The 72089-nt window shown below is 41.5% G+C and overlaps 2 protein-coding genes, 1 long non-coding RNA gene and 2 pseudogenes across 5 annotated transcripts in view; 2 read left to right on the top strand and 3 right to left on the bottom strand.

Annotated features, from left to right (window-relative positions):
* Positions 1-5462: 5462 nt before the first annotated feature.
* Positions 5463-5581, top strand: LOC139908958 (5S ribosomal RNA; annotated as a pseudogene).
* Positions 5582-25266: 19685 nt separating this feature from the next.
* On the bottom strand, positions 25267-50391 carry LOC144542125 (NLR family CARD domain-containing protein 3-like; annotated as a pseudogene). The gene is made up of 7 exons (XR_013507109.1): positions 50367-50391; positions 48332-50130; positions 48053-48226; positions 27788-27961; positions 27125-27171; positions 26374-26873; positions 25267-26319 (listed from the first exon to the last, which is right to left on the bottom strand). The product of XR_013507109.1 is annotated as an NLR family CARD domain-containing protein 3-like (transcript).
* Positions 50392-50534: 143 nt separating this feature from the next.
* LOC139921581 (uncharacterized) lies at positions 50535-53015 on the bottom strand. Its single transcript, XR_013507095.1, has 4 exons — positions 52984-53015; positions 51883-51985; positions 51648-51764; positions 50535-51298 (listed from the first exon to the last, which is right to left on the bottom strand). It is a non-coding gene; the product is annotated as an uncharacterized LOC139921581 (long non-coding RNA).
* A 6911-nt stretch (positions 53016-59926) lies between these two features.
* odr4 (odr-4 GPCR localization factor homolog) lies at positions 59927-64543 on the bottom strand. 2 transcript variants are annotated; one of them, XM_078287768.1, is made up of 14 exons: positions 64464-64543; positions 63936-64065; positions 63450-63566; positions 63277-63369; positions 63045-63151; positions 62812-62848; positions 62387-62530; positions 62119-62214; positions 61949-61996; positions 61730-61849; positions 61534-61645; positions 60681-60893; positions 60425-60472; positions 59927-60051 (listed from the first exon to the last, which is right to left on the bottom strand). In XM_078287768.1, exons 2-14 carry the CDS (start codon positions 64032-64034, stop codon positions 59981-59983), a joined length of 1305 nt encoding a protein of 434 aa, XP_078143894.1. In that variant the 5' UTR covers positions 64035-64065; positions 64464-64543; the 3' UTR covers positions 59927-59980. The 2 variants fall into 2 exon arrangements, with proteins under 2 accessions (XP_078143894.1, XP_071750787.1); XM_071894686.2 differs by having other exon boundaries at positions 63936-64039; positions 64464-64536.
* A 427-nt stretch (positions 64544-64970) lies between these two features.
* The window catches only part of LOC139923095 (nucleoprotein TPR-like), a 30097-nt gene continuing 22978 nt past the window's right edge, over positions 64971-72089 (top strand). Inside the window, exons 1-13 of the mRNA XM_078287521.1 lie at positions 64971-65204; positions 66615-66719; positions 67688-67752; positions 67901-67988; positions 68496-68599; positions 68881-69045; positions 69255-69347; positions 69665-69745; positions 70309-70396; positions 70702-70839; positions 71010-71104; positions 71772-71969; positions 72066-72089. The exon at positions 72066-72089 is cut by the window's right edge and continues 84 nt beyond it. Of these exons, the coding sequence (XP_078143647.1) occupies positions 65054-65204; positions 66615-66719; positions 67688-67752; positions 67901-67988; positions 68496-68599; positions 68881-69045; positions 69255-69347; positions 69665-69745; positions 70309-70396; positions 70702-70839; positions 71010-71104; positions 71772-71969; positions 72066-72089 (1395 nt within the window). The 5' untranslated portion in view covers positions 64971-65053. The remainder of the gene's footprint in view (positions 65205-66614; positions 66720-67687; positions 67753-67900; positions 67989-68495; positions 68600-68880; positions 69046-69254; positions 69348-69664; positions 69746-70308; positions 70397-70701; positions 70840-71009; positions 71105-71771; positions 71970-72065) is intronic.

Below are 72089 nucleotides of genomic sequence, written 5' to 3' on the forward strand. Positions count from 1 at the left end.
CTTGTCAGTTCGTCAGATTGCCATTGCGTTCAGACCACTTTACTTCTCCAGTTGCCTGCTAGTTTGTGTAGTTATTAGCCTGTAGCCAAGTTTGGCTACAGGCTAATCATTTCCAGTTTGTAGCTACTTGCCTTGCCTGCCTGCTGTAGCCTACTGCTTCATCTACCATCCAGTAAAACCTGTTAATCCTACATCTGTCTCCGTGAGAGTGTCTGCTCCTGGGTCTCAGTCTGTCTTGTCACACTATGTTGTTTTATGATCTTTACTCTCAGTCCAATTTTGGGGATGAGGCTGACAATGGTTCTCTCATCTCAGAGTAGGAAGCTCTTGACATCTATTGCCTGATCTGAAAGAACAAAACAAGTCAGCATTACTTACTATAGCTACACTAGCTAATAAGGGTACAAACTTCAAGTGAGTTGAGATGCCAACCTTTTTTTTTTAATTGCTCCAATCCCTTGTGCAGCAAGTGACTGTAGTGAGGTGAGTATAAGACCGACCATTGCAACACCAAGGTCTTCTCAGTGTGGTATCCCACAAATCAACCCTGCAGCTGGGTTCAGGTAAACCAGTCTGTGTAGATGATGTGGGGCAGTGTTGGGGTTAAACCAAATTACCCAAAACCTTTCAAACAACCCACAAAAATTACACAGGCTTAACCCAGAATTTGGTTTGCAAAACAACCCAGTGTTTTTTGTCACTTCACCTTCTGTTGCCTTGGAGAACACTATAAAAGAATCTTTGCTATATTTTTCAATCCAGCCATATGTTTGTATATGTCAACAATTTGAATACAATACTGTACTTTAAGATTAAAGATTAAAATCAGTTATATTTGTAGATAGTTTTGCCTCTATCCATATTCGCCACCAGTCAAGAAAATATTCCACATTGTAGTTCGCAAAGAATTAAACAATTCAACCTGTTACAACCTCCAACCATCTAATAAAGCAAAAATACCTTAAAAATTCTCTACAGTTTCTTCCCTAAATATATTCTTTTTCACTCTTGATACTTTCTTTGTATTACTCAAATATTTGGAACATGTCTAAGGATTTTATTTTGAAGGTTATGACCAGAAGTCCTATTTTTTTCACTGCGGCGGGTTTGACACATGCAACTGAGAGAGAGAGAGGGAGCGAGAGAGGACTAGAAGACATCACTTAAAGCAGGTTGCTGGTAAGACCAGAGATGGAATTAATTCAATTCTATTCAATTAGCTTTATTAGCATGGCTTGTACATTTTGCCAAAGAAGAAATTCAAACATTACAAACACATAGGCTTACATAAATTTAAAAAAAAAAAAAACCTAAACAAGGGCACAATTATTCTGTGTCTCTATACATTGATTATTGAAGGATAATAATTAGAATATCAATAATTAGAATATAAATATCCATATAATTATATTCATATACAATATTGTAATATCTACAACATATCCTAATAAGTCATAGTTTATAAATATGAAAATATCTCAGAAATGTTTTCAAACAACAGTGCACATTTTCATTTGCACTGCAAAGTGCATCAGTGTAGCACAATATAGTGATATATCTTTCTCAATTGTTGTTTTTTGGGGCTCTGTATATGTCCATTTAGGGGTTTTCTCTGAGGTCAATACAGAGGCAGGTGCATGAGTGGATTTCCCCGATGTAAAGCAAGGAAGGTGATGGTGTTATTGCAGAGCCATCATGTTTTTTCAAAACTTGTTGGTGTCATTAATATCACTGCACAAATGAGAAAATGTATTTACCAACATGGACCTTATCCACTGCGATACCACAGTCTGTTCCTGTACATTTCGGAATGGATCTGCTTCCACTTATCATTCAGCAAGCATGCTTCAGGGCTCCCAAAACAAGTGAACAGTATCCATTCAAAATATCGTCCCCTCGACTGACCCCAAGCTGCAGTGCAGTTATTCCAAGTTTACAAGAAATGCATCGTTATCTCTGTCTTGTTTAAATCACAGTGTTTACATAGCCTCTGATTTTCTCATACCTCGGATTTATGGTGCCTTCCCCTTTGAATCTCAAGATTTGACAGTCTCAATTTTGAGAGCAACCTTCTCGCCTTAAATTTTTCTATTCTGAGACAACTTGCAAATCAAATTTCTCGATTTTATTAGGGAATAGCACTTGAGTCAATGTTGGTTTTCTATTTCATTTCTCCAGTTTTGATGTAGACCTCTTCCGAGTCAAGCTGTTTTATGTTTGATGATGGAGTTTTACAGGATTTCATGACAGTAAAAAGGAGGGCTAAGTTATCCCGGCACTGACCTCCTCTCAGCCTAGTAAAAAGCAAAAGCATAGCAGAACGGGGATCCAACACTTGTGCGTAATGTGCGTGTTGAAGTTGGGCTATCAGGGAAACGGTGGCAAACAGTCAATCGCCATCTACTTGAGGTAGGGGGGAACCGCAAAAAATCAAAGCTAAGTTAAAGCTGGGTAGGCAATTTTTTTTAGATCCATTTTGGTAATATTTAGTAAAATTCTCTTTACATCCCGATAGCTATCAATAAATTTAATGCTCTGAGAAAAAAATCCAGTCTCTGTGGCTGCCCCAGGCCCTGTTATCTTAACAACCAATCAGGACAGCTCTTCTGCAAGGAGGCGTTCCGTGCCTGCCTGTCAATCACACGCGCACATAGATAAGACTATAGTCCTGGAATGGACATGTGTAAGGAAGCCAGTTATTTTCCCCACTGCAGAAGACCTGTTCATCAGGAAGGAGCCACATTCAGGCCAGTAAGTCTGGTGTGAGGTAGCCTACTGTAGCTATGGCTTTGACACTGTGGTAGCTAATCTATGTGTGACAAAAAATGTTTGTTTTTTTTGTTGCCGAAGGTTTTAGTTACAACCAGACTACAAACAGCTACAAACAGCTAGCAGAGCTGTTTTGCATACAAGGTTTAGAATTTGTCAAGTTTGGCCAACGCTAAGGAGTGTAGAGTTAGCCTCGCTCCACCAAGGTTTGAATCACAATGTGTGTTTGTAACTGCAATGGCTAATCTATGCTGACAAAAATTGCTTTTGCTAGTGAAAGTTGTAGTTGGCTTTGGTCTAGTTAATGAGTGTGTCAGCTCTCACTAGGTTAATCCTGGCAGTAGATCTTTCAAGCAAACAAATGTCTGAGAAAAAAGATATGCAAATACGCTGTAAAGTGATAGTAGGTTCAAACCAATTTGTAATAATAGTTTTCTTAGCAGCAGTGGAAGCTGCCAGAGGAATTCACCTTTCTTGAAACGTATATGTATATTTGGGTTGAACCCAAAGAGCTGGACAGGTTGGGACTGGGAGGACCTTATCTATCATCCTCCCAACAGTGAAGTTGACATATTCCCAAAAAGCAGTGACTATTGGGCATTACCAAAACATATATAAATTGTTTCCTGTCCCAGGACGAGGCATTTACTACACAAGTCATCAACTAGTTAATTAAAATTTATGGGCAGGTGTGAAATAGAATTTGCGTGCAAACTTGAATCAGTGAATCAGTTTATTAGCAAGGTTCTTAGATGAGGAGAAACTATTATACCAAACTATGGACAAATTTCATTCAAAGTTAAGGTTATGCAGATCTTTTTCCCAGCTCTTCATTACTGGGAGAGGGCTAGCATTACATAAGGACAGTTTATTTTAAACCAAGGCTACCAAGCTAGATGATTTAGAAAAGATCATCGCTACAATAGAGTGGGGGCATGGACGAACATCCCATTGAACCCAATATGTTTTGCTGCACAGAGTTGAAAATAAAAGAACCATGAATAACCTGGAAGTATGATTCCTTCAAATCCTGGAAGGAACGAAGACCATGGTGATCATAGATATCACTTAGAACTTTAGCCCATTGAGGAAAACTAAATGCCATAGACCCAGACAGAAGATAATTGTTACACCAAATGGGAGGTATTAAATTAAATGTGCAGTCAATAGAAAGATGATTTTCAATACAGAGCTATACAGACAATGTGTTTACTATATTAGACCCCATGTGTGCCTCAGGAGTTTTCTGTTTGACAGCAAAATGGTAGATCCTGAATTCTGTAGGTATTCTCTAATGAAAAATGGAATCTATCTATAGCCAGATTTTGATTGCTCTTAGATGAAAAGCAAAATAGTATTTAAATTTGGGCAAAGAAAGGCCACATATATCCTATTTATTTATTGTTATTTTAATGTGAAAAAAGCTGCATATTGTAGCATTAACACAGCCATACCAACTCTTTTCAACACTGATTGTTGTCATACTCACTACGAAACTACATATACCATTTTCCAAAGCAAAAATTGTTTTTCTATCATTTGGTTACAGCAGGGTTGGTAAAGCGCACACCACAGGATGTGCTAATTGCTAATTGTTCACACAGCAATCAGCACTTCATTATGTAGAAACAGAGTACCTGAAGTAATTAAGTTGTGAAAGCCATGGAGCAGGCTGATGAGAGAGTGACACGAAGATTCAGAATGAGAGGAGGGAGAGTAAGTGATTGAGGAAGAGGGGAAGGAGGAGGAGGTGTGGTAGGAAGAGGGGGTGGGAGAGAAAGAAAAATGGGGAGGATGGGGAGGGCAGAGAGAAAGAACAAATGGGGAAGAAGTGGAAAATAGACTAGAACTTTTGTTTTTTTCAAAGTTAAATGAAGGAAATTTTGCAGAAAAAAAATTGCAGATATCCAGTCGTGAAGAATGATCAGGTTACTGAGACTATTGGGTTTGAACAATATATATATTTGTCTGTCCATTGATCTTGTCAATAAAGAATGATGAAAATGTCTCACAGTCCTCAGCACAGGAGGCTGAAACAACAGGAGGGGCCGGATGTACAAGATGATCAATAATACTGAACAGAAATTTGCAGCGACTCACTGGGCAAAATACACATCTCTAGCAATCTTAAATGTGCCATTTAATGATGTAAGTAACTCCTTTATACATAAAAAAATTAACAAAAAAAGACTGCATCACACAAGGGAACTCTGCACTTGCTGAAACCCAGGACTGAACAAGGAACCTTTAGATCTTCAGTGCAATGCTCTCCCAACTGAGCTACTTCAGCTTCTCATCAAACAGCCTTTCCACGCACCACCAGGTATTGCAACTGGAATGTGAAAGGATCACTGGTCGTGCTTGAAGGGACATGTATTTTCTAATGCACTTTGCATATGTTAATCAAAGACTTCTGCCTCTAAAACTGAAGAACTCTGCCTCTTGTGCCATCACATTCGCAATGTAATGGCTGTTGAAATGGTTCAATGAGCACCGATTTTTAACAACTGCAAGTTGCCAATCAATGCCAGACACTGATTTATCAACTTGGGGTAACCCTAATAGACAGTGAGGTCCTGCCACAGGGTGAAACCTCTCAGCTCTCTAAGCTGCGCCGTGGGAAAAAGTTACATTAACAGGAGTTAAAATGTATTACATTGATTATTAAACTATTAGCTGTGGCTGCCTCAATTGCACACGGCAACACCACCCTGAGCGCGTCTGATCTCGTCTGATCTCGGGAGCTAAACAGGGCCTGGCCTGGTCAGTACTTGGATGGGAGACTGCCTGGGAATACCAGGTGCTGTAAACTTTTTCATCTTTCCAAGACGAGAGATGGGAATACCAGGTGCTGTGAGCTTTTTCATCTTTCTAGGCAGCAGAGGGCACTGCTCCCTCTTCAGTGGAGACAGGGCCTTGAACAGCAGTGCTGGCAAGCGGCAGTACAGTAACTTTTGCAGAGGAAGTACAAGGATGACATCCCTGTTCATGTGCCAGCAACAGTTAGCATTCCCTTGAGGACATAGCAAAATATCACAAAACCGCAAATGTAGGTGAGAGAAAACACTATGTGATCTCTCCCGCCGGTGACCACAATGGCCGAGAGGGTTAATGATAACAAAGGAGAGAGAAATAGGCCCACTTGGTGGATGGGTTTGAGACGACAGTGCAACATGCACAGGGCAAGCCATCTATAAAATGCCTTCCTGCGGCGGCCTCAATTGCTTACAGCCACACCACCCTGTGCACGCCAGACTTTTGGGCGGTTTCAAAATAAAACAATCAAAAATAATGGCGAAAGAGGTGGCAAGGGATGAAATGGTGGTATAATTTCTAAATCTCCCCACCTATATTTCACTAACAAAGACCACGCCACTATGAGATGTATTTAGACGGTTTATTGAGGGAAAGAGGGGTCGAGAATGGAGGGATGAATCAGGGGTCGAGATGAAGGGATGAATCGAGGGGTCGGATGAGTTGGGGGCGATGGTTAGCTCGAGGAACCATGGAATTGAGACTCAGAGTGGGGGCACTGTCTCGCTGATGGGGTTAGGGTTTGGGGTCATTTCCCCCAAAGAGATCTTCATATGCAGAGATGAGCATGGGCTTTTCGAACGTCACTGAGATTGCTGCGAATGTAGCTGTGGTAGGCTTGAGATGACCAACGGGCGAAAATTTTGATCGTATGGTCAGGAATTCCTTGTCTAGAAGCAGTGGAAGCGGCTCCGATACGAAATGAGTGGCCGGAGTATAGTTCAGGAGATATTCCTGATTTTGATAGGACTCGGCGGAGATGTTGGTGGAACCAGAAACGTGTTGCGATCCCTCCAGACTCAGTGATGAAAAGAGGGTCTCGGGGTGAAGCGTGGGGAGCTATTCTGGAATTTATGTAGTTGTATAAAGGTTTGAATGGGCTTAAGTATGAATCTAGGCGAAACAGGACAATGGGATGTGACACGCCAAGTTGGTCGGTCTTGCTGAATTTGAGGTTGAAGACGAGGGAGTCGGAATGTGTAGAGAGGTCAGATAGACTTGCATGGCGAGACAGATCGTAGATGGAGGTGGTGGAGGTGAATTCTGAACATTGCAGAAACCCAAAGAAGGCCAGGAGGAACATGGATTCAAGGGTGGCGTCGATGAAGGGGGATAAGTATCCTGTGCGAAGGGTTTGGATGCAATGTGTGAGGAGGTCTGAAGTGAGGGGTAACGATGGGAGTTGTGGCTCGGTCCTTTCGAAGACCTTTGATTAGCATGCTGATGTGGGAATGAGAGACAGAAGGGCATTGTCATGGTCTGCCCCTGTCTGCCATGATCTGCCCCTTTCAGCTCTAGTGTCTGCCCTCTTAGCCCTAGCCCTTGTGTCTGCCATGGTCTGCCCCTGTCTGCCCCTGTGTCCTGGCCATCACCCCTTTCACTCCCCAGTCCTGCCATCCTCCTGCCAGCCACTAGATGCCCTTGGTCTTTCCTCCCTTCTCTGCTCCTTCCCTCCACACCTGCCTGTAATCAGCTCATCACCGGTCTGCTCACCTGTTTCCTATCAGCCCACAGTATTTATCCCCAGTTTGCCATCCCCTCTCCGTGGGATCATACACTTTGTTTTTCCTTGGACTCGACTACCGTTCAGCCTGCCGGCAAGACTCCAGCCTTCCTGCCTCGCCTGCTTCCCTCGTCGAATCAGTTCGGCTCCCCGCTCTTTGGAGCCCACTCTGCCTGGCTCACCTCTGCTTTTTGCCTGTCCTGCCTTGGCCCAGCTGCATGCCATTCCTCAGCTCCAGGGTTCCGACTGTCTGCCCAGGCCCTCGCTCCAGCTTCCAGCTACCAGCTACCAGTACAGTAAATAAACTGTCTTTTGAACTGTGCTCCAGCCCCTTGTGTCTGTGTCTGCATTTGGGTCCTCACCACACCTCACCGTAACAGGCATGGGGCAAAGTTGATGCTACTGATGTAGACGTGGATGGTTGAAGTTCTAACATGGAGGGTTGAATGGGCGTAGGTGATGAAATTAGTTAAGGTTAAAACATCTAAGGAAGGAAACGGCAGATTGTGGCATGTGTGGAAGGCCTTGAAGCAGTTCCATCCTGTAAAATATGATGACAGTGTTCGGGGAGCAAGGCTATTGAGGATGGCTTCTTGGGATGCTGAGACCAGGTGTTGGAGCTGCGGGGTTAGTTGAAGATGGTGGCTGAAAACAGTGGAAGTGGAGTGGGATGGGAGTCGGAGTCTGGCGCCAAGAGTTTGAATTTCTGGAATGAGAAGCGAGACAGGGAGTCAGCGATGGTGTTCTTGTAACCGGGAATGTGATTAGCACAGATGATGAATTGGTGCTGAGCTGAGACCAGAGTAAGCGTTCACATGAACTGCATGATGTCCAGTGAGTGAGATCACCCTTTATTTATTATGTTGACGACTGCAGTGTTGTCTGTATGCATTAGAATGGCATTCTTGGACCACTCGTTCCCCCAAAGGAGTGCAGTGTATTTTCTCAAAGGGCAGTGAGGCTTGAAAAGAGACAGAGTCCAGTGTGATGCCGAGGAATTCAAGTGAAGTGCTGGGTCCTTCTGTTTTCTCTGAGGAGAGAGGGACGCCGAGTTCGGAGAAAGCAGATGTCAGAGTCGTGAGACCATATGATGGGGTGAGGATGGTGGTGTAACGATAAGGAAGTCGTCTAGCAAGTGGACAACATATGGGAGTTTGTGGTTGTTGGTGAGGATCCAGCAGAGTGCTTCAGAGAGGGAGTCAAATATTTTGGGGCTGCTCTTGCACCTGAAGGTAAGGCGGACGGCGAAATAATAAGCACCCTTCCAGAGGACGCCGAAGAAACGCCAGTAGTCTGGGTGTATTGGGAGGACTTTGAAGGCACTGGTGATGTCTGCTTTGGCCAACCAAGCTCCTTGGCCTGCGAGACGGATGAGTGAAATGGCGTGATTAACGGTTGCGTACTGCATGGAAAAGTCTGAACTGGGGATGAGACTGTAGGGATGCTGGGAATGGTGGAACCATGGGGGAATTGTTGGATGTGTCCTGCTGCCTGGGAGGCAAAGAGAATGTGGTAGATTTGTGGTGTAAAATCCGGTGCCACCGAACCGCAGGGCTATGTCCAGGATAATGGACATGTAGTCGTCAAGCTCTGCCCTGCAGTCGGGGAAAACTGAGCAGATGATGTCACGGTAAAGAGAGAAGGCGTAGGCAAATTCTGTGGCTGTGAGTTCTCTGGAACGGTTGGGCAAAGGATGTCTCAGCAGGACTGGTCCTTGAGTGCTTTGCAGCTCCCTGGGATTATGGTGATTACACATAGAAGGCTGAAGGAGCTGAGCAAGATTGACGTAGTTACCCGAAATGATCTGTTGCCTGAGAGTGGATGAGACCGGGGATGGTCGTGACGCTGAAGCAGGGCGAACTGGAAGCTGAGCAGAGGCTAAAGTGAAAGGACTGGCTGTGGGAAGTGCTGTCGGGAAAGCTGGAGGACTGGCTTCAGGGGGTGCTGTAGGTAGAGAAGGATTATCGGATGGGTAAAAAACATTTGGGTGATGGGGAAGGGGGGGGTAGGGGTTGGGGAGGGAGGGGAAAAAGGACAGGTTACTAGGAAGTAGGGGTGTTGGGTTGGTGGGACCGCTATGGCTTGCCGCTGTCGGGGCACTCTGGGTAGTAGAGCATACTCTGATGGAGGAGGAAGAGGGGGCTAAAGGAGCCAAGGAAGCTGTACTGGCACTGGCTGAAGGAAGGGAAGATGAAGGGATGCTGGGTTGAAGGGATGCATGTGCAAGGGTGTTTTGTGCAGCCTGCGGACACAGGGATGATAGAAAAGAAGAAAAGAGACGAGACAGATCGGAAACAGAGGGAGCAGGCACAGGGGGAGATATGACCTGGCCCTCACAACTGAGGGTTGGATTGGCTGAATGCGGCCCTGCCGCGTTAGGCGGCGTGATGACATCATCGGGGTTAGTCCTGACGGCGGCGACGTTGGTTTGAGAACCCAGAGGCGCGGGAGTGTTTGTTGTTGTTGTCACCGGAGGAGGATTAGGGCGGAGAGAATTTGTGTAAAGCTGAAAAAGTTTTGCTTTGTTGTCGTTGCGGTGGAAAGAGATTTTCTTTTCTTTAAGGAGGTGCTGCAAGCGGGCGTCTAGTCGGTTATGTTGGTGCCGCGACGGCGCACGGTGTGTGTTTGGGGTGAATCCTGATGGCCCTGCTCCACTACAGCCATCGGGCGTCAGCCATCAAAGGAATGATTTCTTTACCAGCACTGAAAGATGCTCCACTGCTCGCGTTGCGTTGTGTCCGATGGCTGCGTCCAAGCGAAAAAATCACAGAGGTTCAATTCTCGATGGCTGATGCACGCGTTCTCCCGCATTGGAATAAAGTTGAATTGATTGTTTTCTGGTGAATCCATTCAAAAGTCAACACGCTCTGTGGAGCAGGAAGAACGTCACGTTGGCGCAACGCTGATGGCAACGCAACGCAATGCTGGTAGTGGAGCTCTAATGTAAGTTGTTTGTCGGCCTCGCCTGGTAATAGATAGATAGATAGATGGTGAGTGGAAGAGGGGATGTCTCCCCTTGAACGACTACGGCGACTTCTACCTCTATCGGAACGCGGAGGTGAGGGGGAATCTCGTTGGAACTGCTGGAGGGAGAGTAATGGACGATTGGCTGTTGAGGAACCTGGATCACGGAGCGTAACCGGGATGGCTGAGAACTTGGTCGAACAGGTCGTTGTCCGAGATGTAAAGCTGGAGCTTGTGATCCATGACGAGGGCAGGTAAGGGATCAATTTAAGTATACGTTTTGTCAAAGCTCGATCTGTCTGAGAATGTACGCAAAACGATAGAACTGAGACATACAAGAGAGAGAAAAGGTTATGGTTAGGCGCGTTTAAATAGGGTGGAGCAGGAAATTGAATGTGTGCTTGAGGCGTGGTCTTGTTCCCGAACCTTAGTTATAATAATAATAACTTCATATCTGACGAGGAAATACTGACTAAACTGACTGTGTGGGGAATGAAGGCGATTTCGTCAATAAAAAGGAGGAAATGGGTAGGCACTGACATTTATGACGGGACATGATTTTGCAGAGTACAATTCAATGAGGCAGTTCAATCTGCCATACAAAATTCGAGACTCTGGAAGGAACTGAGTACTTCAGAGTCATCCACGACAACCAGGTTAAGGTGTGTAGACTATGCATTCAACCGGGGCACATATTGAGGGAGTGTCCCGAATTCAAATGCCACAAGTGAAACCAACCAGGGCACTACGCGAGGGAGTGCCAGGAAAGCACCACGTACTGCGAGGGATGTGTGAGCAGAAAGGAGAGATGCGTGTGTGAGCAGCAGAGTGTGCAAGAAGACAGCTGCTTCATTTCAGACTATGAGGGGGAGGCGGAGGCAGAGGAGGAGGAAGAAGAAGACAGTGACGCCCCGGTTGCGCCCAGAAGCAAGTGTCGTCTGCTGAGCAGAAAGAGAAGGAAAGCATGGGAAGCAGCCTGGACAGTGTACCCCTTGGGCCGCCAGTAGCCATGAGGGCAACCCCGGCATCAAGGACGGCATCGATGGGCTTAGCCCGCCTCAAAATGACCCCAAGCCTCCCCATCCCTACCCCCACCCCCAACTCCCAGGCCTGCGGAAAAAACGGGAGAAACAATGAATTGTTGAAATAAATAGGCACAAAGCTGATTGGTAATCTGATTTTAAATGTTTGAAACACATACATTGGTTTAAGAGTCTTTTTAATTTGGCTAGTGTTATTTGTAGGCTACCATAACAAAACAGGCAAAAAGTTGGCAGCTCAAAGAGCTAACGTAAGCGTGAGGACCTTGTGGATCTTTGCAATTCTGACGTTCTGACAGTGGACTTCAGGACGTTGGTTTGCTTTTTGTCTTGCTCTAGGTAGCAACAACATAATGGATATAAGAAAGTTTTTTAAAAGTGGAACAAAGGGAGACAGCAGTACAGTGGCAGCCGCAAGTAGCAGTGAGGGGTCGCTGGCCACAGAGACTCTCCTAACACCCGCCACACCGCCGCCACTTGACTCTACGCCCTCCTCCTCCACAAGCTCGAGCAGCTCACATGGCCCACCCAGACCGCCCGTGGATCTCGGCGACGAAATGCCTGCAGAGATTGTCCTACATCCTTTTCCATGTCGTAAATTCAAAACACAAAAACGCTCATTTGTAGGATCGTGGTACCAAAAGCGAGAATGGTTGGAATATTCAGTACAGTTGGATGCTGCGTTCTGCTTTCCCTGCAGAAAATTCCTGACTTCATCATCAGACCCAGCTTTCACTGTGAGGGGCTTTTGTGACTGGAAGCATGCCGTAGAAACGGGAAAAGGACTAAACAAACAGTCTGTGTCTAAAGAACATTTATTAAGCACAGCTATGTGGAAAGAGAGAGAGAGACGGGGCAAAACTGGTAAGGAAATTTCTACGCTGGTTAACAGTGACCAGCTAGCAAGAAATCACTACTATCTCTCTTCTGTAGTGGACATGATTGAATTTCTCGCAGTGAATCAATTGCCGTTTAGGGGAAGCATGGACACTTTTGACAGTCAAACAGAGGGTGGCAGTGGACTCTTCCTCTCATTATTCGCGTATACTCTGCGTAAAGATTCAGAGCTACCTAGTGTCATAAAGACAATACCACATAATGCAACTTACACTTCTCACGATAATCAGAACCAAATTATTGCTACCATGAGCAGTTTAGTGACTGAAGAAATTGTTCGTGAAGTTGCAGAGTCATGGTATACAATCAAGGCAGACGGGACATCGTTTGCTTCGTTAGAGATGATTACGAGGTGACAGAACGCCTTGTCGCTATGGCGACAGCTGAAAAGGGGGATGCCCAAACTCTGACGAACACAATCATTGAGGAGCTGGAAAAAGCTGGGCTCAGTACGTCTAAAATATTGAGTCAGGTTTATGACGGGGCTTCTCTTATGTCCGGCAAAAACGGAGGAGTCCAGAAGATTTTGCAGGACAAATTAGGTAGAGATGTACCCTATGTGCACTGCTTCAATCACCAGCTTCATGTAGTGGTTGTTAATGCAATATCATCCGAGCAGGCAGTAGATGACTTTTTTAACGTATGCAGCTTGTTGTATAAATTCATCAAAAAGCCGACGATCGCTGTCTTGTACACTGGAACACAGCTTAAGAGGCTACTTGAACAGCGGTGGACAGGGCATCTTTCAACTGTCTCAGCAATCCTCAAGTCCTTTCAGGACATTCTTACGTTATTGTCTGAGATAGATGGCAATCGTGCATATGCAGCCGATGTGCGCATGGAGGCAGTTGGCTTGATCAGGGCAGTGTCAGAGACCAGCTTCAAATTCATCGCCCATATGGTCTACAAAATTCTACAGCTACTTGATGCTCCAAACTGATGCAATCTGAGGATGTGGACCTGCTCAGTGCTGTGGGATTAATAACAAGTGCTTCAGAATGCCTCGAAAAATTGCAGTGTGAAACAGACTTCTTGGAGCTGTGGGAGAAGAGCAACGACACTGATGCTCCAACACCACCCAAGAGAAAAAGAATGGTCAACAAGACTCTTCAAGCCTACCTAGTGGAGGACACCATTGGCCAGGCTCAAGGCGATGTGGGCGATCCAGAGGTGGAACTGCGACGGCTGTACTAGTACATTGGACGCGGTGCAATCCGAAATCTCTGTGCGTTTTGGAGAAAGAAACAGTAAGTTGATTGAAGCACTTACAGCTATAGATCCAGAGAACGACCATTTCCTGGACATGAAACGTGTTCAACACATCATGCACTTAACAAACACAGAGATTGTTGAATCAGAATACATTGTTGCCCGTCAGTCCCTCCGTAAACAAATGTCAGAATGCATTGCTGGCGAGAAGTGGACAATCAAAAGACTTCTCCAGTCACATCACAGTGCACTCAAAGCCATATGCCAAGTGTCCTAGCTGCGTTGAAATATGCACTGACGTTTGGAGCGTCGACAGCAATGTGCAAAAATTATTTTTCTGCCCTGAAAAATGTACTCACTGACAATCAAAGGAGCATGCTACATGAGCGTAAAGCACATCTGGTACAATTGGCGTTTGAAAGGGACTTGACACGAAAATTCTGAAACGAATGGAAGGAAGCTCTCCTGTGGAGATTCAACTCCAACCAGCACCGCAGGCTCCAGCTGTTCTGACAGGTTAGTTGGTTCCCTGTAGCTTTAGATTAACCTATAACTGTTAATGAAGAATACATTTTGAAACCAGTGTTTATTTAAAAGTTTTAATGTAGGCTACATTTAAAGTTGAGCCAGCAACACAGGTTATATAGCCTTGACTAACTAGTCATCAACTGAATGCTGATGATAGTTGCGACCAGCTATGACTGTATGGTGCTAGTCTGGTGATGTGTAGCCCAGTGTTGTGTTGTGGACGTTCCTATAGCTCAGTATGGTCTCGTTTGTGGAATATTAAATGCTAGATAGCTATGTCTTATAGGCTATGTTAGATCATACTGATGTTGCCATGTGTTGCTGTGTACTGATTTTCTCTGCAAACTCGCGCATCAATAGGCAATATTCTAGCCACATGTTGGCTATTTACAATCGCGGTGCTGTCCACGTACGTTACCCTATGTCTATGCTTGAGTGACCCTTACGTCATCAGTGTGTCTGCCCCCCCAGCCTGTAGAATTGCCCGTCTGACAAAGTTGTCCTGGCGCCGGGGCTGCATGAGGGGAAACCCCGAGCCTGGTCTCTGAGTATTTCACGAGAGCAAGGAGCCAGAGCGGGAGCCAGAGCCGGAGCAGGAGTCGGAGTGAGAGGCAGAGTGCAGCCAGCGCGGCGGCTAACCTGAACCTGTCCCAGGAGGACATGTTTGTGGGGCAGCAGAAGGGAGAAGATGCGGGCGAGGTCTCCGACATGGACAGCCAAGTCCAGACGATGATCTCGGAGAGTGCAGTGGAGAGTTCGGACACTGGGGTGCGGCAGGAGGGAGACGAGATGGACTTCACCCAGGTGGCGGCTGGAAGGAAGAGGCTGGGGAAGTGGAAAGATACGAGAAGAGAGGTAAGGGGAGAAAAGAGAGACAGTTATTATGATCCCCTTACTTTCATCTTTAATAATGTTGCTCCTAGCTGCAATGAATGTTAACGGTGTAAGATCAACGGACAAATTTGAGAAAATAATAAGACTATGTAATGCAGACAGTCATATGCCTGCAGGAAACACACAGGGACGATGAAAAGGCACCGGAGTGCAAAACAAAATGGAGTGGACATTTTTTTACAGACAATAAATAATAAATCATGTGGGGTTGCCATTTTGGCAACAGGGAAATGTGTAACCGAGGTAAAGTTGGTATAGGCTACAGTGATTTAAAAGGTAGGATAATTATAATAGAATTTAAATATAATGATGTGGTTTATATAAATATATATGCCCCTAATGGCGAGGTAGACAGAAAATCCTTTTTCAAAAGTGTGGGTGAAAAGATCAGGGATAACTGCATAATAGTAGGGGATTTTAATGTTAGGTGTAGCAGGCTGGATGTCTCGGACACTTTCAAAGCTGACATGTCAAGAGCTACCCTATCAGAAATTATGAATAATAATGATATGTGTAATATTTGGAGAACGAAAAATCCCATATAGGAGGGAGTATTCCCGGGTGCAAGTGGTACACTGAAGCAGAGCAGGATAGACTTCTGTTTAGTTAAAAATTCATTGATAAATAAAATAAAAAAAGCCTCTTATATGGAAAATATAACTGATTGGTGGGAAAATAAAAAAAACTATGATTAAATACAAAACTATTAAATTTGCAAAAAATGAAAATTATAAAAGGAGGCAGAGGGAGAACAAAATTAAGATGAAAATTATTAGTATAAACGCGGATAGTAATCCGGATATGGAGAGGCTGCTGAGACTTCAGACTGAATTATCCGAAATAGAATTGAAAAAGTGTGAAGGTGCAATTGTGCGAAGCAGGGCACAATATGCAGTAGAAGAGGAGAAAAGTACAGCGTTTTTTCTTGCCGTAGAAAAAGCGAGGCAAAGCAAATGTTATTTGGGAAAAATACAGAACAAGGATGGTGTGTGTGTGTGCGTGTGTGTGTGTAACTGACTTGGTGGATGTCGCTAACGCTGTGCAAGATTTTTATGCTAGCTTGTTCAGCAAAGGAGGATCTGACTTAAATGTAGCGGAAGAGATACTCAGTAGGTGCCACGATTCCAACTGCAGACAAAGTATGCGACCAAGACAACGCTGCTAGATATCAAGAACGCAGTAGACCAAATGAAGATAAATAAAAGTCCTGGTTCCGACGGTCTTCCAAGCGACTTTTACAAAGTCTTCTTGGATGTGCTGGCACCTATATTGCTGAGTCTAGATAGTGTGTGGGAATATGATGACAATGTTGAAAGAAGAACAATTGTGAAAGAGTATGGAAAAGTGAAAAACTGTTTACCAAGGAAATGGGTAGATAGGATTAATAGTGAAGAGGTGAGCGATAGTGCTGGTGTATTACCCAATCGTTTTGTGGAGAAAGGTGATAAGAAAACAGATTTGTCTACTTTGAAGGTCAAGAACTTTTATAATTTATTATTGGAGAGGGAAAATAAAACACCAGCATCTGTCCCAAGTATTTCCTGGATTTAATGTAAAAACGATATGGCAAAATTTTAATGTTAAATATAATAGTATAGAATGTGAAAATAATGATTTCAAATTGAGACACAATAGAATATTTACTAATGTTGTACTGCGTCAAATCAGAATAAACAGGGAATGTGATGTATGTACAATGGATGCTGAAAACTTTATGTATTTGTTTTTGGAATGCAATCATTTAAGGGATTTCTTTCATAAACTGAGGGAGCTGTTGGAAAAGAACTGGAAATCTGAATTAATTGGTGCCTTAGAATGGAAGGGAATGGTTTTGTTTGGTGTATGTAAAAAATACCAAAAGATGAATGTTAATCTACTGAATTTTGTGCTACAAGATTGGCTCATTTTGAAAAGAAAAAAGTAGATGTATGGAGTCTTTTTAAAGCAATTATACGAAAAGATATTGTTTTGGTACACAAGTGTTTATCAACTGAGCATTTTGAGGAAGTATTTGTTAAAGGAAGTAAATGAATTACTGTACAGTCTAGAAAGTAGCTAAGATGAAAGTCTGTAAAGTCACCTCAACACTGTTATGATTTAAGGAAATTAATTGCTGCTCATGGACTTCTCTATCGTTTTGATTTGTTGAGCCCTTCAGATGGTATAGCACATGATGGCTGAAAAATAATCCTGTTACTATAATGTTGCTATTCTTATTTTAAGATGCCTTTGGAAGAATATATTGTATCTATTGTTATTGCTGGATATGTACAGTGGCGTTCAAAAGTCTGAGACCACATTGAAAATCAGGGATTTTTTCATGTAAACCTGGAAATAAACAGAAAGTTTTAGGATTTTGAAAAATTTAAAACAAAGAAAAGTTATGACATGTAAAATAAAGAAGCAATATTTAAGATTCTGCACTATTTCTAGGTCACTAATCAAATTTAAGCAAATTTGTGACATTGACCATGTTAACAACTTTGTAAAAAAGGTCAGATTTCCTTGAGTCTAATGGTGCATTCCATTGCATTCGGAACTCGGAGAAAAACGACTTCCAACACGGAAAAGTGCAACAGAACGGCCGTTCAAGTCGGAATTCCCAGTCGGAAATTGGATGGATTTGATCTACTCATCAGAGGCTTGTTTAAGTTAATCAACTTGCAGCCATTGTTCAGCTATTATAAATATGGCTGTGCCTCAGGTTTTCAGCAGAACATTTCATACTAAGTAGCATTGTGACAGTGGGAAATATGGCATCAGAACTAAGTGAAAGTGTCAGAAGTCAAATAGTTATTCTCAGCAAAGAGGGGCTTTCTTAGCGTCAAAGTGTCAAACATGGCTAGACTGAAAGTTTCTAAGGGCGCAGTGCATGGCACTCACACAACAGCAGGATAATGACCCAAAACATACCTCAAAGCTTTGCACGAACTACTTGAAGACCAAAGAAGAGCAAGGAGTGCTGACTGTCATGGACTTTTCTCCACAGTCACCTGACCTCAACCCCACCGAACATTTATGGGGGCACTTGAAGACCGAGAAAGCCAAGCATTCAGTACCATCACAAGATGCAGAACATTGTCTAATCATGCTGGGATAACATGGATCATCAGGTTTTGCACAAACTTGTGGAGTCCATGCCAGCTCAAGTGCATGCTGTCATTAAAGCAAAAGGGGGGCATACCAAATACTAAGAAATTATGGAATTCATGTAAATTTTTCAAAGATTCAACTTTTCACTCAAATTGTTATGCTGATAATATAATTTGTAATGAAAAAATGTGTATAATTACAAAAGAATGCAAAATAGAAGCATTTTCACTAGTGGTCTCAGACTTTTGAACCCCACTGTATATAGTGTATATGTTATATTTTGTGTTTTTCATAATAAAAGAGAAGAAAAACAAAAATACGCGCCTGATCTTGTCCAATCTCGGAAGCAGGGTCGGGCCTGGTCAGTACTTGGATGGGAGACCGCCTGGAAATACCAGGTGCTGCAAGCTTTTTCATCTTTCTAGGCAGCAGAGGGCGCTGCTACCTCTTCAGTGGCGACAGGGCCTTGAACAGCAGTGCTGGCATTTTTCCTTTACGTAATATGTCTATAGAGGCCGAATAAATGAATGAACATGTAGACACATGCACACGCACACACACACACACACAGGGTTAGGGTTAGGTAAGAAATGGTTTGTCGTCCTTGCTTTACTTTCTGAATATTTTTAAAAAATACTGTCTAATAATTAGAAGTCAACACCGTTATGTCAATGTACAATGCTTATAATTTTTTTATTTGAAATGATGCATAGAACCATGTGATATCTGGTTATATGCCTCTATTTTGAGTATAGGCCCAAAATGTGAAAAAATGTCAACTGTGTTATAATGTACCTCAGCAAATGTAAGTGTCATGGTCTGCCCCTGTCTGCCATGATCTACCCCTTTCAGCTCTAGTGTCTGCCCTCTTAGCCCTAGCCCTTGTGTCTGCCATGGTCTGCCCCTGTCTGCCCCTGTGTCCTGGTCACCACCCCTTTCGCTCCCCAGTCCTGCCATCCTCCTGCCAGCCACTAGATGCCCTTGGTCTTTCCTCCCTTCTCTACTCCTTCCCTCCACACCTGCCTGTAATCAGCTCATCACCGGTCTGCTCGTCTGCTCACCTGCTTCCTATCAGCCCACAGTATTTATCCCCAGTTTGCCATCCCCTCTCCATGGGATCATACACTTTGTTTTTCCATGGACTCGACTACCGTTCAGCCTGCCGGCCAGACTCCAGCCTTCCTGCTTCGCCTGCTTCCCTCGTCGGATCAGTTCGGCTCCCTGCTCTTTGGAGCCCGCTCTGCCTGGCTCACCTCTGCTCTTTGCCTGTCCTGCCTTGGCCCAGCTGCATGCCAATCCTCAGCTCCAGGGTTCCGACTGCCTGCCCTCGCTCCAGCTTCCAGCTACCAGCTACCAGAACAGTAAATAAGATGTCTTTTGAACTGTGCTCCAGCCCCTTGTGTCTGCATTTGGGTCCTCACCACACCTCACCGTAACAGTAAGTTAAAGTGTTGCCATTTTCCTAGGTCCCAGGACCCCCATTTGATCAGATTTAGTCACAGGGACCAACATGGGAAGATTTTAGTTGTTGTTGATTTAGCATTGAATTGTAGAACTGTCTACACTGTACATGGGGAGATGACAGTGGTGCGAGTGAAACCTGTTAAATGTATTCCTCATTTTGCTGGGGATCCCTCAAGGAACCCGTCGAGGACCTCTGAAAGTTGTAAACCAAGGATTCATTTGTAAGAGCAGGTGTCACCTCTTCAAACTTTGGAGCGAACATCTTCAATTCACTCCATGACCAAAATAGATTTTGCTGTCATATGTTATGCTTGCGATAGCTTGGGGATATGAGCATACCTATTTTGGCATACTATTCATTGATGTACTCATTGTAGGCCATCTCCATCAGGCCGTGGCTGAGGTTGTACTTGGGAAGATGAGAAAACAGGACTTCGGGTAGCTGTTGACTCTTTTCAGATCCTGGAGGAGAAGAGGGAGTGAAGGAATAAATACAGAAACACCCAAATCTGATACTGCTGCAATGCAGAAGCAACTTTCCACAATTTATTCCACAAAGCTGTATATCCATTTTGGATTACCTCCAAAATATACAGGATCTGTGAAAGTGTTCCCATTTTGTCCTAATGGGTACGTTACTATCCCTCTAGAAGTGCCATCATTTGTTTTAATTTGCTTTTATGCTATGTCTTTATCATACTATTTTACTAGTGGTAATATACAGTATATAGTACATATACTATATATAGTATACTTTGCTATACTTTTTTTTATCCCTTATTCTTATCCTTTTATCTTATGGTTCCTTCGTATTTTTACTTGTTTTAATTCATTTTATGAGCATGATGTTTACTTTATTTGATCGTTAAAGGTCCTATATTCTACACTTTCCAGTGTTTTATTTTATGTCTTGAGGTCCATTAAAAACTGTGTGTGGTGTCATGTACCAAAAACACTCTCAATCTTTACAAGTTAATTTTCCAGCATCTCTCTGAGCCTTAAGAACAGGCTGTTTCTGTCGCTGTGTCTTTAAGGCTCATTAATATTAACGACCCTCTGTTCTGACTGGCTAACCGTTTCAAGAGTGAAACGTGAGACACCGCAGCTACAGGTAGGGAAAACTCTCCGGTAATAAACAATGACAACCGCTCAACCGCTTTGAAAAAAACACTTTGTTAGTCTATTATTTCTTACAAAAATGATAATGAGCGAACCTTTGTGACGCCACAAAGTTACGGAAGTCCAAACGGCTCGTTTAGAGGCTCGCTTTTCTAATATGGATCACCATGTTTAGATAGCACATCCAACTCCTTTATAATCAAAGAGGCAAGTGAAATCCCGTTTTCCACAATATGGCACCTTTAAAGCACTTTGTAAACTCTAAGAAGTGCTACATCAATTAAGTTTACTATTATTATCAATAATGGTAGTAGTGGTAGTCTGTGTCACATTTTCAAATGATGGATATCTCATTTTGGAACCAAACTCTTCAATAACAGTGAAGGAGCAATGTAAAATGACTAATATTCAGTTTAGTTTTACAAAACTCTTTTACAGCTGCAGCCATGGATAAAGCAGCCAATTGTCCTTGAGCAACATACTGAACTCCCACCTCTTGATTGAAAGTTGCTCTGTATAAGTCTACTAAACAACTAAAATGTAAAGTTGTAATAACTTTTCATCAAACATCAAGTGAATTTAATAGAGGCTTTGCAGTTGGGTCACAAATCTCCTAGCAACCACAGCTAGCATCATCATGGAGGTCCAGTGGAGAATTAGCTGTGCTCAAATAATATTTCAATATAAAACAACTGGGAAAGAAAAGGAGAAATACTTGAAAAAGATGTGGGTGTAGGTCAATTCAGCAGCAACCTAAAAGTGAATAGTGCTATAAGGGAGATTTGTTTCCAGATGTAGGTTACTGTGACTCAGTAAACTGTCTTGTCTTTAGCTCTAGTTTCTACTCCAAAACACTCTGAGTAGCTTGAGAAGAGTCAGCTCAGTTAACCTGAACTAACTGTTAGCTAGCTAACCTGCCAGAAAGCTAATTTAGCAAAGCAACAAATGCAACTACAAGCCACTAACACAAGTTTCTATATGTTAGCTAGTGTGTAAATCACCTGTTTACAACAAGACAGTGATGGTGCTGACTATGGTTAGCCAACTAACAAGCTGATTATCTAAACACAAAATCGATTAGACGTATCAGTGGCAGAACGATCGGTTCCTAGTCAAAAACGGCACCGATATTACGTAACCATATCTATTCAGTTCTGTTGAGATGGCCAAGTTGTACGTTTAGAAACACAATCAGCTGTTCACAGCCACTGTTGCCCAAGAGCTGAGGACCTCCAATATGGCCACCAGAAGGTGTGTTACATCATCTGTAAGCCCTCTATAAGCAACCTCTCAAGAGTAAGCCAGCCCTCAGAAGATGGTTGGCAAGCTGCCTTGTCCCTTGGGCAAAATCAAAGGCTGCATTAACAAGACTCAAACTGACCTTGTCATGCTCAAAGAGCTGGAGAGGGAAGGTGGCCACCGTGGCAGTGATGCCTCTGAAAGGGTTGATGACAATGAGGAACACATACTGGCAACCTCGACCAGAAGGAGGCAGGGTACATGGTGGGGGTGATGGACCACCTGGAAGGAATTGGAGAGTCAAATAATAACTTGACTGGTATAGCACATTTCATACAGAGGGAAACTCAATGCACTCAATGCACAATCCACTGCTGTGGTAACCTTTATTGATGTACAGAACCTGGACACAAGCGGTCATTCATATTTGTGTAATCCTAGTCCATTTCAGACTGATTGTTTTACCTGAGCTAATCTGCGAACTGCTATCTTGCGAACCATGGGAGGTGTCTTCCTCCCAAAGGATGCTGGGATTTATTTCTAGATGTCCCCCACTGTTATACCGCCATACCTACTGACAAGAATGAATGAATGATCAATAAAATTATAATTAATAAATGCCACTCTATTTTGTCCTACTGGAAAGCCTGCGATCGATGATTCTCAATAACTGGGACTCTGTGTGTCGTTCATCGTACTGGAAAAATAAGTATGTACAGCGCTGAGACCTGCCCGTTCTTTAGGGAGGGGTAAGGATCTACCTAGAGCCATTTGCCTCCAAAGAACCCTTTTTTGTTTAAAAGAATCCTCAAGGGTTCTTTGTTAGACAAATAGTTATATCAAGAAACCATTTTTATTTTAAGAACCCTTTTTGGATTTAATATTATTATCAAAATATTGACCTTTAGCAGGTTTTGAACTCTGACTCTTGATGGGAATGCTGTGCTCTTGCCAACTGAGCCACACTGACCAACTGAAGGTGACATAGTGTGTACAGTGTTTTGGACATTTTAACTTCAGCAAGGGCTAGGGGCAGCACATAAACCACCAAGGTTCCCTAAATTGGAAATCACTCACTTTATTTACTCACTATATTTGTCTTAGACACAATTAACAGGATTACATGTTTCCTTTTAAAGTAACAAAGACATATTTATTTAAATTTCATTCAGGATTCAACTGTAGATAGCTATAAGAGAACCCCTGATAGGACCTGCGTCTCACAACACACAGCTTATGATGGTTTGGAAGACATGTGCTTTAACCACTACACTATCAGCCTGTCTGATGCTTTCAAGCATGTAAGAGCAATATTTTGGTCAACACATTTCCTCTTCCACCAAGGAGGTGTGACATGTAACCAATCAGAGGCAAATTTTGATCAGCTGTGTTTGTGCACCATGTGGCCAGAAATTATCTTCAAAAGGAGCAAGTCAAAGAAACAAGGTGAGCTCCATCTAACATCCCAATTCAAGCTTGAGTCTAGCAGTGTTGTGTGTTGAAAGAGAACTATTCATTTATATAAACTGTAATTTGCTTCTTGTGATCTTTTTTGTTGTTGACAACTTCAACCGGTGTGCTATGGAGACTTTAATGTGCAGCCACTAACCATCTTTTTCTCTCCCTTTTTGCCATTGTAGGAGACAAATCCCCAGATTAGGAGAGCTTGTGTGGACAGTTATCTTGCTGCTTTAGCCGTGCCTGAGCTTATTCACAATATAATGAGGACTGACAGAAGTTTCCAAAAGATCTACAGAGCCACTCTGATCCAGTTGGCTCATCTTCAGAGAATGTCTCCACCTTCTTTGTCATTGCTAAGAGTTCACAATAAACAGTCTCAATAGAAGTGAAAGGACTATTGATAGAACTTCATATAAAGGTTCAAAGAGGAACCTGTAAAAAATAAAAAGATTTGGGTAGAACCCCCTGGAAGGGTTCCAAGTGGAACTGTAGTAGAATGAACAGGGGTTCTGTGCAGAACCACCTGGATAGATTCTAGGTATAACCCCAGGGTTCTGTAATGAACCCTGAGAGATGGTTCATGTTAAAACCTCAGGGTTCTTTACTGAACCCTTCTTAGAGGGTTCCCGATGTAACTACCTACTGTGAGTTCTAAGTAGAACCATTTAGTAAGGGTTCTAGGTGAATCCCTCTGAGAGGGTTCTAAGTTTAACCTGCAAAAAGGGTTCCACCTGGAGCCAAAAAAGGGTTCTCCTATGAGGACAAGTCAAAGAACTCTATATGGTTCTAGTTAGCCCTTCTATTTCTAAGAGTGTATCTACTTCAAATAGTCTTAGACTGATAAGCAAGCATTAAGATTCAAAGGCATAATTAATGGTTTAGTTATGTGTTCATATGTGTTGTGTTGACTGCATGACTCTAATGTAACAATTGCTTTTTACAAATATTCTCCCCAGGTTCACCAGTTCTCCCACAGTCCGGAGAGAGCAGTACTAATATCGTGCATTGGCTGCCTCAAATGATACACGCAAGTGGTCCCTGTTTTCTTGTCTAAAAAAGACTGAACTAGAAATGTTCAATTGTCTGAAGAAAGTTTGTGTGCTTGCTTCAGCTTGAAAGGTTACATTTTGTTTTATGTTTTATGGCTCCTACAGTTGCTTGGTAATTGCTAATGGTGGCTAGCGTGTTAGTACTAGTGTTGTAGTAATAGCAGCAGTATTAGCAGTAGTAGTTGTAGTTGCAGTAGTAGTAGTATTAGTAGAAATAGTAGTAGCAGCTGCAGCAGTAGCAGTAGTAGTAGGCTACGTGTGTGTTGTTAAAACCCTGTTCAGTTTCCCAACACACAGAATACACTCTGTTTACACTGACTGATGTTTGTTTACAGTAAAATGATTAGGAAACACATATGAAAAAGGTTTGTTTTCTGAGGTAAAATCAGCCTGTAGTTTGAGAGTATAGGTTCCAAAATGGGTACGAGTGAGGATAGGTAAATACATTTCAAAAAGTGTAAAATAGAGTTGGAAAGTGGTTTCATATGAAATGATGGATCTTGCCTTCTGCCTGTTGGAGAACTTTGACATAAAATCTGACTGAGCTCTTTCTTTAATGTGACTTTGATTTGTAGGCTGTTTTGCTTTCTTACATTTTTGTATGTTTGTGACTTTTATGTTTATCATGATGCTGCTTTCTTGATCAGTTCTCCCTTGATAAAAAAAAAATAAGATTTTTAATATTATTGTGAATAAACTGGTTAAATATAGGTTAAATTAAAAAAGAGAAGCCCAATTGCATTACTTGAGTTACTTGAGAGAAATACATTTTGTTGCACCTATATATTAAAAATCAAATGTTTTTAATTTTCCTTTCAGAATTCTACATATTGAACATAAATGTGTGAATCTGAGTCTCTGACATCGTGGTTCAGCCTCTTTTCCTCTCAAATGTCTTAAAATGGATGAAATAGTGTCAGTAGAAATGACATAAGATGAAATTATTACATACTTGCTTAACACTTAACACTTAACACTGGATTTTTTAAAACTATTTAGCTAACATGGTGTGGATGTTGTTCAGATGAAATGCTGAATGCTAAGCTCAGTCTGCTAGAGATGTTTTATTGTTTTCATCAGAATCAGCTCAACTAATAAAGAAAAGCAGAACAGAGGAACCTGAAAGCAGAAACAGTCAATATTAGTGTTGGACAGTTAAAGGCTTTAACATCATTTTACTCCTCTATTCATTTTCACATTAGACTGAAAGGGGGCGGGGCCAGAATCCCTTATTTGGGCTGAAAAAATGATGTCACACTTGAGAGACAATTTGACAATGTAAATCAATGATGTCATACATTACATTTCCCTTGATTCTGAAATGTAATAACTCACAACTTATAAAACAACAGAACAACAAATGACTGTTTTGTATTGATATTTTAAAACGGACCCCAGTCTGTCGCTTGTGCATCGACTAATGGGGATCCACAATAAACAATAAACAATAAACAGAACAACAAATTAGTTTATTTTATAGTAATTATTATCCGATATAAAAAAAAACCCTGTTTGAAACTGCTTGTTGTAAAAGATGAAGACCAAACAATGTTCATTTAGGCAAAACTTTAATTCTGAGAAACAATTACAGAAAAGTAGATAAATGTTTAGCTTGGAATGATGAGATGAGAATAAAATACCAAATAAAACAAAGTTGCAGAAGAAAGATATTTTAACCTGTCAATCATCAACAACAGACTCTAAGATGAACAACCATAACTTGATTCTGTCTGGTTTCATTTCTCATTCATTTCATTTTCACAATAAAATGTTCATGTTCTTGTACGTGTGTGTTGTTAAAACCCTGTTCAGTTTCCCAACACACACAATACACTTTGTTTACACTGACTGATGGATCATGTTTGTTCACAGTAATCACATGAAAATACAAACATTACTATTCTCACATTAAGATGTAGGTGTGTGTGTGTGTGTGTGTGTGTGTGATCCTGTCCAGAGTGAACTATCATTTCAGCAGCTGTCTTTGGTCAGCAGTCTGAGTGTTTCTCTCTCCCTCCTCTATCTGACACAGAGACACTGAGGAAACAAACGGTCCCTTAAGTAGAAACTTAACCTTATTAATCAACCCAAACGCAGGATCAAGCCTAACCCCAAGCCAAAACCCAGGGTAGAGTGGTTCAGTGAATGTGGAGTGGAAGGTGTGGAGGTGGATCAGTGTGTCAGAGGAGACTCTGTAGAAGGACAGAGAGCCAGCAGGCCAGTCCAGATACACTGCTACTCTCTCAGAGTCAGAGGAGGAGGGGGAAGGTATGTCTGTTCTTCTGCTATTGTGACAGGCAGAGTAACGATCAGCATGGCAGTACAGACTCCAGGACTTTTCATTTCCTCCAAGCCTGCAGTCAGCACCCCCTCCTCTCCTTCTGATTCCTCTATAAGTCGCTCCTATATCAACCCCTCCTTCCCTCTCCACCTCCCAGTAACAGCGACCAGTCAGACCATTTCTACACAGCAGCTGATACCAGTAGTCAAATCTCTCTGGGTGATCAGGATATGGCTGCTTCTTGTCCACCACTGTCACCTTTCTGTTGTCTTCAGACGGGACAAGCTTTGTGTGTGCTGTGTTTGGGTCCAGTGTGAGTTCACAGGCATCTGATAGAGAGAACAAGACACAATACAGCAGCAGTTTCTCATCCAATACACCTGTTGTGTTTATTATCTGTTGATTTATTAACAGATTGACTGTTCATTTCTTCAGTTTCATGATGACACATTTTGTCAGCCATCTTTTTTCACAGTAGGATTTGAATAAATAGACGTCACATACATGAGCTTTCTATTTAAATAGTAATTGAATGTGTGCTGCTTTGTATTCATGAATATAAAACTGAATACACACTTACACTTCCTCAGACCTGGTTTCAACCTCTGCACTCCACCATGGTCCAGACTGTGGGGGTTAAATAAAGTCAGACCAGCATAATCTCTTCGATAATGGAAACAAATAACCTTCATAACCTTCTGTACGAGTGATTTTCTGATTTTCCATACAACATCACTCATATCCACCATTAAACATTAAACAGTACTTGTAAGAGACATTTCTTGTTAAAATATATATAGATGATTATAGATTTATTGATTGTTTTCATTAATATTGAAAATATTTAACATTTACTTGTGTAACATATAGTTTATATTGCCTTAGATTAATGCTCGTCTCTCTTTAGCTAATTACTGTCAGCAGAGAAGCATCAGGTGGATCGTGCATTTACATTTTCCTTCAATAGAGAGAAGCTGTTGAGCTAGAGCACAAATTAGTTTTGACTGTGGCTTTGAACTTGTCCTTTACTGCGCCTTTTTTCCTCATCCCTTTGTTTGATTAAATAAACGGTAAAACAAAGAATGTGGAGTGAAGGGCCTTTTTTAGAGTCACGAAACAGTTTAAGTGAGCTTGATACATCAAGAATCAAGAAAGCTGAACTTTCAGTGTTTCTCATCTTCTCAGTGTGACAGAGAAATGTGTGTGAGCTCTCAGCCTTCTAGCAGACGCTGCCTCTCCATACCTGAGAGAGTCCAGTCTCCAGTGTGGATCCTCCAGTCCAGCAGAGAGCAGCTTCACTCCTGAGGCTCCTGGATGATTGTAGCTCAGGTCCAGCTCTCTCAGATGGGAGGGGTTGGAGCTCAGAGCCGAGGCCAGAGAAGCACAGCCTTCCTCTGTGAGCAGACAGCCTGACAGCCTGCACACACACACACACACACACACACACACACACACACACACCAAGGTACATAGGTAGATGTTTTTTAGTATACAGCTGTGAAAATAGTTGTGACAATGCAGTCAAATTCTAGCAAAAAGTGTAACTGTCTCAAATGCAACAGTTGACCCAGTGATCGGCTCCATAGGCAGATTATGAGACAAAGGGCCCCTGGGCACCAGTGTTGGGCAGTAATGCGTTAGGCTACTCAGTGACGCGTTACAGTAATGTGATTTTCAGTAACAAATAGTGTAAGGGATTACAATTTAATTACATTACAGTTTCTAATCCCAGTAACGCTCCGTTACTGCGTTACTTAAACCTGAACCTCCGTCAACCTTTTCTGTTCTCTCCTTTGAAATTTTCAAAGGTTTTTTTTTTTCTTCATATCTTCAGGACATGCAGCAGGTTTATATCGCTACTAGCTAAAAAAGCAAAACAAAAGCTGGAGGGTGAGGGAGAGACGCAGACTTTCAGCAGCTGGAAGTTTTCCCATTACTTTGAATTTATCTCAGTCAAGGATGCAAAGAACATTATCGTTCGTTGTAAACTTTGTGTGGCAGCAAAATCGCACAATATCACCTGAATCTCAACTCAGGATTTACAGCTCAGAATTTACACACTCAAAGCCAACAGCATGTTAGAAAGACACCTATCTGGATATAGTTTTGGAATCCGTTTAAGTCTCTAACAACTGAATGCAAGTCATGTTACAAATTAAATAGAAACAACAGGTAGACCTCTGAAGGCTAAACAAATCATGAAATAGTCTTACCTAACACACCCGTTAATCTAGTGAGGATGGACATGAAAGTGGAAGCCTATAAGCTTATCTTTTTTGAAAGATGATGATAACATATGTAGGATACTAGGCTATTAAAGACCGATTCAAATTCATATTCAAAACAGTTTTTTAAATACAAAAGTGAGATGAACATAAAAAACTACTGTATGCTCTCATTGTGTATATAATATTGCTATGCCTATTATCCTTTTTTGTTATTGCACTTATGGGAGAGAAAACTAAATAAACAATTACAACGGAATTACAAGGTGCAAACACATATTATTCTAGGCCTAAAAAACATATTTTAAAGTGCAAAATGCCTCTGATTGCCTGCAATGCTCCAAAATCTACTGTCTGGCCACACAGCAGCTGCATGGTATATGAGTCAGTGAGCCCTACTGACAGATCAGGAGTGGAAAACAACATTTTGGGGTCTTCGTAAACCATGACTTTACATTACAAGGCCTATGCTGGCCTCCCTCTCCGTGGTTAAAGCAGTTTATCCAGCTAGCTAAACAATCAAATATGCCCAGAAAGACTCTTGAGACTGAAGGGTTGCGTTGTCGTTGAGTTTACTGAGAGACATAACTTGACTGTGAAACTGAAACACAAATCAATACAAAAATGTCCATGAATAAAGGCTCTTAAAACATACATTGCCTTATAACCAGAATCAGAGTAAGTAAATGTATACAGATGTCATGAAACAGCATGTATTTTTTTATCTAGGCTGCATAGGCTACAGACTGGTAGCTAAGCTAACAGATTTGCTTTGTGCTAACTGAGAAAACAGCAATTCTAATAATGTACAAGATGAACAATATTTACGTTCCACAATCACAATAGATGAATAAAGACTTATGAGATATCAACTTACGGATATGGCCTTCGATAGCTTCAACATACAGAAGAAAATGTTCTACCACAGAACACAGAAACGTGAGTAATCTGCAGCACTGGCCATGTGCTCCTCTACTAAAGCAAAAGTGAAACTTAACTCTAGACTAAAACTGCATTTTCACTCTGCGTCACTAGGTGGCAGTGTTGGACTGAAGAATATGAAATAGATTCATATATTTCTTAGGACATGGCATACAGAGGCCATGACACTCCCCGCCTGGTGTCTTTAAAGACACCACACCACTTCATTAGGTACTAGACTACTACATTCGAGTCTGCTGGGGATAGGAGGAGAATACGTTCTGTAATAGGCCTGGAGAAAACCTTGGGTGTTCCCTGTTGAATGACTCTGACTTCCACCTTCCTTGTGAGTTGATCCGTACTAGGGAAAGCCTTTATTACCACCGCCATAGGCCATTCGTTTCTCCTCACTTGAAGATCCTTCATTAGGACTACGTCTCCCTCCTTTAAGTTGGGTCTCTTGTCCTGCCACCTGCTCCTGACTTGCAGTGTGGTAAGATACTCACGGCGCCACCTTTCCCAGAAGGTGTCCCCAAGAGACTGCACCTGCTTCCATTGCTGCTTGAGGAGCTCTGTCTTCCCGAACTCACAGGGAGGAGAGGGGGGAGTGCCTGTTTTGTGTGTCAGCAGCATGGCTGGTGTGAGTATGAGTGGAGACTCAGGATCTGATGACACAGGTATGAGGGGTCTGGCGTTTATAATAGCGCATACCTCGGCCATTAGAGTGGTGAGGACTTCATGGGTAAGTTGAGGGGATATCATTTGCAAGAACATGGAGTCCAATATGCGGCGTGCAACACCGATCAGGCGTTCCCACGCCCCACCCATATGGGATGAGTGGGGTGGGTTGAATACCCAACTGCATCTCTGCTCTTGAAGATACTTGTTCAGGTCTGTGTGTGGTTCATCCATCTTCAATTCTTTGCAGGCACCAACGAAATTAGTACCTCGATCTGACCTGATCTGCTTTGGAGTGCCGCGGAGAGAGAAGAAGTGCGTTGATGAAGCTGGAGGTACTCAAAGATTCAACAACCTCAATATGCACTGCTCTTACACACATACATGTAAACAGCACCGCCCACCTCTTGCTGTTTGCGTGACCTCCCCAAGTGCGCCGCGCAGAAACTTCCCAGGGTCCAAAGACGTCGAGACCGACGTAAGTGAAAGGGGGTGCTGTGCGCAGCCTTTCAGCTGGTAGATCTGACATCTGCTGCTGTTCGATCTTGCCCCGAAGCTTTCTGCAGGTGACACATTTAAAGATTGTGCTCTGAATGCATCTCTTTCCTCCTACCAGCCATAATCCATCGGCCCGGATGGCACCCTCCGTGAAGTGTCTACCTTGGTGCTTTACCATCTCATGGTGGTGTCTTATGATCAGAGTTGCAAAGTAGTGATAGCCTGGAATGATAAGGGGGTTTATCTCACTTAGGACCAGCTGAGATTGGGATATACGCCCTCCTACACGGAGGAGTCCATCGCTGTCAATGATTGGATTCAGTTTTCTGATGCTGCTATGTGTTAGCAGGTTTCTCTTCTCAGAGATGCACTTTATCTCCTCGGAATAAGCTTCATGCTGGACACTTTTGATCACAAGTCTCCTTGCCTTTTCCTGCTCCTCTACAGTAGAGCCCTTCTTACATAGATGCCACCGCTTACAGCTGTCCTCTTCAGTTGAATGGGCAAAGGAATGGGCAATGTGTGATAGACATGCTACTGCTCTGATAAGAGAATTTAAACTTGAAAAACGCTCAAAGCGCTTTACTCCCAGTTGACCTTTGAAAGCCTGAGTGATGTGCACAGACACCACTGGGTGTATCTCTGCATCCGACGCAGGTTCAATAAGGTCAAACGACACCTCAGGTGCTGAGGGAAGAGTGAGGGGCTTTGATAAGAAGGGTGGCCCCGATAACCAGGTTGTGTTTGCGAGGTGTGCGGCTGGCACCGACCATGACCCATGGTCCGCTGGGTTTTGCTCAGATGGAACATATTTCCATTGGTCTGGAGACGTTGACTGTCTGATTCGTTGGATCCGATTGCTTACATACACGTAAAACCTCCTTGTCTCGTTATGTATGTAGCCCAGAACGATTCTGCTGTCTGTAAAAAATGTGACAGAGTCAATCTTCAGATGCATCTCACTGACTACAAACTCTGCAATTTCCACTGCAAGGACAGCAGCACAGAGTTCGAGGCAAGGAATAGTAGTCTCCCTTACAGGTGCCAGTTTCGATTTTCCAAAGACAAACCCAACATCACTCTGGCTGTTTCGGTTGGTGATCTTCAAGTATGCAACGGCTGAGATTGCCTTGACTGAGGCGTCAGCAAACACACACAGTTCTTTAGACTTGGCACTGGCAGGGGAGAAAGAGGAGTAACATCGGGGGATCTGCAGCTCCTGCAGATGTTGAAGTGACTCTCTCCATTTCATCCACTCTGCTTTCTTGTCATCAGGAAGGGGTGAGTCCCATTCTCCTACTTGTGATGACATCTGTCTGAGTAGGGACTTGCCCTGTATTGTGACGGGTGCGACGAATCTTAGAGGATCAAAAAGGTTGTTTACTACAGAGAGCACACCTCTGCGTGTGAATGGCTTGTCGTTGTCTTGAACTCTGAATGTAAACCTGTCAGAGACCAGGTTCCAACAAATCCCTAAGCTGCGCTGCAAGGGTATCTCATCTTTCGACAGATCTAGGTCTTGAACGTCTCTGGCAAGATCATCAGAGGGGAAAGCATTCATCATGGCTGTTCTATTTGAGGCTATTTTATGTAGCCGAAGATTGGACAGTGCACAAGTATGGACAAGTATTTCTCGAGCTTGTTGGAGAACATTGATTGCCTCTTCCTCTGTGGCGAAGGACTTTAACGCATCATCTACATAGAAATCCTCCTCTACAAATCTCCTCACATCACTCCCATAGCTGTCCTCTTCCTCTCTTGCAGCCCTCCTTAGACCATATATCGCGACGGCCGGAGAAGGAGTGTTTCCGAAGACATGGACTTTCATACGGTAATCCACGATGTCACTGTTCATGTTGTTGTTTCGGAACCACAAGAACCGTACTGTAGTCTCTGTGTTCCTCTTTGACTACAAAGCAGTGGAACATGTGTTCAATGTCCCCTGTGACAGCAACCAGCTCCTTTCTGAATCTCACTAGGACCCCTAGAAGACTATTATTAAAATCTGGTCCGGTGAGAAGGACATCATTTAGAGAGACTCCGTCGTAACGAGCACTGGAGTCAAAGACTATGCGGATCTTGCCAGGCTTTCTGGGATGATAAACGCCGAAAGATGGGAGATACCAGCACTCCTGTCCATCCTGCAATGATGGGGCCAACTCTGCATGGTCGTTGTCCAACATCTTCTGTATGAAATCCAAGTAGTGCTCCTTCATTTCAGGTTTTTTCTCAAGAGTGTGGCAGAGAGCTGCAAGACGTTTGTAGGCATATCCCCTGTTATTTGGAAGCCGTCTCCTTGGAGAACAGAAGGGCAGTGGGGCAACCCAACTGTTTGCGCTGTCTTTGCAAACCTCTCTGTCCATTATCTGTATGAACTTCTGTTCATCAATAGATGGGGCGAGCTTATAGTCGTTCTTAGTGCAGAGAAAGATTGACTGACCTACATCTTCTCCTGCAGGATTCTTAGTTGTGCTGAGTGAGATGGGTTGCACCTTTGGAAGTGTTTGATGAACTGACATTTCAAAGTTTTCTTTTACCTGGACATGACTTTCACATGGGGCTAGATAGCTCGGACGGCCACTCTCTAGAATGCATGTCTTCAAGGTGTTCACAGCAGAAGGCTTGTGGGCTGTACCAAGACATACATCCCCTATGACTACCCAGCCTAGATCCAATTTCTGGGCGAACGGAGCATTATGTGGGCCATTAATCTGCTTGCGAACCTTGTGGATGCGGAGAATATCTCTACCCAGCAGTAAGAGGATGTTTGCTTCAGGGTCCAAAGGAGGGATCTCACTTGCAATGACCTTGAGGTGTCTATGATGAGAAGCTGCATTAGAGGTAGGTATTTCTAACCTGTTGTCAGGGATCTCATCACATTCAACCAAAGTGGGCAGTGGCAGGTTGACTTTCTGGTCCATTGACTCAATCGTATAGCCGCATGCTCTTCTTCCAGCTGTCTCTGTGATGCCTGCACATGTTTTTAATGTGTATGGAGATGGGACGCTGTTGTCATCAAAGATGTCAAAGAATTCTGGTCTCACGAGAGACCGGTTACTTTGCTCATCGAGAATAGCGTACATCTTCTTTGTCGCCTCGCGATGACCGTTGGGGTACACATTAACCAAACATATCTTCGAGTAGACGTGAGAGCTCATTCCCTCACCACATACTTCTGTGCACCTTGATGTGACTTCTTCCTTGGTTCCATCCTCCTCCCCGCCATGCTCTGCATTGGGTGGAGGTGGCATCAGGTTCCAGGGTGCAGGGCCTGGATGTAGAGCTGCAATGTGCCTGTCACTCCCGCACTCTGTACATGTGACAGCTGTCCTGCAGTTTTTAGCTATGTGGGTTGTGGATGCACAACAGTGGAAACAAATCGCGTTCTCCTTAATATACTGTCTCCGTTCCTCAAGAGGTTTTTCTCTGAAGCCTCTACATTTGTTGAGGGGGTGTGGCTTTTTGTGGATGGGACAGTTCTTAAGTAGGTCAGCGGTTGGTTTTGTAGATTTGTCTTCCTGGCCTGGAGGAGATACCTGAGTCTTGTGAACTGACACCCGCTGTATCATATGACCATAACCTTCAGCGGGACGCTTTCTCCTGGAAGGAGTGTTACTGGACGAATGAAGGATGAAACTCGGGTCGTTTCGAGCTTTAGCTTCATCATGGATGAACTTAGAGAAGACAGCAAATGGGGGGAATGCTACACGATACTCTTCTTTAAATCTTGAGCCATAGGATGTCCATTTGTCCTGGAGGTTGTACGGAAGTTTTTCGATGATAGGATGGATACCTCTGGCTGTATCTAGATAGGATAATCCGGGGAGGAAGTTATCCTGCTTAGCCGCCTCTATCTCTAGTAGTAAGTCTGCTAGGTCACGAAGCTTCTGTGGGTCTCTGTTGGCTATTTTTGGAAAGTTCTCCAATCTTGCAAAAAGAGCCCTTTCGATAGCTTCGGGTGTCCCATAGCATTGTTCTAGACGTTCCCATGTCATTTTCAGCCCAGATGCTGGGTGCTTGATGTGGACAGATTTGATCTGACGCGCATGCTCTGAGGATTCTTTACCCAACCACTTCACAAGCAAGTCAAGCCCTCTGCTGCAGTTAAGTCCAGACCTTCAATAGCATTGGAAAATGATGATTTCCAAGCCCAGTAGTTCTCCACTTTATCATCAAACTTTGTTAGACCTGTGGTGATAAGCTGGCTCCTGGCGAGGAACTTAGCAAGGTCAGCTGTAGCAGAAGGGTTGCTGTGGCCACCTTGACGGTTTGACCAATCTGTTGCTGTGTTGATGTTAGGGCTATGCTGATATCCGTGTTTCGTTCTACTATCTCTCTGCCCTACATCGATGTTGGGAGATGACAGGTCATGGTGAACTGTAGAAGATGATCTGGCTTGCGTTTGTCTATGAAGATATGGAGAAAGGCTTCTGAACTGCTCTTGTGAGGAGGGGCTGGTATCTTCCTCTTTCTTTTCCAGCTGTTCACACAGACTAACATTAGTAGTGTGCCGTGTATGGTCAGTGATGAGGTCATGCTGTCTTTGCTGAGTGGGAGAGGCTTTGAGTTTGCCAGGTGAGTCATCGTCAGCTTCGAATGCTGCCTCCAAAGCGGCAGCCTCAGCGAAAGCTGCTTCCTTTTCTTTTTCATACTGCAGTGCGTCTAACTGTGCATCAATCCTCGTTCTCTGTACTTTGATGTCTATTTCTTTCTGTGAGAAAGCTGCTCTGGCCTGCGCCGCCTTTGCTTTTGCACGTGCCATAGCTAAAACCACGCTCGCTTTTGAGCTACAGGATGATCGTGATGAACGAGAGCACACAGATCGAATCTCTAAATCCTCCATTTCTGTGACATGATGCCCTTGGGCTCCTTCTACTTGTGTGTTCTCTTCAGTTTGATTATCCTCTTCCATGTTCAGTGCTGAACAGAGACGTCTCTCCTATGTCGTCGTCTGTGTCAAGCTGCTACAGCTGAAGTGTTGTGCAGTAGCTCACTGAAGCCGTTCTTCCACTCAGAAGCGATTAGAAGATATCCTTTCACTATGCTGGCCTCCCTCTCCGTGGTTAAAGCAGTTTATCCAGCTAGCTAAACAATCAAATATGCCCAGAAAGACTCTTGAGACTGAAGGGTTACGTTGTCGTTGAGTTTACTGAGAGACATAACTTGACTGTGAAACTGAAACACAAATCAATACAAAAATGTCCATGAATAAAGGCTCTTAAAACATACATTGCCTTATAACCAGAATCAGAGTAAGTAAATGTATACAGATGTCATGAAACAGCATGTATTTTTTCATCTAGGCTGCATAGGCTACAGACTGGTAGCTAAGCTAACAAATTTGCTTTGTGCTAACTGAGAAAACAGCAATTCTAATAATGTACAAGATGAACAATATTTACGTTCCACAATCACAATAGATGAATAAAGACTTATGAGATATCAACTTACGGATATGGCCTTCGATAGCTTCAACATACAGAAGAAAATGTTCTACCACAGAACACAGAAACGTGAGTAATCTGCAGCACTGGCCATGTGCTCCTCGACTAAAGCAAAAGTGAAACTTAACTCTAGACTAAAACTGCATTTTCACTCTGCGTCACTAGGTGGCAGTGTTGGACTGAAGAATATGAAATAGATTCATGTATTTCTTAGGACATGGCATACAGAGGCCATGACAAGGCCTTTGGACAATAATGCAGCACTTTACTGCTAAAGCGCTATAGATAAACTGAGGGGAACACTGTGACAGAGCCATGTTGACACCTTCAGAACAAATGTTTAGGTTATTATAGGGGGAATTTTGGGGCTTTGGTGTTAATATATATAGTATATAGTTTGTCTCTAGCGGAGAATAAGAACGACCCACGAAAACTATGGAAGTCTTTGAAACAGCTAGGGTACAGTAACAGACTTAAGACAAAAACACACAACCTTAATCTAGATATAGGAGGCACAATTATATCTGACAAATTCAAAGTAGCAAACAGTTTAAATAATTATTTTACAACTATAGCCAACACACTGGTAAATAAGTTGCCTAGTCACTCAGGGTGCTATGGAGAAAGACATGTACAGTTGTTTTACCAACAGAAAGGAGTCCAGGCTGACGCATTTTCTTTTGTTAAAGTGTCTGACGATAATGTACTTCAAAAGCTTAAAGCCAAACCCTTCCAAAGCAACAGGTCATGATAACATTGCCACCAGATTTTTGCGAGATGCTGCTGAAGTCATCACTCCCTACATAACCCATATAACAAACTTGTCCATTGAACAAGGTAATTTTCCTCACAAATTCAAACTGGCGAGAGTAATTCCTCTATACAAAAAGGGAAGCAAATTAGAACATGGTAACTATTGTCCTGTCTCCATCCTGTGTTCTTTATCAAAGGTAATAGAAAGGGTCATACACGAACAAATAGACAGTTATTTATCATCACACAATCTTCTGTATGAATTCCAATCTGGTTTCAGAAAATCTCATTCTACAGATACCTGTCTGCTCTATCTAACAGATCACATTAGGAAAGAAGTAGATGTGGGAAAGTATTGCGGCATGGTTATGTTGGATCTCCAAAAGGCGTTCGACACTGTAAATCATGATATTCTTTTGATCAAGCTAAGGGCTCTGGGCTTTAACAATTCATCTTTACGGTGGGTTAGGTCTTATCTGGGGGGCAGAGAACAAGTGGTGGATGTAAATGGAACCATGTCCATACCACAACCACTAAAATGTGGGGTCCCACAGGGGAGCATTTTAGGTCCACTCTTCTTTCTGCTATATGTCAACGACATGAAGTCAGCCTGTGATTGCAATCTGTTCCTTTACGCAGATGATTCAGCTCTCCTAGTCTCTCATCATGATAAATTAGAAGTAGAAAAATTACTTAGTTCAGAACTTCACAAAGTCAGCATCTGGTTAGCAGAAAATAAGTTGTCTTTCCATCTCGGCAAAACAGAGTCGATACTCTTTGGGTCAAATGCAAAACTAAAGAAGTCTCCTGGGTTCAAAGTGGTAGTAGGTGACTTTGAAGTTACAGCCAAGGAATCAGTTACTTACTTAGGGTGTATATTAGACAATAAACTATCTGGAGAGAGTATGGTATTAAAAGTTCTCTCAAAGGTCAATCAAAAAATCAAATTTCTTGCTAGAATATCCACTTTAATAGATAGAAATGCTCTTGAAATATTGGCAGGGGCACTTGTGCAATGCCATTTTGATTACGCCTGTACTTCATGGTATACTAGCATCCCTAAGATCCTTAAAAAGACGCTACAGACCTCTCAAAACAAACTAGTTAGGTTGATTCTTAAACTCCATGTCCAAACACATCTTCTCCCTGCTCATTTTATTAGCCTCAAGTGGCTCAGAGTGGAGGAGAGAGTATCACATATTAAAATGTGTATTGTTCACAGGATTGTCAATAATGTGGTACCCAAATATCTATGTAATTATTTTTCTCGGGTTAGCGATATACACAGTTATCCCACTAGAGGGAGCTCCACTGATTTTGTGCCATGCAGATTCAAAAGCTGTATGGGAAAGGACTCGTTTTTATACTGAGCAGCAGTTATGTGGAATGGGTTACCTGCAAGCCTTAAGTCGATTAGCTCTATTGGAAACTTTAAGTCCTCCTTAAAGAGCTGGCTGAGTAGCAGCTGGACCTAAATATAACTATTAAATCGTTTGAGTTTGCAGTAGGTCCTAAATACCCATCTTGTTTGTTTTAGTTGTTCGTGCATTGCTAGGGTAATTGTGACTGGGTTAGGAGAACATGTGGTCAAGCCCGATTGATTTTGACTAATTTAGGTATAGGTTTTAGCCATTTGTGCATACCTACGGTTTTACGCTGTATAGTGTAGTATTGACTCATGTATTAATTGTTGAATTGGTTGGATACCTTGTACTGAATATGTATTGTACTGCTGCCTTCTCTCTACTGCCCCCCGCCACCCTCCCCCTACACCCGGGCACGCGCATACGCACATACGCGCTCACACACACACACACACATTCATTAATTTATGCTTATTGTGCTCACATACTCATTCAATCACTAACAGTTAAACACACACCTACACCCAAAGGACCACAATGGAAATAAGCTCTTGGGCTTTATTGTGTTTTTATCCTTTTGACAAATATTGTACAAAGATATGATGCCTCCTGGTGAGGCTGTGCATATATTATTTATATATATATATATATATATATATATATATATATATATGTCATATATTTTTTATATTGTCAATAAAAAAGTTCAATTCAATTCAATTTGTGACAGAATCTTAGAAGTCTTTTCTGCTATTTTAGGTTTCAGCAACTGATGCTGCAAGAAGAGGAAATAGTGAAATATCTTCAAGCTGATCCATGCATTCATCTCCAGCAGAGTTTGTTGACCGTCCCCAGAGGCAGAACAAAACATGGGGAGGCAGCACTTTCTTATCACGCTACACAAAATTGGAATAAACCCCCAGATAATATTAGACATGCCCCTAATCTGACCATTTTCAAATCTAGGCTAAAAACTTACATGTTCTGCGTTGCCTATAGCTAAGTCTCCTGCTATTTTGGTATTTTATTTTCATTTTATTTTCTTCCATTTTATATTTTTTATTACTTTTAATGTTACGCACTTTAAATTGAAAGAGGGGGGGACTTCCACTGCGCAGCCGCAAAGATGGCAGCTTAAAAGTTTCTCTCCTCCGACATTTGGAAATAAATTGCCCTCTAAACTTAACAAACACGATTTAAACTAACTCGAAGTGATGGATAAGGGCAAAATAGGGATGCGGGACAGGCAGACTAAAATGAAACCAAAGAAAAACACACAGACCGTCGACTCACACGACAGCGATAGTCGGGAAGACTCACGAGCTAACGCTAACTGCAGTCCACCGGCTAAAGCTAACGAAGAAGAGGCAGACGAGGAGGTCAGTTTAAACACAATACTGACAGAAATAAAAAGCTTCCGTCAAGACAACAGACAACAACTCGGAGAAATTAAGGAGGAGATTAGTAAGGCAAAGTTGAGACTTGACGAGGCGGAGGAACGGATTTTGAGTGCTGAAGAGAGGATGCAGTCGATGGAAGAAGTGATGGAGGAGCTAGTGAAACTCCAATCTCACCTAGAGGCCAAACAATCTGACCAGGAGGGAAGATCCAGACGAAATAATATCAGGATCTATTCTATAGCGGAGGGGTCAGAGAATGAGTCCCCGTCGATGATACATTTTGTCGAGGAGCTGCTAAAATATAACCTATCCCTGGCGGGTGATAAGGATCTCCAGATTGAACGGGCACATCGAGCGCTAGGTCCGGCACCACGAGAAGGAGCTCCCCCGAGATCCATCGTCGTTGCATTTCAGTGTTATAGAATGAAAGAGGAGATCCTACGAACAGCGTGGCAGAAGAAGGGGTTCGTCTGGAAAAATGCGCAAGTAAATTTGGATAATGACTATGCACCGAGTGTGCTCCAGAAAAGACGAGAGTACGCGGAGGCCAAGAAAGTTCTGAAAGAAAATGGGATTCGCTTCCAGACGCCCTTCCCGGCCAGACTTCGAATTTTCTACCCAGACGGAACTCGTATTTACAACTCAGCTGAAGACGCGACGAGGGAGATGGCAGAGAAGGGTCTACAGGTTACTGTGCTTAAACCACCCGAGACACTTCTGGAGCAGATTAGGAGGCTGTCATGGTCGGTCGTGGGCGGACGAAGACAGACCCAGAGTCGTAACCAAAGAGGACCAACATACAAGGACAAGCTCCAGAAGTTCAGCAGGGACCCATCACAGAAAGACTAGAATAAGGCTGAGTAGACAACGACTACACTAGTACTGTTTGGGGGAATATATGTCATACTTAGACATTCTAGGTAAATGTTTGACTGCTATTTTTCCTCAGGTGTGGCAGAAACTGGTTGTTGCCTAATCTTTTTGATTTATGGGGTGAGTCAGATATCTTTAGTTTAAAATTGGATAATGGTTTTCATCATTTTTAATTTTTTAGTTATATAAAGCCGAAAGGATGGCAACAAATAAGTCGGGGGACTTACTTTTGGACTGTATTTGCACTCACATGGGCAGGACTGCTACCATGGTGACTGAGGGCCCTTTCTTAAAAGAGAGGTCTCCCCTCGGGAAGGCTGCTGTACAACAACTTGCACAGGGTTCCTTTGTGAACCCCACCATTGGAAGTTCCAATGAATATTTGTGGTTTTTGAAAAAGGTTCTAAACTTAACTACTTATTGTGTTTGTTTGTTTGCTGCAGTTCAGAGCAGCATGGGAGCTGTCACACAAACCCTATCTAGAAATATCCAGATGCTCCACACCGAAAGCAATGGTGGATAATAATATAAAAATAATTTCCTATAATGTAAATGGTATCCTGAATCCAATTAAGAGAAGTAAAATATTTTCAAAACTGAGAAGAGAGCAGGTGCAAGTGGTATTCCTACAGGAAACACATTTAACAGACGTTGAACATGTAAAACTGAGAAGAGGAGGATTTAAACACCTATTTTACTCCTCCTATCAGTCAGGGCATAGAAGAGGATCTGCCATCCTTATATCAAACCAAGTCCAATACGAACATATTTCAGAGATTAAAGATAAGGAGGGTCGATATATAATGACCATAGGGAGGATTGAAGGGGTGATGGTAACATTATGTAGTATATACGCCCCTCCAGGAAGTGATTGGCAATTTTTTAACAAAATATTTCACATTATATCAACAGAATCTCAGGGGGTGCTCATATGTGGCGGTGATATGAACATAAAATTGACAAATATGGACTCATCTGGCCCCAGCTTATATCACAATAAACCCTTAATCAAGAAAATAAATTCTGTTATAAGAGAAATTGGTATTACTGATGTCTGGAGGGATCTAAATCCGACTAGTAGGGATTACACCTATTATTCTGCACCTCATTCCACCTACTCTAGAATTGATTACTTTTTCATGTTCAAAAAAGACCTCTCCAGAATCAAGTCATGTGATATAGGAACAATTGATATATCTGACCACTCACCAATAAAAATTATAATTAATTTAAATAGTAACCCAAAATCAACGTTGTGGAAATTGAACTCAAGCATATTAAATAATACCCAGGTAAAAGAAGAATTAGGAAAGGAGATAGAAATGTACTTTAAAGAGAATGATAATGGAGAGGTCCCCCCTCCTATAGTGTGGGATGCATACAAAGCAGTATTGAGAGGGAAAATAATTTTACACTCCTCATTACTAAAGAAGCGCAGACAAGAGAGGCTTAATAATTTAAATCACCAACTGAAAGACTTACAAAAACAGCATAAAGATGGAGTGAAACCAAATAATGGAGTGGCGATTAAAAAACTGCAAAACGAGATAGATGAGATATACTCAGAGGAAGTTAAAAAGAAAATGTTTTTTTTAAAACAGGGACACTATGAGGCAGGTAGCAAAGCAATGAAATTACTAGCGTATAAATTAAGGAAACAACAAGCAGACAGTACCATCACTAAAATAAGATGTTCCCAAACAAAGAAAATACAGTATAAACTAGAGGAGATCCAACATAGCTTTGAAGAATACTACAAGAACTTATACTCACAACCAAAACTAGATAACATAAATGAAATAGAAAACTTTCTTGAATCTTTGGATTTACCTATAGTAACACAGGAGCAAAATAAAACCTTAGTGACAGAAATAACTGATGATGAAGTGAAGGCCGCAATAGCAAGGCTTAAACCACATAAGAGTCCAGGTTCAGATGGTTTTTCGGCCGAATGGTATAAATGTTTTAAAGAACAGATAGCTCCAAAATTACGTCATATATGTAATTGGGTGCTTAAAAAGGGAGAGATCCCCCCTTCGTGGAGAGCAGCTATAATCTCAGTAATACCAAAAGAAGGTAAAGACAAATTAGACTGTAAACAATATAGACCTATTTCAGTGTTAAATGTAGATTATAAAATATTTATGTCTATTTTAGCTAGAAGAATAGAGAAAATTTTGCCGTCACTCATCCACCTGGACCAGACGGGTTTTATCCACCAGAGACAGACTCAAGACAGCTTAAGAAGGACATTGCATATCATGTGGAATATACATGAAAATAAGACACAAGCGATGCTTATGGGATTGGATGCAGAGAAAGCGTTCGATTCAGTTAGATGGACCTTCCTGTATAAGGTACTGGATAAGTTTGGCTTTCACAGAAACCTTATTCAGGCTCTTCAAGCTGTGTATAATACTCCTACAGCAAGAATTAAAATTAATGGTAGTCTTTCAAATTCCTTTATATTAGAACGTTCATGCAGGCAGGGATGCCCTTGTTCACCACTTCTCTTTGCTCTTTTTATTGAGCCACTCAGTCAATTTATTAGACAAAATACAGAGATTACTGGAGTAAAAATAGCAGGAGAGGAGCACAAATTATCACTATTTGCAGATGATGTATTAACTTTCTTGACCCAGCCCTTAACGTCCCTACCAGCATTGATGTCATCTCTGGAAAAATTTGGTCAATTATCAGGCTACAGGCTAAATGTTCAAAAAACCCAGATTTTAACCCTCAATTTTGATCCACCAAAGCAGCTTCTAAATAAATATGGTCTGAGATGTGACACAAAGCCAATGAAGTACCTAGGAGTTAATCTCACTCAGGATCTTACACAATTATTTGAAGCCAACTATGTCCCTCTAAATTTGAAACTAAAATCGGACATTTCTAGATGGAATCTCCTACCCTTCCTTAATCTAACATCAAGGATTGACTCAATTAAAATGGTTATTCTTCCTCGCCTGTTATACCTTTTCCAGACACTACCAATTGAAATAAATGATCAGCAATTCATGGAATGGGATAAATTGATTTCTCGTTATATTTGGATGGGTAAGAGACCAAGGATAAGATACAAAACGATGCAATTAGCAAAAGAAAAAGGGGGTATGACGTTGCCAATTCTAAGGGATTATTACTATGCAGCACAATTGAGACCACTGGTGTGTCTTTGTGATCCACAATTTAGGGCAAGGTGGAAGGAAATAGAGGAGACAGACTCTACAGGACCCCCACTACAAGCCATTATAGCAGATAGTGAATTGATAAATAAATTCCATGATAAAGACAACCCTTGGATAAAAGTAACACTAAGAATATGGCAGAAGATAGTTAAAAACCATAACCTGAAGGGTGCAGAGAAGATACTGCGGTGGTGTGCGTATGATGCTGATTTTAAGCCAAATAGGACAGACTCTAGATTCAAAACATGGAGGAGTACAGGGGTAACTGCATACTGTTGTTTAATACAAAAGGGAGTGGTAAAAAGTTTTGAAATGTGTAAGAGGGAATATGAATTGGAGAACAAAGACTTCTTCAGATACTTACAGATACGGCATCGGTTGAATGAGATCATGGCTGAGGGATCAGGAAAATTGGGCAGTGACATGCTGAATGTTTTTGTGACAGCCTATGTATCTGGGAGTGGACGTGGACTGATATCAAAATTATACAAAAATTTACAGAACTCCTCAAACTCAAACACTCAGCATGTTAAAAGTAAATGGGAAAGAGAAGGAGGAGTGCAAATATCTGAAGAAGAATGGGAGAATATTTGTAAACTACAGTGGAAAACTACTCACTCACATAGCTGGAGGGAATTTGGATGGAAAAGTACCATGAGATTCTTTATAACTCCTGCTCAAAAGAGATATCAAGGTGCTGGTACAAATTGTTGGAGGTTATGTGGCTCAACCGTAGCCAATCATTACCACATATTCTGGGGTTGCCCGACACTGACACCCTTTTGGCGAGAAGTTCATAAATGTTTGGAAACTGTATTTCAAATAATTATTCCATTTGACTTTTTCACATTGTATTTGGGAGAGGTAGAACTGCATATTCAATCTGCAGCAGATAAATATTTAATGAGGATTTTACTAGTGGGAGGGAAGAAGGCCATGACTAAAAAGTGGTTACAACCAGATGCTCCAACACTAGATGATTGGTATAAAATTATACACGATATTTACATCATGGAAAGACTGACATTTTCTATAAAGATGCAATCGGAGAAATTTCTGAGATGGTGGACAAAATGGGTCGGGTATATCGGTCCACGGAGACCAGACTTGCTTTAATTATCCTTCTATAAAATATTGAATCTACAGGATTGCCAAATAGATCGGGTTGTGAGTGTACCTTTATGAATGGATGGGCGAGAGTGACAGCTTCTTTGTTCATTTGTTCAGTTGCTTTTTGGTTCAGAAATGTATACATCTGTTTAGAATATAATTAAAAAATGATAGGGAAAGCAGAAGCTGAAAGATCAGTATTATTGAAACATGTCTTGGACTACTCAATGATACTTGTGCAGTGTATTCTGTATGCGTATGTAGATGTGTGTAATATCTGAATGTACTGAATCTGACATGAATATTCACTGTGTATGATCTCCCTGATTTAAAAAAATAAAATTATAAAAAAAAATAAATTGAAAGAGGGATTCCTATTGATTATTTTTATGACTTTAAATTGTTTATTTTAATGGTGTATTGTATTTCTATTTAAATGTAAAGCACTTTAAATTGCCTGTGTACCCTTTTTATGCACTTTTCCTATGCACGTTTAATGTTTGTCATAATGAATGAATTCTTTTATGCCTTCTTATGCTATCTTTTTTCCTTTCTTTTGTAAAGCACTTTGAATTGCATTCAATGTATGAAAATGTGCTATATAAATAAACTTGCTTGCTGCTTGCTTGCTTCATGGAAAGTAATTCAGAGGCTACAAAACAGTGCTAAATGTTGGCATCACAATTGGTTTAAAAATCATGTAAACAGAGAAAATCCTACACAGGTCAGGTGTTTATTTACTGACATTAACCTGCATGTAAAACAGGATTTAAATCTGTTGAACAGATTGAAGAATCCTGACCTGAGAGACCGTTTTGAGAGCACAGACCTTAGTTTGGAGAAATGTGTCACATCAGTTGAAATAAACTGTAAATGGATCTTACCTGAGAGTCTCCAGTCTACACTGTGGACTCTCCAGTCCAGCAGAGAGCAGCTTCACTCCTGAATCCTGCAGGTCGTTGTTACTCAAGTCCAGCTCTCTCAGACTAGAGGACTGGGAGCTGAGAACTGACGACAACTCCTGACAGCATTTCTCTGTGAGCTTGGTTTGATTCAACCTGACAAAATTAATAGAAACATTTTCCCATTATATTTTATCTTTCCAGAGCGACTCGCTGTCAGTGAGCAGGAAGGGCTCAGTACCTTATTCAAGTACATTTGGACAGGGAACATTTTATGTTTCAGAGCTCAAACATGATGCTCTAACTCTGTTCACCCTTTTAATAGAATTAAAAGGAACAGAGTAGAAAAGAAGAGGAATACAACACAATACATTTTTATCATACAGGGTTTAAACCATACGAAATGATTTTGCTTGATCAATGCAGAACATGTATATGACCACTGTGGCATCCCAGGGGGAACTAAGAGAGAGGAGCCCAAAAGCAGACAAGGGGTTCAGTAACCAAGGCCAGTACCGCAGGCTTCCCCTGGGACAGGTATGCTGCAGATTCAAAAAAAGGAGGGATGTCCGCACAACCAAATGAATTACTTAGTTATTAATTAGTTTATTATACGCACAGCAGCAAGCTGAGAAACAAACGCGTTTCAGCGCTAAGCCTTCATCAGCATTTCCACCCCCATGGGGGAGTGATGCCTTTTAACGAACAGATACATTTTTGGTTGTTTGCTGTAACTGTTGTGATTAATGTCCCATGTCTTCTTGTATGTTGTGTTTGTGTTTTTGCCCTCTACTGCAAATCAAATTTCCCCTAGAGGGACAATAAAGATCTGAACTGAACCCATATTTATAGACAACTCCCAATATCCATAAATTAGCAACCATGTGATAAATTAAGATAAACAGTTACAATATAATATAATATAATGCTCACTCAAAAAACAATTTAGCCATAATTCTTAATTGAGAGCCCTTGGACACTGTCTGTGGAGAGTGGATCCAAAAGGCCTCTCTTTGTAGCAGAAAGCAGTCTCTGTCACCCCCTCTCCTTAAAGGTTTTACCACCTCCACACCTTGGAATCTCAGTCTGCATACTTCATGGCCAGTGGCATTAAAATGTCTAGGCACCGGAGATTTTTCGTCATGATTTCTGATATTGCTTTTGTGTTCAGATATTCTGATTTTCAACTCCCTTCTGGTTTTACCAACGTAGTAGAAGCCACATGGACATTTCAGTATGTATACAACTTACTTGGTGTTACATGAAATCCTGCCTCTTACTTTTATTGTTCTGCCAGTATGTGGGTGTAGAAAGAAATCCCCCTTTATCATGGCATTACAGTTGTGGCAAGGAAAGTTACCAGAGGGAGGAGAAGGTAAGAAATGCTGAGGTGGTATATAAGTGTCATTTTTTACCAGTGTGTCTCTCAGATTATTGGCACGCTTACTGGTGAATCTAGGTGGGGAAGAGAAAGCAGTAATTTCTATACCCAGTTGAATGGTGACCCCACCATCAGATTTCGTAATGAAATTAAGAGTACACTTGATACAGCATTGGCTGACCAGCTTGTTTACCAGCTGGTCAGCTGGTAAACATCCCTCCTTTTTTTGAATCTGTATGCACAAGAGTCTGCACCCTAAAGACAACAAGAAGAGTTTGGAGTTGAGCAAGCTATTTCTTCCTTTGTTACAGGTATGCTACATTCCATTGTATTTGGAACTCGGGGAAAAACACAACTTCCGACTTGGAAAAGTGCAACAGAACAGTTGTTGAAGTCAGAGCTACCAGGAGGAAATTCGAGCAAGACTTTCCGACTGGGAGCTCTGTTCGCCGACATAAACACACCTGATGTCACAGCAGTATGGCGGCGCTTATGGTGAAAGGTAAACTGAATTCTAATAGAATTTTAATAGAATTAAAAGGAACAGTACAGAGTTTTTACAGTAGAAAAGAAGAGAAATACAACACAATACATTTTTATAATACAGGGTTAAACCATACGAAATGATTGAATGTTTGATCAATGCAGAAAATGTAAAAAAAACCCACAAATAAATAATACAAAAAAACAGAACACAAAGACATAAAAAAGCGTGCAGTTAACAGTTGCAACATATTGTTACACAAAAGCATCTTAACCGGATCTTACCTGAGAGTCTCCAGTCTACAGTGTGGACTCTCCAGTCCAGCAGAGAGCAGCTTCACTCCTGAATCCTGCAGGTCGTTGTTACTCAGGTCCAGCTCCCTCAGACTAGAGGACTGGGAGCTGAGAACTGAGGCCAGAGCTTCACAGCTTCTCTCTGACAGATTACAGACATTCAGCCTGAAGAAATATTAGTGACAATAACTTTGAAAATATATATATTTTTTCCTCTGTATGAATATTAGGTTTAATATATTGAATCTATCCAGTTTTCTATGCACTTACAAAGATTTATTGGAGGCTTTGACCACTGGCAGCAGCCTCAGGAGAGCCTCCTCTGAAGCAGAGTATTTCTTCAGGTCAAACACCTCCAGCTCTTCTTCTGATGACAGTAAGATGAAGACCAGAGCCGACCACTGAGCAGGGGAGAGTTCTTCTGCGGAGAGACTTCCTGATCTCAGGTACTGTTGGATCTCCTTCACTAGAGAACGGTCATTCATCTCATTCAGACAGTGGAACAGATTGATGCTTCTCTCTGGAGACGGATTCTCCCTGATCTTCTCCTTGATGTACTGGACTGTTTCCTGATTGGTCTGTGAGCTACTTCCTGTCTGTGTCAGCAGGCCTCGTAGGAGAGTCTGATTGGTCTCCAGTGAAAGACCCAGGAGGAAGCGGAGGAACAAGTCCAGGTGTCCATTTGGACTCTGTAAGGCCTTGTCCACAGCACTCTGGTAGAGGTAATTTACCTGAGATTGGTCTCTTAGTTGAGATGTCTTGGAGGCTGATTGTAGTTCTGACAGCAGATTGACACCAGTGTTGATGAATGAGACGATGACATAAACGGCAGCCAGAAACTCCTGAATGCTCAGATGGACAAAGCAGAAAACCTTGTCCTGGTACAGTCCACACTCCTCTTTAAAGATCTGTGTGAACACTCCTGAGTACACTGAGGCTGCTCTGATATCAATGCCACACTGTCAGGTCGGCTTTATAGAAGATCAGGTTGCCTTTCTCCAGCTGGTCAAAAGCCAGTTTTCCCAGAGAGAGAATCATCTTCCTGCTCTCTGAATTCCAGTGTGGATCTGTCTCAGCTCTCCCATGATACTTGACATTCCCCTGTTTGGACTGAACCACCAGGAAGTGGATGTACATCTCAGTCAGGGTCTTGGGCAGGTCTCCTCTCTCTCTGGTTTTCAACACATGCTCCAGAACTGTAGCAGTGATCCAGCAGAAGACTGGGATGTGGCACATGATGTGGAGGCTTCGTGAAGTCTTGATGTGGGAAATGATTCTGCTGGCCTGCTCCTCATCTGTGAATCTCTTCCTGAAGTACTCCTCCTTCTGTGGGTCAGTGAAGCCTCTCACCTCTGTCACCATGTCAACGCACTCAGGAGGGATCTGATTGGCTGCTGCAGGTCGTGTGGTTATCCAGAGGCGAGCAGAGGGAAGCAGTTTCCCCTCGATGAGGTTTGTCAGCAGGGCGTCCACTGAGGTTGACTCTGTAACATCAGTCAGGATCTCGTTGTTCTGGAAGTCTAGAGGAAGTCGACACTCATCCAGACCGTCAAAGATGAACACAACCTGGAACTTGTCAAACCTGCAGAATCCTGCTTGTTTGGTGTCATTAAAGAAGTGATGAAGAAGTTCCACCAAGCTGTACTTTTTCCCTTTCAGCAGATTCAGCTCTCGGAAAGTCAGCGGAAATATGAACTGTATATCCTGGTTGGCTTTGTCTTCAGCCCAGTCCAGAGTGAACTTCTGTGTTAAGACTGTTTTCCCAATGCCAGCCACTCCCTTTGTCATCAGTGTTCTGATTGGTTTATCTCTTCCAGGTAAGGGTTTAAAGCTATCTTCACATTTGATTGGTGTTTCTGGTCTCACTGGTTTCCTGGATGCTGCTTCAATCTGTCTGACCTCATGTTCATCATTGACCTCTCCACTCCCTCCCTCTGTGATGTAGAGCTCTGTGTAGATCTGATTCAGAAGTGTTGGGTTTCCTGCTTTAGCAATCCCCTCAAACACACACTGAAACTTCTCCGTCAGATTAGATTTGAGTTGATGTTGGCAGATGGGAGCAAGAGTTTCTGAATGAACAAACAACAAATGAAATCAATGAGTGGATTTCAGTGTGGATGTATATATTTTCCCACTCCATGATATCTATTCAGTTCATCAGTAGTGGACAAACATGTTCTGACTGTGTGTGCAGCCCAGAAGAATTGTATAGATCTGATGCAGATGTGCACAGCGTATCTCATGACTTCATACCTCTTCTTAGGAGAGCTGGATAATAACAAACTCATCTGTTTTAAATTCTTACCTTTGCTCAGCAGAGTGCTGTCCATCTTTAAAGTTAGTAAGGCGACCATTAGACCAGTCACTCTTCATGGACACACAGCTGGGTTCAGGGGAGTCTGGTCTCTCCTGCTGGATCCTGCTAAGACACAAATGATCTCATAAATAATCGTGTAATGAGCACAAACTCTGAAACCCTGCTGTGGACACAAATGATGTGAAAATTACAGTCCCCCACCACAAATTGGATTCTGTGACAATAACATGGATTGGACTCTGTGACAACAGCACAAACTGGACACGCCATTTTCACCTAAAGGTTGGCCAATGGTTAAGTTTAAGCAAGTAAAACAACTGTGGTTAAGGTTTGGGTTGGTCATGATTAAATAATAAATAATTTTCGCTAAAAATAAAAATTTGGTCACGACAGAGTCAAAGCTGGGAATTGAACCCCAGTCGCCGGCATTGTAGGCAAACGCATCCGCCCATCCACCATCCCGACCACAACACCCTTACTTTGCACTGCCTTACTTCAATGTGAGACTACTTCCTGTCATGCCTCCTTCACAAAACCATTTCCTGCTGGGAACACGCATTTTTAACACTTTACGTGCCACCAACACGTAATTTGGTGATAAGTCATGTTCATTTCACATATTTGTGTGAGATCAGGTTGATAGACACATTACGAACACAGTGAAGGTATCTGTGTTCCTATGAAGAACACAATCCTACAGTTTAATTTTTTTTTTTATGAAGGGCCGGACCAATTCTATATCTCATGACATGATACCTCTTGAAAATATTATCTGGGACTGCATTGGAATGTTCTCCCACACTGGTTGTTATGACAGTTGACCGCTATGAGATCTCCCATTAAAGAGACTTGACTCAGTACATGCAGTTCAGGTTGTCATTTATTGAGCTCTGACAGCTCAGACATGTTTGTCATGGTCTCTGCAGTTGAAACAAACAAAGAAATTAATTAAATAGAATTATCAAATAGTCAATTGAAAGAACATTACAATAAACAACCCAAAATAATATCATAAACAGAAAACAAACACTTTGATCAACAGTGACGCATGCTGTAGAGGCTGTAGATGTGTTCAGCTCCATTGCTGAGAGTGAACTGCTAACTAAAGCCCAGCTCAGCTCCCTGTCAGCCAGCTGCAGCTTGTTGTCCTTGATCAGGGAGCTGCTACATGTCTTTGATTACCTGGCCATTTGGGGCACTGTTAGGACCATTTAGAGGCACCAGAGGAAGGAGGGCTGGATAATAAACTCATCTGTTTTAAATTCTTACCTTTGCTCAGCAGAGTGCTGTCCATCTTTGAAGTCAATAAGGCGATCATTAGACTGGTCACTCTTCATGGACACACAGCTGGGTTCAGCGGAGTCTGGTCTCTCCTGCTGGACTGGGCTTCAACACAACAGAGACAGAGCTTTTACTACATTACTGAATAATGATGCTGTAATGATTTCACTGCTGAGCTCTGAGATGGAGAACAGTCACGGACAGTTAGAGATCCTCATCTTACCTCTCAGCTTTGGTCCGGCTGTCATGTTCCCCAGACAGAGTGGTTTTAGAGGGAGGGAGCCCCTCCTCTCTCTCCTCAGACTGACTCATAGTAGAGCGAACACCTTTACACAAACACACCCAACATGCTGTTAGCTGGACTGATTCATTACAACAGGATATATCACTTCTGGTGCTGTGATCACTCCTGACTGTAAAATGCCAAATATACAATGCACTGAACTTTCTGAACTGGCTTTAAAAGGCCTTAAAATGTTTTGAATTTTACTCTTTAATTTTACAGACACCTGTAGTCACCCTGCTTATGGTTTGCACTTTTGTTTTCCCTCAGAAATAAAAATAGATTTTTTCAGTCATAATTGTCTTCATTCAGATTTTGCTCAAAATATGGGGACAATGTCAAACCATGAACCCAGTATTATATATCGAACCGTCAGTTGAATGTATGAATGTTCAAAACACTATGAAGACCTGCTCTTTCCAACAAATGAACTGACCAGGTTTATACAGACAGAAGGATTTTTAAGCCTTGAGGACAACTGAGACTTTAAAGGTTCAAAAGGTTTTAGTGTGAAAGGGAGTGAACCTCAGTTTTGTGGAGGTTGTAGTGTTTTGTACACAGTGTATTAACAGAAACACAACATGTATCTGAGCTTTCACACTAGTTCTGACACTTCCTCCATATTTCACCAATGCAATGAATTGAGATTACAACCTAACTAGAGTTTATCAGGCTTCCACTAAAAGTCACAAATAAAACAATGTTCTTCATGGCCACAAAGAGAACAAATGTTGGATATTATGGCACTATCCAACATTAAATTAGAAAGTAAGCAGTCAAACATTAAGGAGAATTTAAGGAGGTTTTGATGAGATCTCCTCCATTAACAACACTTTGTCATCCTTCAAAAAAGCCCTCAAAACCCACCTTTTCACTCTTGCTTTTGACCTCTGACCCTCTCCCCCTTTCCTCCCTCTCATTTCACGGCTCACATTTTTATATTTCCCTTCTTTTTTCTCATCTATTTTTATCTTCGCTATAGAAATGTAATGTATTATTATTATTATTATTATTAAAAACATTTTACAATAGTTACAATACCTTTAGGTGCTGAAAATAATCTGCGCCACACCGATAAATGAAAGTAAAACTAAATCAGAGAGAGAGAGAGCAAGAGAGAGAGAGAAAGAGAGAGAGAGAGACAGAGATAGAGAGAGAGAGAGAGAGAGAGAGAGAGAGAGAGAGAGAGAGAGAGAGAGAAGGCGTGGTCCGTTAGATTGGTTTGAATATCAGGAAGTATCAATGTCTATTGGTGGAAAAATCCAGACTTGAGTTTGGCTCTGTCGTCACATTCATCACCATTTGATGATCTGAGTGATCACACTGTAGTCTGTGCTGTCAGTTTGGCAATCTGACTGCTTTGTGTAAAAGCAGAGTTTTAAATAAGTGTTCAATTAAATCAAAATGCAGAAAACAGTGTTCAAGACATGGGAAGCCTTTGCTTGTTGCACAACACTGATAATATTTGGCTTGGCTGTTATCAGTGTCTCAGTCATCACCTATAATGTTTTTTTTTTCTCAGTTTATATGCTTTTTAACCTTTTATATTGCTGTATTCCATAAACCAATAGGCCTACAATTTTATAAGTTATTAATATGTGTGTCCAAGCATTAACATCAATAATAAAATTGTATTGGTTTATGGAACACAGCAATATAAAAGATTAAAAAGCAACAAAAAAAAAAAAAAAGCAGAAATAAAACACCACTGATGATGGAATCTTCATCTTTGCACAATGTAGAAAAAATGTAATTACATGAAAAAATCAGCAGATGGTGACAAAAGATCCTTTGAATAAAACAACGGCTCCTCTAGATCTACAGGTTCTGTAGCAAATTATTAGGCACATTTATTAGGCCTCTCTACCAACCAGTAATCCCTTAAAATAACCTTACATTTACATTCATTCACCCATGAATTTGTGCAAAATCCCCTTAATATTGATTAAGGGAGTTATTAATGGAGGAGACCTCATCAAAACTACCTGAAACACCCCTTGATGTTTGACTGCTTACTTTCTAATTTAATGTAAAATTCAGGGAGACAGGAACTTTCCCCTTAATAACTCATTAATAACCTGTAAACCTGCAGAAAAAATCTCTTAATTTCCAGTGTCTCTGTGAATCAACCCATGAATAAATTCCTTATAAACCCATGATACTAACCTTACCTTTTTAAAGCTATGTTATTTTTAATGGATAATGAATGTTTATGTAATGAGAAATTAAGGACATTTCAGGGATAAAGTTAAGGGGTTTGGTTTCTGTAACATATTACGGCTGGAATGATGACTTGAGTGTTTCTCCTAACTCGCTACTGACTGCAGGAATGGCGACCAACTCAGTGGGTTGTCTATCAGGACAGATGAGCACTTGACACAGATGATCCGTTCCACCATTTTATTACAGGTAGAGCATTTGCTTTAGCTTGGATTGGTTGGCTGGTAACAGAACAAAGGAGAACAAAAATCAATAGGCTGTTCACAATTTCAAAGTATTTCAACAACATTAAATATTCCTTTTTTTTTTTTTTTTTACAATGGATCGTTAATTCAGCAGGATCCATATATACAGGCCTACCAACCTGAATGGCATGATCAAACATTCTAATTAAACAATAACAATTATCAGAAAGAAATGGCCATTATATACATCAAGAAGCAAACCATAAATGTACTAAACAGAAGTACTCATCCTTGAATAAATAAACTAAACTTACTGGTTATGCACACAATCCAAACTAATAAGGAGGAACAATACAGCAGCCTGCAGTCTGCCTCTTTGTCCAAAGAGTCTGCCGCAGGTGACCTGACTGCAGATGTAGACAAACAGGAAGTCAGGTAGGCAAAGGCTGGGGTCCAGTGGGGATTTTCCACAATAATCACATTAAGAAAACAAATCATGTTTGAAACTGCTTGTTGGAAAAGATGAAGACCAAACAATGTTCATTTAGGCAAAACTTTAATTCTGACAAAGAATTATAGAAAAGTAGATAAATGTTTAGCTTGGAATGATGAGATGAGAATAAAATACCAAATAAAACAATGTTGCAAAAGAAAGATATTTTAACCTGTCAATCATCAACAACAGACTCTAAGATGAACAACCATAACTTGATTCTGTCTGGTTTCATTTCTCATTCATTTCATTTTCACAATAAAATGTTCATGTTCTTGTACGTGTGTGTTGTTAAAACCCTGTTCAGTTTCCCAACACACACAATACACTGACTGATGGATGTTTGTTTACAGTAAAATGAGTAGGAAACATTGATGAAAATACAAACATTAATATTCTCACATTAAGATGTAAGTGTGTGTGTGTGTGTGTGTGTGTGTGTGTGTGTTTGTGTGTGTGTGTGTGTGTGATCCTGTCCAGAGTGAACCAGACACAATACAGCAGCAGTTATCATCTAATAGACCTGTTGTGTTTATTATTGGTTGATTTATTAATAGGTTGACAGTTCACAGTTTCATGATGACACATTTTGTCAGCCATCTTTTTTCAGAATAGGATTTGAATAAATAGATACATGAGCTTTCTATTTAAATAGGAATTGAATGTTTTCATGAATCAAACTAAATACACACTTACACTTCCTCAGACCTGGTTTCAACATCTGGACTCCACCATGGTCCAGACTGTGGGGGTTAAATAAAGTCAGACCAGCACACAGCCGTCATTTTGGGGGGAGACAGGGTGATGTGTTGCCCCCAATATTTTACAGATACATAATACCATAATGCAGCTTATTTGTCCCCCAAAATTAACTCCAAAAGTCATCAACTTCACTTCAGGTCCGATTTCAAGCAATACTCCAGTAAAAGTCCTGCATTCAAAAGTTTACTTCAGTAAAAGTATAGAAGTATTAGCAGTAAAATTAACTGAAATAGCCTAGTAACAGTAATTGTACTAGCACTATCAGCAGCAGTAGTAGCATTAGGAGTAGTAGCAGCAGTAGTAGCAGTACTAGTAATCAAGTGTTTCTGTGTGTATGTGAGCAGCACATCAAGGCCAGTGTTGATTTGTTGATTATAGTTTAAAATAAAAAAAAGTTACTTGTCAAGTGCCAAATGAATGGAAGAAACGAAGGAAGGACGGACGGATTGATGCAGCATGGACATTTAACATTTAAGCTATGATTGCCAATTAGATAGATCGATGGACAGATAGACAGATAATAGCACTAATTAATAGTGTTCATTTGCTCTGTTTCCATGAGCTGTGAAGTGAATTTGACTGAACTGTCATTGACTGTGTTTCTAAATCCAGCTCTACCCAGAGGCGGTGGAAGTAATTGAGTATCAGGACTTGGCAGCATTTCTAAGCCTCATGCAAAATATGATGGAAATTGATGCTGAGCTGAGGTTCACGCCCAGCGACACTCTGCAGCATCCCTTCATAACCATGAGCCACATGGAGGACGTCTACGCCACCAGCTCTCAGGAAGTGTGTGAGCCCGTGTGTGTGTCTGTTGTGTGTGTGTGTAGGTGTTAATTGTTGGACAGGTGCTTGATTGATGGATGGAGATTGATTGATTAATTAATGTATTAATTGATGGATTAATTGATTTATTGCGGTGCAGTGTGAAACAGTCTTTCCTGGCCATGAATGTCTGCACACTGTGGGACTCGGCCTTTACCTCTGTCCCGGTCGACAAGGCATCCGCTACCTCTGTATCTCTACCTCTATCACTGTAATTTGGAGTGTGATATCACATCACACACAGTGGTCCCCAAGACCACTGTGTGTGATGTGATATACAGAATTGCTGCCCGGCTAGTCATCTTGAAGGATCAGACCATTTGAGCGGCTGCACTCAACAGTTGCACTCTATATTGGAGTATAAATGTTGGGTTGGAAAAGCCTTTTTTGTTTACTACAGCGAGTAAACTGTCTAGGCAGAGAGGCCTTTTTTGTTTTCTATAATGTAAACTGAAACCAAAAAAGACATATTGAGTTTCAGTGATGAAATGTATTCTCTATTGATTTGGCTGCTGGGCTGTCGAAATAAAACAACAATAAATTCAAGTTCTCTCAAGCTCTATTGCCCACTTTTACATAAAACTAGAACAAGTCTTTGGCTTCTAGACAAATAAAAAATAAAAACAAAAGTAACATATTACAAAAGTCCAACGTACAGCAGTCCAGTTAGTGCCAATCTTCAATTACATTTCTATTGATGTGTTAAAGGAAGCTATGGCACTAGGGATGATGGATCTTTTACAGCAAGTATTCCTTGCTAGTGTGACTTTGAACCTGACACTGGAGAAATGGCTCAAATGAGCAGTGAAGGGGATGAGTTCTGTCTAATATTTCATCAATTCAACTGACAGCTTTAAGATAAGGTGGAGAGCTGTGGTTGTTAGAAACATACAATTCCCTTGACATGTCTAGACTGAAGACAGCTGTTATATTGGTGTCATTTGTTTTGGAGGCTGTTTTGAGCTGTGGAATGAGAAGGCATTGAATTCAGCAGCTGGTAAATTCAAATGATGCTTGCAGCGTTGGAGTCACATGATGACCTCTTCCAATGTCTAAATGAGAATGATGAAAGTTCATGTTTACAGAGGAGACTTTCACTATAAAAGACACAACTGAACATACTGTATGTATGATACTAGAGCCTGCCACAACAGGTGAGTTCAAATAAGCGCATATGTGAATGACGTGAGTGTGGGAGTGGGATGAGGTGAGGTCAGATATAGCAATAGACTATAGCCCTTTTACATCTCTATTATATATATCATATCACACCAAACTCCTTTAAAAACTTGTGGGATTGCTCATCAGCAAAGGTAGATATCTGATAGAACATAATTTAAGAGCTTTTACAAATTAATGGGAATCACTCTTTAATTCAACATACGTCAAATGCACCAATAAGCATGTATTTCAATAAATGTTCAACTTTTATACTGGGTTCCCTATTATTTCCATACTGTATACCTTCCTCCACTGAAATACTAGACTGAAAAATAGTAATGAAAGTAAAATAGTGGCTTTAGAAAATAGAAGCCTTAAATAGTGTTAAATTATTATTGGTGATGTTTTTTCTAGTGTGTACGGTGTAGGCTATCAAAAAAAAAGGATACTGCCTCTTTCTTGTCTGAGAATTTATCTATGTGAAGTCGACATTTAGTTTTTCACAATTGCTTACACACATTTTCTGAAACTAGAGCTCATTTTCTCAAAACTCTAAGCACAAAACACAAAACCACTAACACAAAATGCAAAACCCCACAAATCACTGGCAAAATGAAACACTGCATTCAAAACCATTTATCTCTTTTCAAAATGTCATTTTGCAATAAAATGACACACACAACCATCAAATGAATACATCTTTCTAACAACCGACTACACACTGATGTGCTCAACGGAAAACACTATTATGAATATCTCATCAGTAGGCTTATGCCTTTTGCATGTTCAGAATTAGACTTATGCACAGCAGCCTGTTGTAAAAGGCTGTTACAGTAATGTATACACAAATATTGTTACACTCAAATACTTTATTTCAATCACAAATACTTTATTTCAACACTTGAATATGTGTTGGATATGTGAAGTGTTCTACATACAAAACGCAATGCAGTAGGAGAAAAAAAAAAAAAAAAAAAAGCATAAAATATTAGGCTGCATCCTGCCTCCTCTTTGGGCCGGACAGCACCTCATCTACATCACAAGCCATGTTCACACAGACTGGTCGTCTCTCAGTTCTGCAGAAGATCTAAAAACATGATGTGATTGGTTAAGGTAAAAGAATATTTCTATTTTTCAATATGAAATGACACATTACTGTGACAGTGGCCAACCATCACCGAGTAGCACAGGCCTAGTGATATGAGGACTACTACTACTACTACTACTACTACTACTACTACTACTACAGTATACTACAGTATAAAGAACAGCAGCATGGTGTAGACAGGAGGCTACTTGCCTGTTCTCATTTCTGAATATCTGGATGATGGAAGCAGCAGTGAAGCTCAGGTTGGGCTGGACTCTCTGCCCAGCCTCCCTCATGCTCAACCCATGTCGACCACATGGTGAACCAAAGTGACCCGGATCTCATCTGAGATAACTGTTCTCCTTGCTCTTCGTTGTCCTCTTCCTCTAGCTCTCAGTGCAACATTGGGTTCCATTGATCTCAAAAACAAGAGAGCTCACCTGTGGCCTTTTTTATAGAGCTAAAGCTCTGATTTCTGAGTGAACAATTCAGATATTAGTGTTTATATGTGATGAGTGGATGTGGCCAATTGGTAAATGAAGTTTAGCATTTGGGATGGCAGTGCTTCTAAATGAACACGTGATTTTAGTTTTTGAATGTTGTGCCTAATGTAGAGAACAAGAGAAAACTACACATTACTGTGTGTAGTATTTTGCAAAAAGTGTGACTGAGAATTGCAAACTGAGTGAAAAGCAGAAAATGTGCTTATAGGTTTGCAGACTTGGTTTAGGGATTTGATACATGAGTTTCAGGTTTTAGTGATTGTGTCCCAAGTTCCAGTTTTAGTGTGTAAACAATTGTGAAAAACTGTAATAACTGTATCTTTACTACAATAACTCAAGTTTTATTGTTTAGCTCTTTTCATTTTTTCATCTTATATTAATCTTTTATCTGCCTGGAAAAACATAATTTCAGAAGTTGACTGAATGGGGAGGGGAAGTAATAATAATTACTCATAAACAATTTACCGCATGAACTTTTACCAGAACAGTCGTTTCTGAATAGATGATGTTAAAACTATAACCATCACTGATGTTTATTGCAAGAATACAAACAGAACACAAAAACTTCCAAATCATCTTTTGCAGCTAAAAAAGTAATTACAGTCAATAAGGAAGAACGTTTTCATTATGGAAATGAAATCTCTCATGTTTAATTCTGTGTATGCTTATGTTTGATTTTATAATGCATTTTCAATTCCCTATGGAGAAGCAAAGCCTGTCTCACATACACAAACACTTTGTAGACAACTGAAATTATCAAATCAAACACTTTATTTGGTGTGTGTGTGTGTGTGTGTGTGTCTCAATAGTCCTGGAGGTAGAGCAGTGAGGCAGCAGTAGCAAGCAGGGCGACAGCAGAAGCCATGGCAACACCTAAACGCCACAGAGGAGAGAGTTGAATCAGGACCGCATGTTAAAACACACACACACATTTCTCACGGTTCTAACTTGCACTAGTTCATTAGTAATAAAAGTGCCCTTCATTTTGGTGAGGACGTCCTGAAATCTTCCAAAGGATTCCCGAGGATCCCAGCTCCACATTGAGAGCAGCTGCTATATTACAGTAGTTGGATTAGTGGAGGAAACTAGCCACACAAGTAGTAAGAGACAAGCAAAATAACAGTGACTGGTCCAGCTCACACATACTAATACAGTGATAATACTACTAATCCTGACTGGAAGTGTTACAGACAAGAACAGTACACAGTTGTAGTTGTTGTCACAGTGGAGTGTTTTTTTTTTTTACCAGTGTAGTTGTTCCTCTTGGGCTCCACTACCGTCTGTACAGTCGGCTCTGGAAACACACAACACACTAATGTCATAAAACACACTGATATTACACTACAGCAATAGATATAAAGATATAAAGTTTATAAGTAATATGTTAAAACACTGATGTTTTTATTGCAAGATTCTTGATTACCATTACTATGAGCATTTAGACAAATATCTATCTATCTATCTATCTATCTATCTATCTATCTATGTCTTTCTTTCCCCACCTGCTGTGTATTCGTTGCTCTCTGTGCTTTCAGCAGCAGCCATTTCCTGCCTGGTGTCTAAATCTTCCTCTGCCGTCTCCATGTCCAGCATCTCCTTCAGCCTGTCCCTCACCTCAGACAGACCCTCGTCGCTGAACTGGTAGTCACACACACACACAGGCCCGGCAGCGCCTCGCACCGGGCAGAAGAGCCGGCGAGGGAGACCGAACTGGTCTGGGACAGAGAGACAGAGACAGAAAGAAAAGGGTTTTTTTTGTATTCATTCAGAATTCTTTGTAAGCCTCAGTAAAATCTAAAACAATGGCAAAACAGTTTAGTCAAGGGAAAGAAAGAAGGAAAAAGAGTGATTTAGTGCGTATTAAACCTTTAAAAAAATATACGTTTTGGGATTTAGAAAAAAAAATCAGGATTTGAGAAAAATACTGGGGAAAATTCCCATGCATACTTACTTACTCATTTTGAAAATATAAAAAAATTCTATTTAATTGTTTTGAATGTGGTTCCTCTCTATATGACTTTTCAAGTATGCTGAATTTCCCATTCATTTCTAATATGAAATGACCACAGAATTAAAAAAAACTAAAATGGATAAATGGCTAAATGGATGAAATTTACCATATGTCATCTACAACATGTCTTCTGTCAGACAAAATATGTTTGTGAAGATTTGGAAAAAATGACCTAATTTATTATGAAAATTGTGTCAAATACCATTTTGAGTAAAACATTTCACTGGACTGTGGGCTAAATTTTTGATGTATCAAAAATCAAAGAAACAGAAAGAAAGAAAGACAGAAAGAAAGAAAGAATACCAGCCTAATAACGTGTGTGTGTGTGTGTGTGTGTGTCGTACCTGTCCGCTGTCTGTCTTTGGAGTCACCTTTGCTCTCCTCCTCTGCTGTCAGCTCTTCCAGGAGCATCTGAACCCTGACAGCCACCGTAGAAACCACGTCCCGCTTCAGCAGCTGTCCAGAATGGAGTTTCCAAGCTTCAGTCATGTATGTTTCTTTTGCCTTCATTGAACACTATCCAGGGTATTAAAGCGTTACCTTCTCAGCCAGGCTGGCTTTGGGCTTGTTGCTGTGTAGGTAGGCTCTGCTGTGGATCGCCCCTCTGACTGACACACTGCCTCCGCACTGCTGAACCGCTTCTGTCAGCCTCTGTTCACACTGACAGAGAGGAGACAAAATACTGTATGGAACTCTTTTATCAATGTCATGTATTGCAGCATTCACATTGGAGCGAATGTGCCCGTGTGTGTGTGTTACCGGCGTGATGAGCAGCTGAGCGGTGAGCGTCTGTTTCACGTTCCTCCTCTACAGAGAAAAGCCAGAGTTAGATTCATACTCCTGTCCTCCCTCCAATCCAGAGAATGAGTTGTATTATTTATATTCAGTTTCATATTTATTTATATCATTAGGTGACAGGAGTCCTTAACCTGGCCTGCTGTGAGCTCTTTGTCATCCGGCAGCTTCTTTCCATCAATGAGACAAACTCCGTCCTCAATCTGGTGCGCCCACGCTTTCAGTCCCTCCTGAAACAAAAGACCTGACCTGAGAACAGTTCCACTCAAGCTGCTAAAAATGAATGTCTGTATGGGTTTTGTAACTGTGTGTATCTTTGCGTGTGTGTAAGCAAGTGTATGTGCGCATGTCTGCTTGAGGGTGTCCTCTGGTGTGTGTGTGTGTGTGTGTGTGTGTACTAACCATGAGACATTTCTCCATGCTTTCTGTGCTGGTTCTGTCCTCTGGCAGCGCCAACAGCATGTCCACATCTAGACAACATGACACCATGGTCCAGGAGGAACACACACCGGACTGGTACTTCCAATCAGCAGGCTTGGCCGTGCTCTGAAACAGCCAATCACAATCTAGTTAACTTACAGCCAGCTGATTACATTACGTCTTATATAGCTATTCGTATATTATGCATTGGATAAATAAACTGATTCTGTAACCTAAAGGTATAGATAGGAACCACAGGTGTGCATAATCAATTAATTACACTTAATTAGAGAAATCTTAAGGACATTCAAAGGAATTTGGATGCACCTTAACCCGATTTGGAGTGTCACTGAAAAGAGGTTGAATACTTTCTGACATAGCATGAAACACATGGTATGTAAACTAACCTTGGGGTCTCTGACATCAAAGGTTCTGCAGACGGTTCTGACATGGTGGGTTAAAGAACAGCCACAAAAACTCATCTTTTCCTGTTTATTATGTACCATGTATACTACTTTTATACTACTCACTCACTCATTTACCCATCGGTCTATCCATCCCTCTATCCACCCACCACTCGTCTCTCCATCCATCTATTGGCGGCTATCTGATCCAATCGGATGGCTGTGTAGAAGGATACTTCCTGGTTTTGGGGTTGACGTGCAGCGTGATGCGGTCTGTGACGTCGTCGTCCACGGGGCTCCACAGGCGATCCCCGGAGATCAGGTTTTCCACTGCAAAAACCAGCTACACACACACACACACACACACACACACACACATATCAGACCCACATTATACACACAAATGCACATAACTTTAACCAATATGAAAGTATCCTTCAAGAGTGTGTGTGTTTGTGTGAATCTGACTTGTCGGAGTGAGTTCAGTGTGTCCTTGGCGTCGGTATCAGTGATGATGAAGACTCCTAGTACACACAGACCTCCAGGCAGCATCCTGGACACCTAGAAACACACAGCAATTCATCATCACACCACACTGGGATAATGACTTTGTTATTATTGACCTGTCCCTATTTGCCTACCTGTCGGGCGTGCTCAGTGACCCAGTCCTTGTCCAATGAGCTTCCAGCTGCTGCAGTAGACTCATCCATTTGGGGGGTCCGAGTTGCCATGACAACAAAATCCCTCTGGGCAGAGCTCTGGTATGGAGAGAGAGTTGGGGGGGGGGGGTCATTAGCATCAATTAATGTGACTCCACAACATACTATGCCACTCCATATCATATGATATATCAGATTCAGCAGTGCATGACATCACATGAAGCCTAGACACAACTCAAGAGACATTTTTAGTCAGTTTGGGGCCGGAACAGAAGACGTTTAACAGCATGTATTGTGTTGTTTTGTGTTTTAGATGTCCAGGATGCTGCCTGGTTATAAATTACAACCTGCTGCTGTTTGATAGCTGTGAATCTCATCCAGAATGGCGTAATGAACACACTCAAGAGAGCAAAAGATAGTTTACAAAAAGATGTTATATTAGCCTCTGTGTTGATGAGAGAGCCTTACCTGGCCGATGAGCAGGCCTGTGACTGGAACTACTCCTGGTTCACAGAGTTTGGACAGATAACCCTCCACAGCATCTTCTGCTATATAACCACGACCCATACTGACTGGAGAGGAGGCTGAGATGGACTGACTGAGAGAGAGAGAGAGAGAGAGAGAGAGAGAGAGAGAGGGGGAGAGAGAGAGAGAGAGAGAGAGAGAGAGAGAGAGAGAGAGAGAGAGAGAATGTATTGAGAAAGTTCTCAGGAATTGAGGTATGAAAAATTGAGAAAGACTAATGAAATGCAGACTTTGCAAAAGCTTCATATTTAGCTACAAAGACACAAATGTTAAGTGACTTGCAGCTAACATTGACGTTAACGAGCAGCTGTCTTTCCCTCTCTGTAACTCCAGATAGTTAGCTAGCTAACGTTGTTTGACTACATTGAGTTAACGTCAGCTGGTCAAAGTTATTTCATTCAAAACAATAGCACAATACAATTGTTACTTAAGGAACGTATCCACGTTCACCGTCAACCAGTGTTTAAATACCTGAATAAAGTAAGGCAGTGGCTACAACATCAACCAGACCCCAGGTAGCTTCATTTTAATTTTGACAGCGGCTGGTGGCGACGTCAGCAGAGCAGGAAAACTACATCTACCATGATGCTTCGCGCCGAAGCGTGTTTCCGTCGCACATCGATGGCGTAGACGAGAAGACGGGCTAATCGAGGTCAGCTGCGTCAAGCTAGCCAGAAAAAGGCATTCGACTTGCCGTCAAAATAAAAGCCAAAACAGTTGGCGGTTGTTACAAAGACGCATTTTTTTCTTTATTTTATTTTTTACATACAACAGAAAGTTAACATTCCTTCCACTTTTTTTCTGTGAAGAAGCCAGATAGTGTAGCTTGGTTTGTTTTTTGTGCAAAGTGAAGTTGTTTTAGGCAGTGTTTGAGTGCTATGGATTTGTATAAATTGTGCTTTTATTCTGAAAACAACCGGAAGTCGTATTCTTGTTGGCGGAACACATGCCGGCTGGCTTGACACTGGTCGGTTTTCTCTGTCAGTTCACCAAGGAGGACAGAGAGTGTAATAGTTTACCCGTTTTGTGGGTATTGTGGAGAATTTGGGGGTTTGGTGGAGATGGCGGCCGTCCTGCTACAGGTTCTGGAGCGGACGGAGTTGAATAAACTCCCAAAAGGCGCACAGAACAAGCTCGAGAAGTTTTTAACGGAGCTGCAGAGCGTGAATGACGTGCTCAGAACGCAGCATGAGCGGTTCAAAGCAGACTGTGGTGAGTGGAACCAAACTGAAACTAGTCGATTATGTTGGCTAGCTGAAACCTAGCCTAGATACGAATGTCACACAAAACGCAGTTAAATGAAATTGTATCCTGTGTTTGATGGAAGAGGTCAGTTCACCCTTAACTTAGTGAAATAACGCTAGCAAGCTAGTTAGCTATCTAGTTAGCTAGTTAAGTTAGCCAACGACTTCACCAACGCTATTTGGTGCTAGCTAGCACCGTTATAAACCCAGTTTTCACTTTCAGACACAAGTTATAGAAAATAGATAACAGCATGTGTAGGTATAGTGAGAGATGCCAAATCCACAGTCAACATGGCAAAATTATTGTCTTGCATCAAACTACCCCTGACACGTTCTCACGTGTGGATAGAACGCCGAACGAAACTCCATTCAGAAATTTGTCAGTTTAAAATTGCCTTGCTAAACAATAAACGTAAGCACCTCCTTGAACATTACTTAAGACCTTTTTTAAATTCATAGGACCCACTCTTGAATTCGGCACACCAAACACGCCAAGCAGCACTTATTTCAACCAACTTTCACCTTTTAATAATTGGTTCACCTGTCATTCCAACAGTCTTCTTACACCAAAACACACCGCGCAGGGCTCTAGCAAGCATTGTGAACCAATTCTAAAACATGACATTTTATTGAAGTAAAGTGCTGCTTGGTTGATCAGTTGTATGCCGAATTGAAGAGTGGCTCCTAAAGAATGGAAAAATATCTTAAGTGCTGTTCTACTAGAATTGTATGTTTGCCTATAAGCGAGTGCCAGCATTTCGAATGGGAGTTTGGTTTTATGCAAGAAAGAAGTGAATAGAGGCTACCTTTCATATAGTAAGTGCACTAGCCTTGGAATATTGACAGTTGGTTCCTGTGTGGCTTTCTTTTCTTTACTGAGCAGCACCTGAATGAATGGCATGATATGTGTTTCTATTGTGAGACGAAATATGTTTTCACCATATTGAAATGAATACAAAGGAAACACGGTGTATGTATTTGTTCTATTACACATGTAACTCGGTTAGGTGTCATCTTTCCCCTAAAGTAGCAGTGTTTTGTGTAACCTCACATACAGATTTTTCAGAGCCTCCCTTTGATGCCCAGCATTCCCATTAATTTATGATGGAGATTCCTACTATCCCATCCCCACAACACAGATACAAATATACAATTTTTCATGCTTTATGTTGTTGTCCTTATTACATCCCTCTATGATATAAAATACATAGAGCAGACTCTGCTGTGTCTCCTCTGTTCAAAGCCGTATAGTCTTTCAACAGACATGATACAAAATAGTGCTAAAAGTACACTTTCCAATGTTATGTAGTGATTGTTGGCTGAATGTGCATTGTCCACCCTAACATGTATTCCTGTTGTATGTTGTGTGCCCCTACAGAGCAGCAGTACTTTGACGTTGAGAAGAGACTGGTGGAGAGTCAGGAACAGATCCTGTCTACCACTAGAGACCTGCAGACAGTCAAAGAGGAAAATAAAAGACTTGGTGAGTATACACACACACACACACACACACTTTACTTACCTTTGGTCATGGTGAATCAGTGCTACAAAGCAAATAGTTGCCACTGTTTTACCATGTGCTTCTTAATTGAATAATTAATAATTCATTAAGTATCCATCCATCCACTGTGCTGTCTTAACATGCTTAGAGGACACACTCCAAGTCCAAATACATGGTGTTTGCACGTGCTTTAAAGTTTGGAAAAAGTCTTAAAATATCAAATTTGATTCCTGTTATTAGAGGTGTTATTTTTTCACCATGTAATGACAGGTTATTTTGTGCTGCATGTCCACTCTTAGATTAATCCAGAACAGGGTGACTAGTACAGTATGCATCTTATGGCTGGGACGAGACTTTGTCCTTGACACTCGCTATTCTCATATTCACTGTATTGCTTGTTGTGACTTGTCCTCAAATGCCGTATGCGGTCCACATAGAATTTTTTTAATCCTGTTCTTCCTCCCTCGAACTTCATTACATGCACATTTCAGATTGTAATTTGTCCTTTCTTGACATTTTGTTAATTTTCCCCAAGATACGTTTTCCATGAGCAGAGACCTGTAGCTCATAATTTTCCATCAAAGGTTTGTCTCTGTTGATTGACCAGTTTTGAGACTCGGATTGAATAATTTAAAATGAACCTTTCTTTTAATTCTTTTGACCAATCAGTCATAGCAACCTATCACGATCACACAAGAAGATAAAGTAGTGAGACAAGATCGAGTCGTTGTCTTATTCTGTCCATTTTGGAGTCCAGGAGGAAAAGAACAGTCACACAAAACTATTTAACAGATCAGTTTTTATTGTGTTTCTGCACGTGAATCTTATTATTTGATTAAAATCACCTTGGCAATGAGAAAGCATTTGCTGTTGTGGCCAACTGACACATTCTTTTGTAGGCTTCATTGTAAACATAGTGTCTTAGTGTTTTAATACCTCTGTCTGTGCAGATGAGGAGCTGAGCACTCTGAAGGGAATAGAGGGAGAGACTTCTGAAGATAAACCACCACAACAAGTGAGCATATATATACACACACACACACACACACACACGTGTCATGAGGATGTACGGTTATCATGGATGTTCTGAATATCCTGGATGATATGGATATTGTCTTAACTGACTACATTTTATTTTGTTTGTTTGTGTTTTTTTGCGTCAGACCAAAGCCAAGTATGAGATTGAGGCAGAGAGGAGAGAGCTGGCTAGACTGCTGGAGAAGAGAAACCAGGAGGTGGAGAACCTTACTGGTGAGATGTTCACACTCAATACATGCACACACACATACACACATACACACACACACACACACACACACACACACACACAGCATAAGGCCCAGTGCTCAAAGACATAAATCGGTATATATTTTGTGTTAATACCACATGCATTTTGTATTTTATGTGTGCATAATTTTCAGTGGGGGGGTACAAGTATATACACACTGTATATTAGTGATCACACCTGGATTCACCTGGTCAGTGTTTTGATGTAAAGATCCTAATTGATGTCACCTAAAAATCCTATTCTGTCATAAAGGTGATACAAATGAAGGGGGGGGAGATGAGTTAATCTCTGATTGTTTTTTTACCACAGCAATTGAAAAATGTATTATTAAAAAAGGGATGCATCCCTCTCGGGAACACTAATAGTATTACAAACTAGTAGTTTGTATACTCCAGACTTCAGTGTTTTCCCTTTGATTTTTGTTAATATGTAGACAATCACGTGTTTGTGTTGTGTGTGTGTGTTTGCAGAGGATGTGAAGCGCCTGAATGAGAAGCTGACAGAGACCAACAAAGTCAAGATGGAGCTGCAGTTAAAACTGGATGAAATACAGTCATCTGAGGCTTCTGTACAGGTACACACTAAATACAATACAGTAACACTCACACTGTTGTCCGTTGACTATGAACGGGCACACACACAGAAACATTTCATGGCTTGTCATTTGGAAACTGTAGACTAGTAGCTAAACCACTTGGTGGCTGTTTCTGCTGTTATTTTCAGAAATTCCATTTAGCATTGGAAAATAAAAACAAAAAACATTCACTTTTGAGTACCAAGTTACACCCAAGCTGAAAGTTTGGTAACACAAATCACAGTTTTCTAAACATGTTATTCCTATTTTGTGTGTTGCAGCACCGGGAGAAGCGCATGGAGCAGGAAAAAGAGTTACTGCAGAAGCAGACAGAGTGGCTAAATGCTGAACTGAAGACCAAGACTGAAGAACTGCTGAACACCAACAGAGAGAAAGGCAAGGAGATACTGGAGCTGCGCTGTAGTCTGGAGAACAGCAAGGAGCAGGTAACACAGGCAGAACACAGACATGATTAAAAATAGACCAAAGGACAGCAAAAGTTGAACTATTTCAGCTTTCACCTCAGTTCTTTCTTTGCTGTGTTGTCAGATTTTGCTGGTGTGTCTCATTGAAAGTCATCAGGATTGGCATCTTCCACCCAAATCAAACCGCAGCCATTGTAATAATGTCTTGGATATATTTTTCTCTGCACCAGGTAACCAGACTAGAAAGCCAGCTAGCTTCTCTGAAGAAGACCAGCGACAGCCACTACAAGAGGGCCGAAGACCTCAACAATAAACTGAAACAGGTAATCTAAACACACTGTTGCCCTCAACCAAGAATTTCATGGATAGATTAAGAATCTTTTTTCACACGTTTTTCGCATTGAATTTGGTCAGATCTTTTTATGGGTGGGAGTAAATATGATGTCATAAAATCCTAATTGGGAGATTTCTAAATCTACCAGAGAGAGTGTCTGCTGGCTTGAAAAAAAATTATTTGTAGCCCTGAAAAAGGTCAACAGATTGGGTCATATAACTCTAAAACACATTCAGGTATGTATGCACATGTACTGTTCACTAGATACTCTGCTTACATGTCCCCCATGTCTCTCCCTCTCTCCAGTCTAAAGACCAGCAGAGTGCTATGGAGGAGAAATATCGTAATGAACTCAACGCTCATGTCAAGTTGTCTTCGCTCTACAAGGTAAGAAAGACATTTCCCTGCAGAGACTTGCGTTCTTTAACCCGGTTCCTCAAGTAGCCTGGTTTTGTGTTGATGCATGTAAACATCACAACTGGGTTAGATAGTACTCTGATTCTGAGAAACCTGGTTAAGATGCCTGGTTCACTCCCATTTTAAACAGGTTACTGTGGCATGGAAACATCTTACTGTTTTCACTTTAGGTTTTCACCATCTGCACAAACTCAGACTCACACAGATTTCTCAAGTGCATTTCCAGCAGCAACTATAGTCTGGTGTTCTTGATGTCTGTCATTCATTACAGTGAAAAGTATATCTGCCTGTAACATCAGGTTATTTGGCAGGACTGACATGAAGATGGCTCTGATTACTATTGGGATCATTTGTTTCCTCTGTATTAGAAGTGAGCTACTATTGCTCAGCCAAAGAGGGAGGGGGGGATATTGTGTTAACTGGTTTATTCATGGGAACAGGGAGACTCAATCACAGGGTATCAAAGGTTCATGGATACAGATTAACCTGAATAAGACCACAACCAGTATCTGATGTCTCTGTTCCCCCTGTAGGGGGCAGCGTCAGACTCCGAGACCAAGAACCAAGAGCTGAGCAGAGCAGTGGAGGAGCTCAGCAAGCTGGTCAAAGACACTGGGGAGGGTAAGACTCACTCTTTCATTTGCAAGTTTATTTTAGATTTTAATAATATTACCATTTACCATGCGCATATTGTATTCCACCTCTAAACCACCAGTGATTTGTTTTCATTCAGAAAAATGTAGCATACATGCAAAATATGCAGCAACCCATTCGGCAAATCTATCAGAGATCGGATGATTCTGTTGAAAGTTACCAGCAGTTTTATCTGACTCTAAAACCATGTATCTGGCCTTTAGTTTGATGAGACATTGATAATTGATGATTGATGATTATATACATGATTGATGATGTCACTGGCCTTGCAGCCAATAAGGCACTGGAGAAGAAGGTGTCTGAAGGGGAGGAGCTAAAGGGACGATTGGAGGCGGAGCTTAGAGAGAAGATCAAGAAGATGGAGAAGGAGCTGGAGAACGCCACGATGAAGGCTGCTGACAAACACTGCTGTGAGAAAACACACACACACACACACACACACATACCTAGACATATTTATGTTGTGTGTGCACATAAGGGTGCGGGCTGGGTGTATGTATGCACGCATGTTTGTTTGTATGTGTGCGCGCGTGACTGTATGCACCCTAGACTTGAACTAAATGTGTGTGTTCTGGTCTAGGTGTGCCTTCTCTGACTGAGGAGCAGTTAGACTCCATGTGTCCCTCAGCAGCTGCCATAGCGGAGATTGTCAGGCCTGGTATGAAGTTCTTTGAGGTGAGTTTGCTTGGACATGAACACTAGCTACTCTGTCCATAAAATGTCTGAAAATGCTTTAAATTATCTAAAATTAAAAGTATTAGAGTTTCTTATATACAGTTATTAAAGGCCTTTTTTTTACCATGTTAATGCTGGCTTATTATCATTGGAGTTTCATCGTAATGCAACTAACATTAGGCAGTGGTATTAACAGATTCTTGACATTCTGTGATATCTAGTCAAACCAGAGTTGGAAAGTAAGGCAAAAATTGTGTAGTTTCACCAAAAGATGTGACTGGGACCAGCATCACATCTGCTTTAAGAAACACAGTAGGACATAATGTCTTGAAATAGCTAATTTCTTCTTAAATACTTCTTATTGTGCCCATTCATAGTTTCAGAACATGTATAAGAAAATAAGCCGCTTTCCCAGCGTTGAGTTTCTATATTTTGGTGTTAAAGTGGTCTTAAATCCAATTCCAGGTGGCATAAAAGGGTATTGAAAAGTCTTACATTTGTCTTTCTGCAACCTGCAGATGCCCTATATAATGAAGGACAGGGAACTGTCATGTGTACCTGCTGAACACACTGTCATTTAGAGTTTTGTTATATCACTACGCAGCTGTCATAGTGTAGTAATTGCAATAGCAAGTGTTAAGGCCTCATCCTCTGTCTCTGCATCTAGCTGTACAACGACTATGCCGAGTGTCAGACCAAGCTGCAGCTGGAGAGGCAGGAGACGAACAGAGTCAGCAGGGTGCTGGATGAGATCGTCCAGGAGGTCGAGTCCAAAGCCCCCGTCCTCAAACGCCAGAGAGAGGAGTACGAGGGCATGCAGAGATCCATGACCTCCCTGTGCAATAAACTGGAACAGGCCCGAATGGTGCGGCATGTGTTCATCTGTCTCAAAATGTAAATTGGATTTTAGTCTTTTACTGTTTATGTGAAAATTGCATGTTGTTCACTAATTTGTCATTAGGAGATCCACAGTCTGCAGAAAGAG

This window comes from Centroberyx gerrardi, chromosome 13, assembly GCF_048128805.1.
Source record: "Centroberyx gerrardi isolate f3 chromosome 13, fCenGer3.hap1.cur.20231027, whole genome shotgun sequence".
Lineage (NCBI taxonomy): Eukaryota > Metazoa > Chordata > Actinopteri > Beryciformes > Berycidae > Centroberyx > Centroberyx gerrardi.

What these genes read in the sequence shown, in the direction of transcription:
- odr4 (XM_078287768.1), bottom strand. Translation starts at nt 64,034, where the DNA reads ATGGGTCGTGGTTATATAGCAGAAGATGCTGTGGAGGGTTATCTGTCC. An exon ending in CTCAGCTGCTCATCACGCCG is followed by an intron (nt 61,850 to 61,948) that starts GTAACACACACA and finishes CCTCTCTGTCAG; the next exon opens with TGTGAACAGAGGCTGACAGA. An exon ending in AAGCCAGCCTGGCTGAGAAG is followed by an intron (nt 61,646 to 61,729) that starts GTAACGCTTTAA and finishes CATTCTGGACAG; the next exon opens with CTGCTGAAGCGGGACGTGGT.